At 36.7% G+C, this 72,089-nt stretch overlaps 3 protein-coding genes across 3 annotated transcripts in view; 2 read left to right on the plus strand and 1 right to left on the minus strand.

Moving 5' to 3' along the window:
• LOC140157676 (uncharacterized) overlaps nt 1-6,168 on the minus strand; it is a 296,536-nt gene extending 290,368 nt beyond the window's left edge. Inside the window, exons 1-3 of the mRNA XM_072180916.1 lie at nt 5,974-6,168; nt 2,295-2,603; nt 1,205-1,526 (exon numbers count right to left, since the gene is read on the minus strand). Of these exons, the coding sequence (XP_072037017.1) occupies nt 1,205-1,526; nt 2,295-2,603; nt 5,974-6,079 (737 nt within the window). The 5' untranslated portion in view covers nt 6,080-6,168. The remainder of the gene's footprint in view (nt 1-1,204; nt 1,527-2,294; nt 2,604-5,973) is intronic.
• Nucleotides 6,169-21,618: 15,450 nt separating this feature from the next.
• On the plus strand, nt 21,619-53,344 carry LOC140156807 (mRNA export factor GLE1-like). Its single transcript, XM_072179790.1, is given in 17 exon segments — nt 21,619-21,805; nt 26,289-26,482; nt 28,180-28,288; nt 28,799-28,895; nt 29,262-29,374; nt 29,911-29,981; nt 33,949-34,118; nt 34,857-34,970; nt 35,569-35,736; nt 37,512-37,633; nt 38,849-39,064; nt 40,049-40,239; nt 40,928-41,057; nt 41,692-41,796; nt 43,750-43,832; nt 45,700-45,769; nt 52,807-53,344. Coding segments are annotated over 17 exon segments (2,118 nt in total). The 5' UTR covers nt 21,619-21,709; the 3' UTR covers nt 52,876-53,344.
• A 3,277-nt stretch (nt 53,345-56,621) lies between these two features.
• LOC140156808 (uncharacterized) lies at nt 56,622-68,423 on the plus strand. Its single transcript, XM_072179791.1, has 7 exons — nt 56,622-56,824; nt 59,693-59,760; nt 60,629-60,830; nt 62,237-62,305; nt 62,764-62,970; nt 64,169-65,674; nt 66,920-68,423. Exons 2-7 carry the CDS (start codon nt 59,750-59,752, stop codon nt 67,472-67,474), a joined length of 2,550 nt encoding a protein of 849 aa, XP_072035892.1. The 5' UTR covers nt 56,622-56,824; nt 59,693-59,749; the 3' UTR covers nt 67,475-68,423.
• The last annotated feature ends 3,666 nt before the right edge of the window (nt 68,424-72,089 follow it).

Consider the following 72,089-nt stretch of genomic DNA (forward strand, 5'->3'; position numbering starts at 1 on the left):
TTAGGAAGCGGTGAGCGAGTATGAAAAAACCGCCTGTGATCAAACTTGGAATGAACTGCATTGATGCGCGCATTATATAATCGTTAATTTCTTCGCAACCAGTCAACCGAATCAAATAAAACGTGATGCACAATCAAATAGGATATCTGGTACATTTTAAATTGTTAGATTCTGATGTCTACTTCTCGACTTACGTTCAATTTTATTCACTCGGTATTTTTTTCTGGGACACCCTGTAAATACTAATTGATAATATAATAAGTTCTGAACTAACTCGAATGAACGCTGGAATAGTAACTATATCGAATAATTTTTAGCGATCACATATTTATCAAAAGGATCATGAAGCCCAATCTATTCCCAACATATCAGTTCAAATTGCATTTGATTCGGTCCAGTGATTACAGAGAAACGGATGAATAAGCAGCTCATTTAAAATTTGAACACAGTGAGCTTTAGCCCTAGAAACCCTTTTTACTTTTATTTAACATTCAAAATCTCGGAAGAAATGCGATATAAAATCCGGTTAGCCTTGAGACTAGACAAGCCAACTGCTAAGTCACCAGTCGAGAAACTCGCCCTTAGGGACCGTTCACAAACACTTGTTAGGGATGCTGTTGCAAAAAGGGGGCCCTGAAAATTTTTGACCCTCCTGGGGGGCTGAAAAAAAATGACCACAAATTTTCCTGGGAAAATTGAGTTTATATGCTTTTCTATGGGGTTGACCCATAATTTTCATGTCAAAAAGGGGGCCCTGAAATTTTTTAGATCTGTAAAGGGGGGCCCGAAAAATTTTTGCAATGAAATTTTTTTGCATCAGGCCCCCTTACAAGTGTTTGTGAACAGTCCCTTAAGTTTGGAAAGTTGGGAACCCAAAAATTTGGCATATGCAAAGGGGGGTGAGGGGAGGCCAAGATGTTTTGCCAGGGCGAGAGGGGAAAACAATCGGGCAGGCAAGTATTTGTATGGCATGCCGTTTGGAAATCATAATTATTGCACAGTCCCTTACGTTCAAGAAATATGGCTCCAATAAAGACTCGGGTTGCGAGAGCGAGCTAGGTTTAGCTACCTCAAGGTCACTTTATTAAGCTGCCTGTCGAAAAACTAGTCCAAAAGGGCTAATATTAGTAATAAGCATATTACGGAGATAAATAAAATAATAAAACCGGCAACATACGAACAAGAAAATCCTAAGAGGAACTACTTGCCACAAATGACTCCAGCCAGTTGACTTTGATTGCAGGTGTGTTCTTTCCATCCTACATGAGCACACTGTTGTAACGTGCTTTCAGTGCCATTGCACGAAATATCATTGTGTAAACTACTAGTAGTTTCTCGGTCTATTCCAAACCCTGTCCCTCTCTCAGCTTTGGCACCATCAATGGGGAATCCAAGTTGCCTACATATTACCACCGCTTCTTTATCACCCCACGAGGCATCACAAAGTGGGGTCCATTCACCATTGTGAAACATTTCGACACGACCTTCGTTAGAATAATGGCTCCCGAAGAGGCGAATATCTTGTTCTAAAGTATAAAAGAAACATTTCTATCTTCAAAAGTTTGATAAGATTTATAACTTTATTTCTAGAAATATCAAACAAACAAAACACATGTTGAAGGTAATAGGTAGTCCCAACAAACACAAGTATGTTTTGAGAATGTTTTAAAACTCAATTTAATCATTTTTCCAAACATAACAAATTACAAAACATGTTAATAACAATTAAATGTTGCACCGGCGGATCCAGGAGGGGGAGGAGGGGGCGCGGTCCCCGGTATGATCCAGGGGGACATTTTTGGGCCATTCAATTCTCATTTTTCTCAATATTTTAGCCCCACCCCCGGTAGTTTACCCTCCTGGATCCGCCCCTGTGTTGGGTATACAAAGAGTATTTTGTATATCAAAAATACCACCAAATTGTTGTCATATGAAATGTAAATAAATATTTTGTCAACATTTAAATAAAATTAGTTGCATTATATGATGTAACATTTGAAAACGTTTTAAAATGCTTTTGTATAACCCAATATTTAATTATTTTTTATGGTACCTTTGTGCCCCTATTAAAAATAATATTACGAAAACATTTGTCAGTGCATGTAAAATGCTATGAAACATTTGTCAAGTCATAATACTGATTTTCTTTAATATTGTTGATCAGGAATCGGGAAAGGGAATTACATTTACCTAGCAGCAAAAGACTCGTTCCATGGTGTTAAGTTAGAAACTTAACTGGAATAAATTCTTTTGTATTATGCTTTAAAGAAGCAAAATGTTGATGATTTACTTACCACAGGAAACTCCAGCATCTTCATAATAATAGCAGTCATGATTTCCCCATCCACTATGCGGGCATTCACCTAAGGCACGCTCATTGCCAATACATAAAACATCATCAAGGAAGATATCTCCAATACCGTCCCCAAACCAAGCACCTCTACAAGCTTTGGCCCCTTCAGTACGGAATCCAAGTTGACGGCATACTACCATAGCGTCTTCATTCGTCCATAAGTCACCACATACTGTACCCCATTTGTTATTATGGAACACCTCAACACGGCCTTCTGCTAAATGTCCGCCTCCAACCAAACGAATGCTTACTGAAATATATTACACAAAACGTATATCAACAAATATGATAACATGGTAAACTGTAAGTTTTCATGCTGTAATTTACGAAATCTGGAGCGAAAAGTTCGATTAAAATTCTTGTAAATATCCGAAAAATGATAAATAAACAAGGGATTTACAAGGCGCCATAAGTGCTTTAGGATTCAAGGAGAAGAAGGATCAAAGGACAGTAAGAAATATTACTTTATATACGGAGGTGTAACGTCACGTGCATCCCCAAGAACTCTACCAAACCAATTATTTTAGCCTCCTTTTATGGTTCTATAACTAGTGTTGGGTTAAGGAATCCTGATGTTCAAATTTCTTAGGGAACAGGCTTATTTGATGCAGTATGATCTCCTGAGCATTTTGACACCATTTTCATCCAAATCGGCCAAAAAATGAGTTGGTGCCGGCCAAAACAAGTATTTGGACAGGGGGTCTGAAAATCAATATTTTTGACAATAGTCATTATTATATGCCTAATTATGTTCAAGTTGGTGCTGATTTGTATGTAATTGATGTCTAGAATTCCATTTATGAAAGTTGCATAAAAATTGGAGTTGTCGTTTTCTTAAAATGACTGTTTTACGTCCAAATATGGATGTGAGGGCGCTTTGCATAAAACATGCAAACGATCTTTCAAACGGAAATTTCAATGATATATTTATGAAGATAATCATAGTTAATACCTGCTCAAGAAAGAAATTTGAACGGTTTACATAGTACGGTTTGATTTTGGCAGCCATTTGAATATTTCATAGAATGCGCCCATTTAACTGTACAGGGGTCAATGCACTTTAAAACGTGTACGTTTCAATGGAAGGCTTCCTGAGAATATATACGAAAAATGGTGCCACGGTCAAACGAAAAGCATTATAATGCCCAAATTTCTTGAGGATATGCCACATGTAATTATCTTCAAGATGGCGTCATTAAAATTTGTTGTGAAAAGAACGTGTGCGTGTTTTATGCAAAGCGCCCTCACATCCATATTTGGACGTAAAACAGCCATTTTAAGAAAACGACAACTCCAATTTTTATGCAACTTTCATAAATGGAATTCTAGACATCAATTACATACAAATCAGCACCAACTTGAACAGAATTAGGCATATAATAATGATTGTTGTTGAAAATATTGATTTTCAGCCCCCCTGCGGACCCCCTGTCCAAATCCTTGTTTTAGCCGGCACCAACTCATTTTTTGGCCGATTTGGATGAAAATGGTGTCAAAATGCTCAGGAGATCATACTGCATCAAATAAGCCTGTTCCCTAATATGAAACATCACCCTTTTTAAAAGGCTGTTTAACCTAGCCCTACTATAACACATTCAAAAACATTCTCGGCACCCTGGTTATATTCAAGATCAAAGGTCAAATTTCAAAGTATTCCTCTCATTTCAAGGATTCAGAAAAGGTATTGTTTGATTGTTTGATTTACCTGCGACATACCGTTCTTGAGTTATAGTCCAAAAGGGCAAAACTTGGAATGGTCAGTTGTTTGAGCCAAATGGGGTCAAATATTAAAACCGCTCCGAATTCAACGAAAATTGTCTCAAAGTACTCATCATGTACAAACAAGTCAAACAAAGATTACTGTGTAGAATTCTTTGTAATACTGACAATTTGGCAATGAAAGTCCACCCAGGGCCGGATTTACCATTGGGCCAGATGGGCCCCCAAATTTTTGGGGCCCCCAAAATTGCCCTGTGCATTAGCCGAAAAACACCATGTATTGGGTCAAAATAGGGTAAATTTTTAAAATTTCGCATTTCGCAATGGCCTGTTATATACAAAAATTCAGCTTCAATTATTACTGTACTAAAGTACGTGGTATTTTGACAACGGTATACACCGTGACAATACGTATGCTAGCATACAGCATACTCTTCCAAGCACGGTCTTCACCGTGACAATACACTACGTATTGTCACAGTGTTTTCCATGTCCATACGTGAGGATCACGCGTCATCTATTATTTTCCTAAGACGCAGGGGACAAGCTACGTACCGTGCCGTTGAAATGGCTTTCTGTTCCAGCCACTCCATGAATATATATATTACATGCGAGGAAACTGAGAGGACTATAATTGAAGACCGACTTAAAAATACTAGTTTGCGTCTGACGTCAGGGCAAAGGCGCGGCGTGATTGGTTGCTGAACTGCGCAGTACGGCATTTTGGTCTAGTTGACAGGACGCCATACGCAAACTAGTCTTTTTAATTCGGTCTTCAATTATACCCATAGTCATACCGCACTGCTGGCGGTAAATATCATCCGAGTAGCTAAAGTAGGCAACCGTTGCAATTTTGTGAGTTCGATGATGTCATTGGCAGTGAGGAGTTCTGTTTTTCAAGTCTTATCTTCACTATTTTTTCACGGAGAACATGAAGAGTGAGATCAATAGGGGTACTGGTAAATAGCGCCACCACATCGTGTGAATTGATGATCTCATCTTCTACACCACATTTCGCCATACTGCATTTTAGAAACGCTTGCTGTTAGAATAAGAAAAATTTTAATTGTAATTATTGCACAGGTCACGGCGACCCTGTAACCTTTCCGGAAAAAGCCGAGTGGCAGGTTTTTCAAATAAATATTTTCTGTGTAAAAACTGTACCATCAGATAGGTAATGGAATATATGAATATTAACTGTACATCTATCACAACAATTTTTGCTAACAACTTGCGTCACAATTGATCTAGTATAGAATAGTAGAGAATTTATTTCAATCTTATATACCCCATTTTTTTTTGGAATTAAGTGAAAATTTATTCTGTAAAAACTGTAATATTTTTATGTAATTTTCACATTAGACCCGACAAAAGATTACCGTTTTGTTGTTATGATAATCTAATCTTTTGATTTCGTAAATAAAATTAGGGGTCTAATGTGGATTTAGGATGCAAACTGGAACAATCCAATGCCTTGTCAATTTTTGGCCAAACGAGGACGAGGGGCCTGCGCACAAAATCTTTGACTAACTCATCACGCCCTACACCGTGCTTCCTGTCGTCCATAAAAGGAAACAGTCTGATGTGATGTGTTGCCTGTCTGATGAAAGCACTAGCGTAGTGGTGAAACGTCACTCAAAATGTTAGTGCATCATTTTACATAAGAATTATTAGAAACAAACAAAATCCATGGTTGAAATCAACATTCCTAATGAACTTGTTCAAAGAAAGAAGGCACCCTTTCCAATACCCTTTCCCGCGGATTTCTGCTCGAGGATGAAAAATTTATTCTAAGCGACCCCCGGAATATTTTGTGCGCTCCGACGGATTTACCCTTTTATCATGATATTTGTAAAACTCATTTGAATGATATATACCATATCGCAATTACCGTCTCTTACCTTCGTTTGTCTCACTTAATACAGCAGTCCATCCAAAGGTACACGATAGAACTATTAAGATGTACATAGATATACCCATCTTGTTTAAGTGGCAGCTACAACCCATTACTCCATGTATACAACCAAACACAGAGCAAACTACCGGTACTATTTAATTGCACTGACTTGGCGGAGGAACGAGTAACTACATGAAATTTAGGAATGGAGCCAGGAGGAAGTCAGAATACCGAAAATAAAAACACGTGGTGTTGCCAGCAATTTACTGAATTGGCATTGATATTAGTTATTAAACGTAACTGCCAATCGGGCTTCATGCATCGGGATGCCTTATACAGTATGTCATAAGATACCTCATAATGATAGTTCCTCCTATAGTGTTATTGTTAAAATCATTTTGAAATCCGGTTCTGCTTTAAATGATAGGCCTATGTTGTCTCATATTCCTGTTTATAGTAATACTGCACCATCAGCACGCACACGTACGTGTTATCCCGAGTTTCATCTGAACAACATTGATATCCGGTTCTTCTTTTGATACTTTCGAAGTTGTCAACCACGCCAGTTCAGGATATTAGGGCTCAAATGATTGAAACTTCCTGAAACAGAGCATAATAACATAAGCTGAAAATAAGGGTGGTGCTGTAGAGGTCCCCGTAGCCCTATAGCTCAAAAGTTAAGGATGTCTCCAGCAATCACTGAATGTTAGAAAATTATCAAGCACGTATCACATGGTTTGACACCATGAAAACGAATAAAAACAGCCGGTTCTCAACGCGATATTCAAAATTGCCGTGCCGAGGTTGTCTAGTGCAATGACGTCATAGTTATTTATGCTCAATTGTTGTCAGTCTCCATTATATTACTAGGACGTCATTGCACCGTTTCGGTGCCAGGGAATTTCGAAAATCCCGTATTGAGAGACGGCTGTATTAATTCTCGCGATTCACAATACAATGCGCCGCCAACGGTTGCTCTTGCTAGTCCAAACTTTGACCTTTAGGGGCGATATCGCCTTCCTAGCCACCATTGGGTTTTTACGCAAGTATGATAATAATAATGCTGAAAACAGCTTCACAAAGGATTCCGTGTGATCAATATATCGAAAATGGATATACTACAATTATTGTAAACTTCTGTAAGTGTACATTCGCGTGAACGTAATTATATTGACATTTACACACACAATGACATGTTCCCGTGTTGAATTCCTATTACGCGGGCTTTGGGTGTCGACATTTTCCCATGATACACTGCGTATTTCGGCCTTTCCCCAGCTACCGTTGGAGGCGCATCGTATTGTGAATCGACCGAATTCGTTTTTATGGTCAATATGAGTTTCTTTCAAATAAAACCACGTGATTTGTGCTTGGTAATTAATTTTCTAACATCATGTTGTGATTGCTGGAGACACCCTTTAGTCTGACTCTAAACTTGATTCCAAAAACCTTAATTTAAGACATTGGTGCCATCAAACTATGAAAAATGGTTTTACATTGTGTAGAAAAACAAACTTACTTTCATGTATATTTACGTGTATTTCAATGGGACTTTATTTAGTGGTGTGCGAGATGATGGATACCTGGTTTTAAGCGCCAAAAAGTTGAGATTTTTGTCGGAAACTGATCAATTTGCAAAGAAAAAAGTCTGTTCTGTGTTTCCGTCTGCAAATACTCGATTTTATTCTTACTTCAAAACAAAAGTTCCTGTCGAATTGTCGATTTATGTCATGACCGTGCTATTGGAATTGTGCTATTTTGGCATTAACATGAAAGGAATGGTCACTTTTGGCTCTCTCATCGCCGACAAATTGAAATATCTTTGAAATTTTCATTTTTTGATGGCAAATATGGTTATAAGATAGAAACCCAATTATTACCGTTTTTAAAATAATCTCTTTTCATACTGCAGTTACTGTCCGTTTTCCTATACACAATACACAGTGCTCTCACCATTGACGTGTGACCTCAACAAATGATGTATGTTGGGAGAATGGACACTTGCCTAGTTAACATCACTGTGTGAAAAATAACCAGCCAATATTTTATTTATTCTCCAAAACTTCTAGCAAATATATTTCTCTAACATGACCTAAAATTACAGCTAGGTTAGATGTTCAGAAATGGTCGTACTTTTGTAAAATATGAGTGAGGGCAAGGCATAGCTAGCCAACTCCCCGTGTTAATTGAATGGAGATTTGACCGAAAATATTGGTATCGGACCGCTCACTTCTGAAGGATGCCACAAAAAAAACGGTAAAAGCTACATTTAAATTATTCTAAATAGGTTCTAGAAAATAAAGTTTTGTAACATGTCCTAAATTTTTAGCTAATTTAGATGTTTGGAGAGGGTCGTACTTTTGTGTTTTAGGAAGGATATATAAACGACAGATAACACCAAAAATATGAAGAAATTATTTCCAAACTGTGTTAAGTCAACAATCATTATGTTGCTCATTTTGAAGAATGCTGGCTAACAAAAGCAGGTCTTTGTGTCATTTCGTGAACAATGGTACACATACCATTGTTTCCTTTCGTTTCCTTTATAATCGGTTACCCAACTGAAGCTGTAATACCAGCTTTATTGCGATGTCGCACATTGAAAACAGACACTTGTACACAACCAGAGAAGATCTGATTTAATCAGTTGAGCTACTTCAATGAGTCTTATCTTGGTTTAATAGCTTTTAATGGGGTTTAAGTCCTGCAAAGGTCGAGATGAATTCTACTGTAGACATGACTGCATCATGTAACCTTTAATTGGGTCGCAATTCAGCATCGAAGTGGTTACGTAATTCTCTTGGTTACCGGATCACGCTACTTTGGTATGCCTTCGAGTGCCATATACTTTATGTGGTGATCATTTCGATCGTGGTTCATTACTCTAGCGCGTGATCCCGTTGACATAGTAACATTACGTAACTTCGATACTGAATAGACATTCAAAGTCAATGCATAAAATATATGTGACTGGACACTACGAATCAGCCGTAAACTCGGCCCCCGGTCAATTTTGTTTTATTTCGTGTTTAGAAAATATCCCGGGAAAATATAGGCCCCTATATCATATGCTTTAAAATAGTATATCATTTGATTTCAAACGATATCCAGAAATGGTACCCTTTTTGGTTCTATATGTGTCTCTTTTTCCAATTTGCTGGTAATAAAGTTATCATTTCAAATCATCCCCGAGTCAACGAGGTACAGGAACAGGAATGTCCTCTCATTGTTAATTGTTGGTTATACAATGGAGCTATTAAAGATGGAGAAGCAATAGATTATGTAACGCATTGTTCACTTGTGCCGATTTGAAATCTGACAAGCTATTCATCGAAAGGTAGGCCTACCTTTTGTTTGGGACAAAGGGCTTCCGCCATTAAATCGGTAAGCTGACCCGACAGTGTATTAACGCTTTACCTAGCAGGCTACTGTCAATAAGTGATTAAACGAAAGTCGCGTGAAAGCGCCTACTGGAACAAAAAGTACCCTTTGTTACCATAAAACCCAAGGGTGTGATTGAGTAGCCGTAAGCACACATTAGCCGCTGATGTACAGTTCGTTGTCTCCCCACTGACTTTAGGTGCTTAAATAAATTGAATGCGCTTGCTGAATGATTACACATCAAGGCTGCCATGTCCGCATGTCTATAGTACTGTATAATGGTAATAGCTACGTATGTAACATATAATAAGTATACCGGTATAGGCCTGTATAAAATAGTTGTTTCACAAATTGACATTTTATTTTATTTTAAGAAGGAGAATGTCATAAACAGTGGCGTACTGAAGGGGGATGTCTTCTGTGAGAGGTCTTGGGTGGGGATGAGGGAGGAAGAGGTGGAGGAGGGGATATGAAGAATGAGAGGGGGACTGGAGGAAGAGAGAAAGAGGAAAAATAAGTAAATAGAAGTAAATAAATAGAAAGGTAAGGAAAATGATAGGAATGAGAGGGGACAAAAAGTAAGAGGTGAAGGAGAAGGGAAGGGAGATACGATGATGGAATGATACTTTAGCAAGGAAAGAATAAGTACAGAGAAAGGAATGACAAATAAATGTAGGCCTTATAATAATTATTATAGAAACTAAACACAGCCCCCCCCCACATAGGCCTAACACTAACAGCACTATAGGCAGCCATTCGATGATGTCAATGCCTTTATGCGTTACGTATTTAAAACGCCCAGTCAGATGTATTTTACACCTGCCAAGCACAAGTCACCCATTTTCGAAAATTGGACGTTGAATGTACACTCTCATGAATATTGATTGGCAACATTTTCCAATATGTCAGCGCTCAAATCGGAAACAATAGAACAATAGACCATTCAGTGCGTTGGTTATACATACCCAGCCAAAATACAATGCAATTGTAATGCACCACTTGAACAGGATTTAGCCAAAGCAAACAAAGACTAGAGCGTTTTAATGATTTTATATGTAGAAGAGTATTAAGCGGGCTTCAGACTCCGAGTATTGTACGTACAATATTGTATGTACAATATGTACGTTATTTAATCTATTGCCATTCTATTTTCAGTAATGTTTAAGTTCTAACGAATGTTTGATGACGAAAAATCGATAATATGTTACATACAATATCTAGCAGAAATATATTATCGACACTCACATATAATATACTTTTTTTTCGCTACATTATGCAGTCATATGTCTACAGCAGAATCCACCATGACCTTTGCAGGACTTAAACCCCATTAAAGGCTTAATGTACGATTTCCTTCAAATTTTAAATTTGTCATTATATACTCAAAATGCTGAAATAATACTAGTAATAATGATCGGGAATGGTTTCTGTCCATTTTGAGCTGAAATAACGAGGTAACGTGAAAGAAACACTGCTTGTTATTTTGGCCGTTTTTAAAACACGCAGTTCTATGGGCGGACATAAAGTCATATTATTTCTTGAATTATGACTTTATGTCGAACTTTGCTCTGTTTACCTACAAACACAACAACATTTGGCTGATTCCATTTAGGTGCAAGTTGTGACATGTGTAAACATTACAAATATGCAAAAAAATCAGGTTTGAAAAAAAAAATAACCAAATTCATATTATAAGATCGTACATTATGACTTTAAACCAAGATAAACCTCATTGAAAACAGCTCAACTATGTTAAATTAGGGATGTGTCTCATATCCATGTTAAATCCACAAGCACATGTTTCTGATTTACCTGTGCATTATTGCAATGGGCTGTGGTGAAATAGGTATCATGATTTCAGTTGGATGCACCATTACAAGGCAAGCGCACAGTAACAATACTGTGCGTGGCCTTTGTTTTCCAAATGAGAACAATAGTATGCATACTGTTAAGGGGTACTACATCCCTGGCCATTTTTGTGCCTATTTTTGCATTTTTCTCAAAAATTATAGTAGATTGGTGACAACTAAGATATGTATATTATAGGGGCAAGGACTACAACTACTGTACTGAAAATTCAGTAACTCAAAGCAAGTAGTTATTGATTTATTGATCAAATATTGGTTTTCCTTCATTTTGGACTGTAACTCCACAACTGTTGTCTGTGCTGAAATAAAATTTCAATTGCAGTAATTGTAGTCCTTGCCCTATAATATACATATCTTACTTGTCACCAATGCGCTATAATTTTTGAGAAAACTACAAAAATTGGCACAAAATTGGGCAGGGGTGTAGTACCCCCTTAACCAGGCTTGTTGATGGTACAACTCATGTCAAACTAAGAGTAATTGTGATTGTATCACACAAGTAAAATGAGAAACATGTGGTTTTAGACTTAACACGGTTTGGAAATAAGTTTTTCATTTTTTACTTCAAATTGTAGTATGTTAAGGATGAATATTATAATTCACATGTGAGCCTCTATGGCTAATATTGGGTGAAGGGTTTTCCCACCAGCTCACTAACTAGTCTATTGTCTATACCTACAATACTGTGAGTGAGCTAGAGGTTAATCATCAATTGGAGCGCTGTGTGTGCACTGAATAGGAAAAACGGACAGTAACTGCAAAATAATACGGCCTTTAATGATGGCAAAATGCCAGTATTTTTGAGAAATTATCAAATATTCAATTCCCAAGGGGGAAATAATATGTTTTCTTAATTTTAGATCTTGCCACAATAATACACACTTGAAAATTGAACATTTTAAAGTGCCACAATGACTTTTCATACGCATACCGAAACTTAGATGGCATGCTTATTTGTCTACCATGTCAAATTTTTGATTGTGCATTATTTTTCATTAGAAATAAATTCTGATAACAATGGGATTATAAATACAGTTTAGCATGGCCTAATATGTTGCACTGGCCCTAGAATGCTTAAAAGTGCCATAAGTAGCACTGACATTTTTCCGAAAAGGTCTGAATTAATCGCGCAAAGAAAAGCACGTTTTCACGAGTGTTTCAACATGTTCAATAGGACGCTCAACTGGTGGTGTGCTAAGGCATGCATATTGGCCCAAATTAGGCTTGTCATAGAAATCACATCAAAAACAGGACGGATATGTGTAAAATTTTTATTTTACGATCTGATTTAACTTTTTAAAGTCACCTATGCTAACGATTTTAAAGCTTTTTAAAGTGAAAATATGATTTAATTTTCTTAATTAAGATTGTTACAATAATTATGATTAAAGTGACGAAAAAGTCAGTAAGCAAATTCGGCGTTCAAAGAGTTTTGGTTAATTTAATATGATGTTTAAATTTTAGCACGTGCCCTTAAAACGATTCAAATGTCAGTATTTTCGGGGGTGGGGGCAATGGAATCTACTGTCTGTTCAATTAGCTTAGATTCTTGTATTTTTAAGATATTTGGAAAAATAAAACATTGTGGTCACAGTCATCAAAGAAAAGTGTTAGCACAGCCTTAGACCCAACGTGATTTATACAAATTCCAAAGTTCAATTTGAAACCCCATTTCTTTTCAATTTTGGTCTTTTCCCGCGAAAGTTTTAGAACAAGCCATAGAACGTCGGGTAACATAAACTTTTTTGAATCAATCCATTTAGTGTAATGGGGATGATTGCCATAATAATTAGATGTGCTGAGATGATGTATTCGACCATCCGTATCAGGAAGTATTATCCAGCAAAATAGGCCTATTTGCCATTAATTCGCGTTGTAACCTGTTGAAACATTTATTATAAAAATATGAAGATTTTCAGAATAGGCCCAACTTAAATATAAATACATTCCTTGCGTATTTATGTATGTATGTATGTATGCATTTATTTATTTATTTATTTATTTATTTATTTATTTATTTAATAATTTATTTATTTATATATTTATTTATATATTTATTTATTTATTTATTTATTTATTTATTTATTTATTTATTTATTTATTTATTTATTTATTTATTTATTTATTTATTTATTTATTTATTGTTTGTGTGGATGGGTCTGAGAAGGTGTGGGCCTGCACATTTTTCTTCAATTTGTTATTTCGATTTGTATTAATTAATTTATTTATTTAGTTATTGTGTGGGATGGGTACGTCTGAGAAGGTGTGGGCCTGCACATTTATCTCCAATTTGTTATTTCGATTTGTTTGTTGAATACAAACTGTGAGGAGATTTTGAAACAAAAGAACTTTTGTACAAGAAAATATTATTTAAAACAATGACTTAGGTTCCAAAAAACAATTCTTGTAAAGTCACTGTATCTGAATGCTGATATTCTTGGGAAAGAATGATGGTACAAAACTTAATTTAAATTTTATCGATAAAAGCAGTTGACATAAGAACGAAATCCATGATGTTGATGTCATTGTTTAGGATAAGGATAATGAACTGAGTGCAATGCATTCGTCAAGATAATCGCACGCGCCGTGGAGTTATTGCATTTAGCTTGAGAGCCGATAGGCTCGAAAGCTAAATGCAATAACTCCATGGCAAGTGCAATTATCTTGACGAATGCATTTGCACGAGTACATTATCCGTCATATACTTTGAGTGTAGGCCTATTAAAACAATAGGCAATATTAATTGCTGCATTCATTATATTAGTTTTAATATTAGGGAAAATATCTTACATTTTAAAAACACCGTCAGGACATTGACCAGCTACGTAGCATTTAACTGGTAAAGAAAATCAATCCCTGTAATCAATGGTATCGATTTCGCCATACGTCATACTTAGGTAACTTATTCACGCATGGTTTAATTGATTGACTTTATGTTGTGATCATTTAATATCGTGGTTTCGAACACAGAGAGCACTGAACCAGTTGGAAACGATCGATTTAGATGTCAGACTAGTAGGCTACTACGGTGAATATCAACTGGACTTTATAGCTCTATAATTTGAACTACTTATATTAAAACACACGACATTGGGATTTAACAATTTGTTCAGTATTATCATAGGCCTTCAAACACATGTGTTTGAAGGCCTATGGTATTATAAAGCATGATCATGATATTATGCGCTAGTGTGTGTTTCCCGGGCCCGGCTATGTTATTTTAGATATAGGCCTACATGTATTTCATTTGTAAAATGCTGAATATTTTGCAATGGTGTCCTTGTACCTTGTAGAATTTCTCCCCGTAGACCTCCTCGTGGAAGTGAAACACAGGGCTGACGAGAGTGTGGGGCGCTAATGTTTACTTCTGGTCGTCGTCGTTGAGGTCTGGTCCACTTCTGAAATAGCTTGTTTAAAGGGTTCAGTTGTTTTGATGTCTACAGTCGATTGGGGTAATTGGTTCCAAGATGAAATTGTAAGGGGAAAAATGATGTAGCGAACTGGCTTGTTGTGATGAAATTAGAGTTGCTCTGGTATTGTTGGTTGTGCGTCCGTCTTGGTCTGTCAACTTTCTTGGTGGTGTATCTATTCAATTCAAGCTCAAATCCACCATGAATTATTTTGTGAAAAGCACATAAACGTTGCTTTTCACGTCTCTGCTCCAAAGTGTTCCAATTTAAGGTTTGAAGCATATTGTTCACACTTGATTTTCTTCCATAGTCTCCTAAGACAAAGCGTGCAGCGCGTCTTTGCACCATTTCGAGGAGTTTTGTGTTTTCTTTTGTGACTGGATTACATGCTATCGAGGCATACTCGAGGTGTGGTCTAACCAAGGTTAGATACAGCTTCTCTTTAACACCTTTGGAGCAGTTATAAAAGTTCCTCCTGATGAAATTGAGCACTTTTGTTGCCTTAGTAGAAGCATGTTTTGTTTGCTTGTTCCATTTGAGATTGTTTTCAATATGCACGCCTAGATACTGATGATTTGTAACTTCTTGAAGATGTTCCCCCATCATGGTGTAGTTTGCACTCCCTGGAGTTCTTTGTCTTGATATTCTCATGACATTGCATTTTGCGGCATTGAATTTCATGCCCCATTTATCAGCCCAATTTACCAGGCTATTCAGGTCTTGTTGAAGAGACTCTTCATCCTTCTGGTCTGAGATGGTACGGTAGATAATGCAATCATCAGCGAATAATCTTGCCGTCCCTTTTACGGAGTCCGTGATGTCATTAATAAAGAGTATGAACAGGTGAGGCCCCAATACTGTGCCTTGTGGGATACCACTCAATACAGGCATCCAATCTGATGTTTTCCCATTCACAACAGTCCTTTGGTGACGGTTTGTGAGAAAGGATTCAATCCAGTTGAGCGTTTTATTTCTAACCCCATAGTAGTTTAGCTTCTGTAATAGCCTATGGTGCGGAACTACATCGAATGCTTTGCTAAAATCAAGTATAGCAATATCACAAGTCTTTTTGTCGTTGTGTGCTTCAGTCAGGTCGTGAATCGTGGCGATTAACTGCGTTTCGCACGATCTGCCGCTTCTAAAAGCGTGTTGGAAATCAGTGATGATTGAGTTTGCTGTTAAATACTTCATAAGTTGGCTGTCCAGGATATGCTCCATCAATTTACAACACACGCAGGTTAGTGAAACCGGGCGGTAATTTGCAGGGTCACTCTTTGAGCCCTTTTAAAGATGGAAGCTATATTTGCTCTGCGCCAGTCTTCTGGTAAAATACCCTGGTCGTATGATTGTCTAAAGATGAAGCTAAGAACAGGTGCAATTTGTTCAGCAGCCAGCTTTAAAGCTCTGTTTGGGATTTTGTCAGGTCCTGTGGCCTTTGAAATGTCTATGTCTTTTAGCAGTTTCGCGATTCCATTCACAGAAAAGTCAATATCAGGCATGTCCGGAAATGGGCTTTTTGCATACTAGGAATATCATTGTCCTCCTTGTGAAGACACTTTGGAATTGATTCGCTAAGGCTTCAGCTTTCCCTTGGTCGTCAGTCACAGTCTGGTTGTTAATCTTCAGGCTTTGAACACCAACATTATCTTTGCGACGGGTCTTGATGTATTTCCAAAATTCTTTGTTTCCTGCTTCAGAAATATCTGCGATATGTGCACGCTTGGCTTTCCTTAGTTCTTTGTTAACCTCGGTTTTGATTTTCTTGTATTTTTCCCATCTTCCAACACCTCCAAGTTTCTTTGCTTTATTATAATACCTCTCTTTCTTCCTACAAAGTTTTAGGAGTCTTGTTGTGAGCCATGGGACACGAGGATTGCCAGACACCATTTTAGTTGGAACATTTTCAGCAATCAAGTTGCACATAGAGTCTCTGAAGGAGCACCAATTTTCCTCAACGGACTTGGACTCTGGTTGAGAATTCAGAAATTTGTCTGCAAAGTCATGGGCGTCCTTCTGAAATTTTTCTTCATCCATTTTCTTCCACAGATGTATTTCTCTCGGTGGTTTTGATGGAATGGGTGCCTTAATATTGAATTCAGCAACAACTGCACCGTGATCAGAAAAGCCAGAGTGCGGCTGAATATTCCTCACAAGTGACGGGTGCGTGGTGAAACAAAGATCTAAAATGTTTTCAGTTCCATTTGCAGCACGACGTGTGGGGAACATAACCAGTTGTTCTAATCCAAAATCATCAGCAATGTTTATGATCTCTTGTTGCAGAGAGTTGGTTGGAATGATGGGCGATTTCCATGTCATTTTGGGTAAATTGAAGTCACCCCCTAAAATTATATGAGGGGATTTATTTTCTTCGTAAATCTTTACTAACGAGTCATTCAGGTTTTTAAAGTCAGTAGTCGCTGTCTGCGATCTATAATATGATCCAATGAACATACTGGTACCATCAACAAGCAATTGGCACCATGTTATTTCACCGTGACAGTTCTCTCCATTAAGATCTGGTCGTTCAAGTCTTGGTATGGTGTCTTTTGTTGCAATGAAAACTCCTCCACCCCTTGTGTTCTTTCTATCATTTCTGGTTACTTGGAAATGGCTGGGAAAAATTTCTGCTGATGCAACACTGCCATCAAGCCATGACTCAGATCCCAGGATGATATCCGGGCTTTCAGAATTATCAAATGCAGCAAGGTCCGCGGTTTTGTTATTTATACTTTGAAAGTTTGCAATGACTATTTTAACAACATTACCAAATTTCTTTGGAGGTCTACGAGGATTTTGATTCACAGTACAATTGTCAGCATCACATGCGTTTTTTCTGTTTCCAGCATTACGCTTATTTTCAATGTCTTTTGTTTAACTGTCTTCCTTGTCCTTGTCAGTTTAGGGCTCGAGGTTTTATTTGCAGAGACCGAGTTCGTCCCAGAAATTAATTTGGTATCAAACTCAGCTTCCTCCTCTAAGTCGCTCAAAATATCAAAAGGATTGTGGCTCAGGCTACATTCTAATGACACGTCTGGCAGAGCAATGTTTAATAACTCACAGGTCGGGCAGAACCAAACTACCTCTGAATTGTTCATGTGGTATTCATAAGATGTATCAGTTACTCCCGTACAGCTGTTGTGAGACCAGTTATTACAATGGCTACAAAGCATTCCCTTGTCAGCATTTTTGACGGCACGATCACACATAGTACATGGGTACTTGGGCTTTCTTCTCTTTTAGCTGGCCCTGGGTTTTGTTCAATATCACCTGCTAAAATGTTTACAATCAGAATGGCTGCATATGTGCCTTTTGGTAGTTTTGAGATAACATTTTTCGTGTGAAGACCCCTACCAAATCTCTGGTCGATAGCACAATAATATGAAATGTAATACTGGGTGGGTAGACTTATACTTGGTATTTCAACTTGGATAACATAATGGCTGGCGTCAATATCAATATAAAATGGAAAATTCCTACCGTGAAAGTGAGTTCCTACTTCATTCCTAGGGTTGGCAAGCTTTGAGGCAGTCAGTAAAAATCCAATGGCTGAATAAAATCCCGATGATAAAAACAACATGGCTTCCGGTAGTGCGTAAAATGGCGCGAAAATTTAAATGAGTGATCCTCCCAAGACTTTCAGATTTCCATCAAAATATAACCTCAATAACATCAAACAGTGCTCCACAATGTTCACAAAAGTAGATTTTACACGATAATTGTAAAAATAACGAAGATGTGCGAGTAAAAATGGGGAATTTAAGGCTGTGAAATTCGGATGATAAAACAACGCGACGTGACTTCCGGTAGTATGTGGTAGTGTGGCGCGAATTTCCGACGAATGATCCTCACAAAGTCTTTCCAATTTCCACCAAAATAGATTCTCAATAACATCAAAAAGTGCTCCACAGTGTTCACAAAAGTCAATTCCACGCGATAATTGTAAAACCAAACTAATAAATGCGAGTAAAAAGGGAAACTTAAAGGGGATAAAAGTCCAGCTCGGAGAGCTCTTTCAAAACACGTCCACTCTCGTCCACTCTCGTCAGTGTCATCTTGTATAATTATGATCCACCTGTTTTTGGCCCTTTTTAATTAATAGAAGCTCGATTATTCTCATTTGATGTTTGATTTATTTGAGGTCATTAATCATAATTTATGACAATGATATTTGCAAGGGTGCAACTCTACTAGTCTTATTACAAGACTGCCCTATCCCAACCCTAAACCCTAATCCTAAACTCCGTAAACGAGGACTGGACTCAAGTCTAGCGAGTTGCACCTTATTCGGTAATTGTACACTATTATAGAACACCGTTTGTAACTATACCATTTAACACCACAGAATGTATATTCGTACTTTTTGTTGGTATATATATCGAACAGACAATTATATAGTTATGTGATCTCTGTGTCTAAAGCGCCACCTAACTCTACTTTATGGTTATGTGAAAGTAGTATTTCTAGTATTTGAGCGTGCACGTATTATCTAGAATCTATTGTTTAGCGTGCAGGTTTTAGATAATGCATTGTTTAGCGTGCAGGTTTATATAATTTGGGCTGTGAAGGGTAGTTCGCGAAAATAATGCACGGGAGAAGAATACATAACGATGAATAGAAACGGGCACTAGAAGTGTATGAAACAATAATGCTCGGAATAATGTTATGCATAAAACGTAATCGCGCATACCTCACGGAGCTTAACCTAATTTCGTGCAACAAAAACCTATGGACCCTATCCAATAACCGGAACGGTATAACAATTGAAATGGCAGAACAGATTGGTGGATTTTTTTGCTAAATTCTATAGGGTCTACGCCCTAAGTTGAGAATGGACTGTCCCACTCTATTTGTGAAAAGGTCGCGAACCCTTTTGGTGGACCCAAGTAACTGCCTAAAATGAGGGCAAAATTGAAAAGAAATGGGGTTTTAAATTGAACTTTGAAATTTCAAAAGTGTAAATCACGTTGGGTCTAAGGCTGTGCTAACACTTTGATGACTTTGACCAAAATTTTATATTTTTTCAAATATCTTAAAAATACAAGAATCTAAGCTAATTGAACATCAGACAGTAATATAAAACTTTGAATGTGTAGAAGACATATAAACTTACTTTTATTGCGTTTAGAGAAATAAATATGCAAATGTAGGCGGCATTCAAAAGACTCTGTTGCGAATGATATTTCTGAGGAAAATGGAAAACACTGCTAGAATGGCCAAAATCACAAAAACCGTACCTTTTCAGCATTGGACGCATGACAGCAAACGCAATTTTTTTCTAAATATGTTTACCCTAGAGCAATACAATTTGACAATTTAACCAAAAAAATTCTAAATCTATATATGACAAAAAGAACCGATTTTAAAACTGCGTCACGGTGTGATTTTACGGTCTGAATTCAAACTTAAGAAGTCTCTTTAAAAAACATACTTAAGGGGGTACTACACCCCTGCCAAATTTTGTGCCTATTTTTGCATTTTTCTCAAAAATTATAGTACATTGGGGACATGTAAGATATGTGTATTATAGGGGTAAGGACTACAACTGCTGCACTGGAAATTTTATTCCAGCACAGACAATAGTTGTGTAGTTACAGTCAAAAATGAGGGAAAACCAATATTTAATCAATAAATCAATAACTACTTGCTTTGAGTTGCTGGATTTTCAATACAGTAGTTGTAGTCCTTGTCCCTATAATTACATATCTTACTTGTCACCAATGTGCTATAATTTTGAGAAAAATGCAAAAATAGGCACAAAATTGGCCAATGGTGTAGTACCCCCTTAATGATTTTAAAGCACTTGAAGTGAAAATATGATTTAATTTTCCTAATTCAGATTGCTGAAGTTCATTAAAGTGAAGAAAAGTATAACTAAAATCTGCGTTCAGAGAGTTTTGATTAAATTTTAGCAATGTCCTTATAACGACTCAAATGTCATGGGGGGCAAAATGAACTTAATAAAAAATATGAATGTGCAGAAAATGTATAAACTTACTTTTATTACGTTTAATAAATAAATAAAACGCGAACGGCAATCATGGCAATATACGGTACCATTCAAAAAAACACTGTTAGAATGGTCAAAATCACAAAAAACTGTAGTATTTTTTTCAATTGGACGCATAATATGAGCAGGGCTAATAATAAAGAGGATAAAATGGACCCATCCCGGTAGGCCTACATACCGCAGGTCTATTCATTGAGTAGGCCTACGGTACGGGATCTCCAGAACCATCTCTGCAAATAAGGGGTGGTACAATAATTACGTGTACCGCCGGGGTGGTGAATTATGGGGGAGATTTTTTGGCACTGGGGGGGCATGGCAGGTCGTGAATTGGCAGGTCGACAGGAGGGGGGGGGGCAATTTAAACGATCTTTGGTATATACAGATATTTTGGGCACCGTTTCTATATTACACCCTAAAAAGCTGTAGGAAAACATTCACGTTCAAATATGCACAATTTCATGCTCGCTGCGCTCGCATTACCGCGTAGGTAAGACAATCTAATTTTCTAAAATTCGGGTTCCCGAAAATCTTAGTGTGTACCGGTATGGCCTAAAGGGGTTGAGGGCAAAGATTTTTTGGCACGTCAAAAAAAAAAAGAGGGACAAAGTTTTTTGGACTCTTTTTGGCACGTCAAAAAGGGAGGGGGCAATAAGTTACAAATCATTAACATTGTGATATTATGCACCCTTATTCACAAACACGAACTGCACGGCGTTTCCCAGCAAAATATGTACTTATTCATAGTGACCGTAAAATATGTAGTTTTGCCCCGGGAGTTTTGCATAGGCCTATGCAAATCTACATATTTTTCAGAAGTATATACTTTTGCATTTAATGCAAAACCACATCCTTTTGGAAACGTACAGTATGTGGTTTTGCACGCAGCACCGGGGCTAGCTGGGGTTTTCACGCGTGTTTCAATGGGACGCTGAATTGGTGGTGTGCGCCCCTAAAAGCCGCCCCACAATGCAATATAAAAAAAATGGCAGCGTACACATCTGCATCGGTGTTGAAATCATGAATATAGAATGAAAATTATTGTATATATTGTGAGTGAACAAATTTATATTACCAATGGCGTCTCCGGTGCTAGTGTTGGAAGGACTTCGAGCATCGGATAAAGGAAAATTGAGATATGATGGGGACTGGTACGAAGAAGGGCGCATTCACGTAAGTTCATGAGTTTCAAATGAAATGGTTTTGTATTTTAAGCTTACCTAATCTAGCCCGACACTTCATAGCCCTACATAGCTAGACTCGCTTGCCAGTCCTATATACGCCGTACCTATGTATATTAAGGACTGGCTTACGCCATTTTGGATGTCAATGGGAAATACACACTTAACGATTTGCGCTGGTTAGAAACTTGAAAAAAAATCTTTAAAATTTCATCAATGTATATATATAAAAGTGGTACCAACCTTATTGTGCTTGCTAATTTAAGACTCGGTTGAAACAAAATTAAGGATCGAATGCATTTTAGTGTCCAAAAGGCAAAATTATCGTCAAAGTTCTGTCGAAATCGGCACCCTTGCGAAGGGTTCAGAATTGAATCGGGAACGAAAATATCCGATCTTTGCGATCAAAAACACAAAATTACAACTTTAAACGCACTATTGGCAAAAGACATTATTACCAAACAATATAGAATAGAAAATTTGACATCATTTTCTCAAAATATTGAAGAAATTTGCTCACTAGACATCAAAAAAGTACGCAATCCAATTCCCGTTCAAACGCGTGGGAAACTGAAAGTGCATAATCCCCACTATACATAGCCGTTTTCGCCAAACGTTTGACAAATATTTAGCGATCACAAACGTTTGCCAAACGTTTACGAAAATGTTTGACAAATGTTTGGCTATTTAAATCCGTTTATAAACAGTTTGATTATAAATGTTTGACAAAAACGTTTGTGATCGGCAATTGTTTGACAAACATTTTAGTAGTGATGTAATAAAGGAGTATTTCGTGATCCTAGCATCCTCTATTTATGTCATTTTTCATTAGATATCCACGAAAAAAACCTATTCACAAAATTTCAGTTGATTCCGATTTTGCGTTTGCGAGTTATGCGTGATTATGTGTATTACACTGCTCCATAATCATAGACAATGCGTTGTAATTTCGTTCTGGTGCACCAGAACTAAATTCAAATTTCACGATATCTTTGCTAAATGAATTAATCTGCAAGAAATATTTTGTACATAAACATTATGTAGCCAAATAGCCAGAGGTTTCCAGTGATATAAAAATCTCAACTTTTTTGAGAAAAGTGGGTGGATGAGGCTGTGGATCACGAAATGCCCTTTTAAATGAATTAAATAAATGTTTGGCAAACAATTAATAAATACCCGTACGTCTTGTTAATGTTTTTCTTCAATTTTCATAAAATAAACATTTCGAAACAAAAGCACATTTTAGATTAAAAATCACATTTTTTACAAAAATCACATATTTTTTTCAAAAATCACATTTTGTTTCCAAAAATCACATTTTTGGAAAAAATGTGATTTTTGGAAAAAAATTACATTTTTGGACAAAAATGAGAGTTTTGGTAAAAAAATATGTGATTTTTGGTAAGAATGTGTTTTTTGTTTCAAAATGTATTTTTTTAATTGTTTGCCAAACATTTATTTAATTCATTTAATATACATAATAATAAAACGTTTGTCAAACAATTGCTGATCACAAACGTTTGTCAAACATTTATGATCAAACTGTTTATAAACGGATAAGGAGCCAAACGTTTGTTAAACATTTTCATAAACGTTTGGCGAAAACCATAGAGGCCATGAATGCCGTGCTGTTTCCAAAACCGGGGCACCCGACCGGTCTATGAACTCATACTTCAGTCAAGTCCGAATAAAAAAAAAGTTTCTATATGGACGGTCAGGAATCCTTCAATTTATGTTTAGTTCCATCACAGAATGAATTTAATTGTAGAATTTCTTCTCGCCCCCATACACTGCTTAGCACATGCAGATAGGTGGTGTATGTGCGACATCCGTGATTCGGAAGTCACGTAAAGCCATTGGTCCCGTGACACAAGAGTCTAACCCTGTGCATGTTAAGTGTCAGACTCAGAGCTATTCGAAAAGAGAAGGAGGACCATCCCCGGTTCTGATATCTGCAATCAATCCTAGGTTCCAGGATCGTGCATAGGTAAACTGTGCACGTAAAGCCCGTGCATTGATACTCAACCATTTGAGGTAAGCACGTATATGGAAGGAAGGAATAATCAGACCCAGAACAAAATATTTCTGACATGAACGTGTCTGGGTCCGAACTGTTTCCATATCATATGAAATCTTGTTGGCAAATTAGACAAAAGAAGCACATGGACTGGTCATCCTTCTGATACTAGAGTGTTTAGACAAGCGGAACGGTCTTTTGTCTACCTCTACTGTGTGTAAACAGACGAGGAGGTGAAAATTGTCATCCTCGCCGAATAGGAAAGACAGCATAATAGTATGGCACTAACCACTAACTTCAGTCATAGTACATGTCTTATCGCCATTCACCAAGCATCGATAAAAGTACTCATATGCTCAGTTTTGTAATATAATCCTTTAAAATAACTGTGAAGACTTCCTGCATCTGGTCGCATGTCATGAATTGGTCCTCTTTTGTGTAACATAATGTAAAATGAGGAAAATATCAGCAATTGTGATTCACTTCAACACAACTTTTAATAAATACATTCTAGACCATTATAAGTATATTTCTGGAAAGCTTATATTACAAGGATACCAAATCGACAAACTATAACATCATAATACAGGGTGGGTAAGAAATATATATAGGGTGGAACATCAACAAAATTAGCATCTTTCTTGTCACAGTGAACCCCATATTTTTCTTTTCTGAAAGCTATATATGTAGCTCAAAATAAATATGGATTCAGAAAGACATTTCATGGGCCCTTCAAACAAATTATGAAGAAAGAGTTTGGTATCTCGTATGTTAAACATACAGGGTGGTCAAAAATTCTAAAATAATTTTAAAATTTTTATGACATTTATCAATCAAAACTTTTTTCAAAATTTACTTTTTCTTGTCATAAGATCGAGCAAAATTTTTGATAACCAGTACGGTAATACTAAACTAGCAAGTTTCAATTTTTTATTAATCAAGTTTTCCTTAGGATCGGGATCGTCAAATCTTTCAAAAACATATGGTCATGTTTTTTATACTGGGACCCTAAAAAAGGTGGTGCTGTCACATTTTGCTAAATCATTTTGTCTACTTATTCCTATATTTTTGCTAAAATTCATCATGAACAAATGGTTTTGGTCTTATTTTGAAGATAAATTATTAATCTAATGAATTAATAACAAATACAATTAAACAAATGTATTAATTAATTACAACAGCTTAATTAAGTTAATTAGTCAGGGGTGGTGCCGGAAGTGGAGGAGCCGGAAGCGGAGGAGCTCTGTGTAATTCCAATGGAAAGTTGATGTTCATTAATAAAATTTATGCACTTTGTTGCCTAGTAGAAGTAAAAATGCATTTTGCATAATGTTAATCTTATTTTTTAACTTTGTATAACTATAATTGCCTAGTTAATCTTAATGAACTTAGTAATTAAGGATTTAGCAAGCTTTTAATTAATGCAGTGGAATGTGGGTCATACAATACAATGGGCTTTAATTTTGCATGCATGCATATTATGAAATAAATTTCAATATTGTTTTATCTTTGAAATATGAAATAAATCTTCTAAAAGGAGATTATTACAGTCAAAGGATTTAATCTGATGACATATTGATCTCTGGTTATTGTTAAATAGTTTATTGATGTAGGCTAATTGTACATGTATTGTACATGTACCTTTGTTACTAATTATTCACTGAATATTGATTTTTGGAACACCCTATATAGGAATTGGATATTTAAATTTGATATTATAGCAATTCTGTAAACTATTTTGAATATATCTTCCAAATTTAATGGCACTTTGGAAATTTTACATAAATTTAAAAAATTAATTTACAACTTTTTTTCACACCCTGTATAACACAATGGGCTTAACAAATATAGTGCAAACTATACATTTAATGAAAGGACTATCTGTGTACATTCCAAATATCAAGTTCATTTTCCAATTTAATATACTATGTAGAAATATTGGAGCGGTAAAGAAATTTAACTTTTTCGGTATTTTTCAATGGAATCACCCTGTATATTTTTTTTTTTTTTTTGTATATCCATTCAAACTTTACAGATTTGCAATCATGACAATATATGCTTTCTAAAAATGTATACTTTTACATAGTTTAGGTGAAAACTTTTTGAAAAATAATCAGAAATACAAAAAAGGAGTTGATTTTTGACAAATTGAAAGATGTGACACAATTGGGTCCCACCTCAAAAAACATGACCATATATACATTAGCACATGTGATACTTTCAGATATGATAAAGCTTTTTTCTTGTACCTAATTCAAAATCTAAAAATTGAAAATTGTTACCCGATGCTTTACACCTGGTTCGTCATGGACGGTCATATGCTCTAAGAACTTGCATGGACTAGAGGTCAGAGAGACTCAGTCTATTTATTAGCCAAGTCAGCATTGTCATCGTTATTGTAGATTTTGTACAGCTCTGTTACCAAAAGTCACATTATTTTACCCATCTTTGTTTTCAGGAAGTAGTAGAAGAATGTACATCACCACCTTCATTTCCAGCACACATATGTCGGGTCAACATATCTTTATCGGCATCTGAACATAGCGACTATGGTTCACCAATTATCAGTTCACCTATTTCCAGTAAGGCCTCCATTGAGAGGGGAACACTCCATCAACAGACTCAGTCACAATTTTGTGACATAATAGAGAGGTAATTACCGTAACCACTCGGGTATAAGCCCACCTTCCGCTATAAGCCCACCCCCTATTTTTCAAACCATTTGGGGAACAAGGGTGCACTCGGGTATAAGCCCAGTAGTCATTTTGGCTAAGTTTTTAAATCATAATGCTTTTCTTTCACATTTAAGAACAAATATTTAAAAAATATCAGTTGAAAATTAACATTCCATACTTTTTTATATATTTTTTAAATTGACAAAGATGATAGAAATTACTGATACACTGCGCATATACAAATGGGGAAGATTTTTCTTATTTTTAAATTCAACTACTAGCCACTCCCCGGTTATAAGCCCACCCCCATTTTTGAAGTTAAATTGCCCATCTAGGGGGGTGGGCTTATAGCCGAGTGGTTACGGTAATATCAATTATAAATAAAAATGTATGGAGCCTGTACTGCTCACCAGTGCAGTGGTATTCAAAGTAGAGCCATTGAAAACCCAATGTGTGAGTTAAAGTCCTAGCAGTTACATGTTTACAAGCAGATAATGATTGTCCACTTATATAGACTCCCAGTACAATCATATGATTCATATCTATGGCTGTTATTTAAACAATGGTTGAATTTCACATGGATTTCAATGTTTTAACTAAAAAGTAACTAACATGAAATATTACTGTACACATTTAAAAGTTGGAAAATACAATTTTGCTGGTTTTTTATTAATGTTGGCCGATACCGATCTGTGAATCGGAGATCGGTGCCGATATGGACTGCATCGGCCTTGAATCTGAATCGGCAGATGAGCTATCAGCTGCCGATCTAGCTACCGATCTCTGAACTTGACAGTAATAAAAGTACACAACAATTCTTTAAGCTTACCATTACTTTCTTATGTAACATTACTACTATTTAATACCAATATATTTCCAAAAAACGTTGTTACCACCGCAAGAATCATGTCGTTTCATACTGTATTTTATGTATGTATCCATCCACCCTTTGATAGACCGAATTAAAATGTAAACAAACAATCACGTGTCTCACTGTCTTGTGCTTGCGCTTTTGTCGTCATGACTTGTTGCTGTTTGACATCTGTAACCTTTTGCACATACATTTGTACCGCAAACCTTGCTGGCGTATTTATCAATTGAACTTGCACGCTCGCGGGCAAAGACTAATATTTTCCAAAAATAAAGCCTGCCATCATTCGGCCGAAGGATCTGTGAATTGCCCAATATAATGAATATACCTACCCCCTCCAGAATAACTGAGCATGCGCGATCATTTATTTATAGACGGTCGCCACATTGTCAATATTAAAACTAAAACTAGTGGCATAGAACTACGAAACCGTACGATGGTACATCATTTAATGGATTAATGATTAAACTTCCGACAATCGGAGGCACTGAGTGAGTAACGCTGGGACTTGGGGTGTAAAATGGTATTTTATTTGGGTTGATATTGACATGAAAAACCTCTAAAAACGGTCATCATATTACATAGTTACAGGTTTGGGGAATTAAGCTTTGACTGTTAACATTACTGGGGCCCGACTTGAATGAACTTGTACTGGTTGTAAAATAACATTTAAGGAATCTGAATCGGGATCGGATCGGCCCGATCTGCTAATTTTCAGATCGGAGATCGGCAGATCCGATCTTGGGTTGGATCGGCCAACACTATTTTTTATTTTATTTGTTTGTTTTTAATTTTCTTATCAGTACTGAAGAAAAAGATGAAGATGCAGAAACCCAAGCATTATACCATCGAACTGGAGAAGTTGAAGTGTCAATTAAGCAGTGTGAGAAGGAATGGGTTGACATGGCAAAGGTACAAAACTGTAATACTGATTACAAGTGATCATTAAAATATTAAACATATAATGTAAATTGTACCGGTAATACAATTTAGGTTAAAAGACTTGTGGAATTTATATTTGTTTTGTTAATAATCAAATAAATTCAAGCATCAACAAAGTGTTGGATGGATTTGCAATTCATACACGTATACAAGCTATCTAACGGGGTGCATGATTGGCATAGTACACGTTAGAATATGACTGTTCCTAGGTCAACTGGCTAACACTTTCTTTGTTACGAACCACTGATCAAAATGATCACAACACAAAGCCAATGGCATATCATAATTCGAAACAGGTGTACGAGTCTAGGCTTGAACGAGTAACGAAATAACACGCACTACAGCAGGGGATTGGATTGACAGTTGAGCGTACATTCTGTGTGAGAAGCTATGTGATAAAACTTAATCATCATGCTAAATTGCTTCAACTTAAAACATTTACATGTAAGGTGTGATTCTGTTTGTTATGATTTCTTTTAGGAGCGTGTTAAGCAGCGACAAAAAGATTATGATTCTCATTCCAAGATGCTAACAGAACAAGCTATACAGAACACAAATCTGCTGACTCAACAGCATGGTAAGTGCACATGCCTAATTGTGGTGGTACTTTTTCAACATAGTATCTTTTTCCTAAAGCTTAATATCTTTTTCCACAAGTCAAAATCTGAGCATCCCAAAACATGACTAATTCAACAACGTGACTCCCAGGCGCCAAAAGGGGGGGGGGGTCTCTGAAATTTCAACAAGTCGTATCTCCAAAACCGTTTGGAGTTGAGGGCTAATTTTTTCCATGTGTTCATTATTCCCATAGATTTATGCTAGAAATGATTTTCAGAAAAATCTAAGGGGGTGACCTGCCAATCTATTGGTTGATTTGGCATGGAATGACAAATAAGTTATAAATATTTACACCACAAATATTCAATTGTTTATTTTCTTTTAGAACTCAAGAACCAAGTAATGATGCAAAAAATTCGTGAAGTGCAACAAGAGAGTGACCAAACAAGACAACGAAGGCTTAGAAACCAACAGGAAAGACAAAGATTGCATGTCAAGGTATCAACAATTTGAATCTGATGTTTTATTCGCCATAGAAGTGATGATGTAACAGGATTAAATACCATAGCAATAGAATGAATACAATTTTTGAATATATTGCCCTGCACTACAAGCAGGTGCTGTCACCACCTGTGTAGTGAAGGCTCATTGTACGTCTGGTTGTTTAATAAACAAAAGTAGTTTTGAAACTTTCAACAGAAACTAATGGACAAGCAAAAGCAAAAAGTTTTTTGTTTTGGCCTTAGTAGTATACTTAATTTGTAAAAAGGGTTTGTCAAAAGATTATAGTAGAGTATGTGAAGTTGGCTATGGCATAGTTTCAAGACTCTTAGAAGTTGCAAAATCCATGACTCATAAAATCAACTTTGAAAACAAAAAAGTGAAAAAGTTGAAATGTACCTTAAGTATATGTAATAGGATGGAAAATAAGTAAATTTGATTGATTGATAGATTGGACATATAAATGGAACCTGTTTTGAAAAAAAAAGATGTATTGATGGAATCCCTTGTATTTTTTTCTTATAACTATTTAGAGAATGGATGCCAAACTGCGTGCTGCCCAGCAACAGAAGGAGAAGGCAGAAGAAGCAGAAAGATTACGAAGGTTTGTTTCTTTTCAATTCTCTCTCTAAATGAACAATCAAGGAAATGTGATCAAGCAAAATGAGTTGAATGCTCCAATTCTGACTTCTCTATGTACATTGTTGACATGAGATTTTATCGTATAAGAATTGAGCCAACAATTAGTGAGACATTGTGAATTTTAGTCCCCCTTATACACTTTGGAAAACCATTTAAAGAATCTGACTGCTTTTTGGCAATTTCTCAATCAACTTTCACAACTTATTCAGGGGAAACAATTTATTGGGAAAACTGTCACCTGTACAACTTGCAGAGGAACCTTATTTTATATTTTGTAAAACAAGCAGTACCATAAAAAGTACAATCAGACAAGGGTTTTGACCTCTCTGGTATGCCTGTGAAGGTAAAACAGACTTGTTGTGCATGAGGAGTGGGAAACCAGGGATATGACCCAAACACCAATGAAAATGAGGCAAGCACTTCAGCCTGTGACAAAAGTGTTCTTAGTCAAATGAGACAAGTACTTCAGCCTGTGACAAAAGTACTTGTCTCAGCTAAATGAGACAAGTACTTCAGCCTGTGAAGACAAGTACTTCAGCCTGGGCATAGCCTTACCATGTTAGGCAATAGAAACAAATTAGTTTGATCTTCGATCGACCATCGATGCTTGGTCGATCCGTATTATTTATGAAACCAGTTAATTTACTATTTTTAATTGTGATAAAATAGTAATTTGTGCTTGTAGTGATTTTGACCAATATAAATTTAGCGTTAATTCTGATTAAATAGTTGATAGTGCATTAATAACAAGCATCAAAGCAGAATCGACGGTCGATCCAAAGATTGAACACATTTAATTTCTGGTGCCTTAAACTTGGAACAGTTTACAGGCCACCTGATTCTAAAGCTGAATACTTAGACAAATTGGATTCAATCTTTCAAAATAGTACCTCCCATTATGATGATGTTGTAGTAGTAGGCGATTTTAATTTAGACATAAGTAAGAAATGTAACTCAAATAAAATTAATAATCTTTCATCACATTGTAATATGCTTCAGCTTATCAATGATTATACAAGGATAACTGAAACATCTAAATCTAAATTAGACTTAATTTTTGTATCAAAGCCTGATAAGGTATATTCATCTGGAGTTCACAGCCTGGGACTTTCTGATCACTGTCTTACATACTTAATTCAGTAAAAATAAAAAAGTAAAGGTTCCTCCTAAGATCATAAAATCTAGATGTTTTAAGAACTTCAATGAGCACAAATTTATTGACACAGTTAAGAAAACTAATTGGGATAAAATACTTATGTGTAATGATGTGGACAATGCCTATAAAAGTTTTCATGACATGTTTGACCAAGTTTGTAATTTGCATTGTCCTGTGAAAGAAAAGAGGATAAAGGGATCACTTCCTGAGTGGATTACAAGTGATTAGGCTAAGTAAAAAATAAAACATGTTTCACGTCCGGGTTTTCGAAAAAAAGGAGGAAGAGGGGGCTTTTTATTTTCTATTTTTTATCATAAAATTGGTGTAAATACCCATACTTAGGGCTGTTTTAGCGTACAATCCGTACATACAATAATGCCTGGAAAAAGGAGGAGGCCCTTTTTTATTTGTTGTCCTGAGAGTTACACCCCCTCTAATGATCACAAAACCTTCCTAAAATGTTTCTTGTATCTTAACAAGGCTATAGAAAGCATCCCAACTTTCTAGACATATTTTTTGAAAAGTTATAACTGAATTTCAAAAAATAAAAATTTATTTGAGAAAACCTCAAAAAAGGAAGCGGGAGGGGACGTGAAACATGTTTATTTTTTTATTTGGCCTTATATAAAGCTTTCTAAAGATAGGATCATTACTATGCAAAAGCACACAAATCCAATAATTCTCATGATTGGGTGATGGCTAGAAAATTAAGGAATGATGTAAATAAACTTAATAAAACATTGAAGAAAAACTATTGCAATGATGCTATCAATAATAATATAAATGATTCAAAGAAATTATGGGGTACTATAAGAAAATTAATTCCTAAAAATGTGTCTTCTGCTACTAATGTTCAAACTAAGGATGGTTTTACTTCTAATGATGCAGAAACAGCCAATCAGTTTAATAGTTATTTTACTTCCATTGGTAATACCTTGGCTGATAAGTTTAAAAATGATGGTTGTAATAATGTTAATGTTTTGTCTAATAATACTGGGGATTACATGTATGATGATTTTCAATTTGATATCATAACTCCAGATTTCATCTTTGATCAACTTTGTAACTTTGCAAATAATAAGTCTTCTGGTATTGATAACTTAAGTATTAAACTCTTGAAGATAGCTGCTCCAGTAATTTGTCATCCTCTTGCATACATTTGTAACCTTTCCATGTTCACATCTACCTTTCCCAATGAATGGAAGAAAGCAAAGGTTACACCTATATTCAAGGGTGGTAATAAAAGTGATGTCAGCAACTTTAGGCCCATTTCAGTTCTTCCCTGTATTTCAAAGATTTTAGAACATGCTGTGCATGATCAATTGTATAATTATCTCACATGTAACAATATTTTGAATCCATGTCAATCAGGTTTCAGGAAAAGTCACAGTACTAACACTGCTCTTTTAGATGTAACAGATCATATTCTAAATAATATAAACAATGGTAAAGTTACAGGTTCAATTTTCTTAGATTTAAAGAAGGCATTTGATACGGTGAACCATGATCTTCTTATTTCTAAACTTAAATCATATGGTATTAAAGGTAATGCAATTAACTGGTTTCACTCTTATCTTAATGGTAGATCTCAGGCAGTTAATATAAACTCTACCCTTTCAGATTTTAAGGAAATTGGTATCGGTGTTCCTCAAGGATCAATCTTGGGACCATTATTATTCATTGTATTTGTTAATTCTCTACCTGAATCTATAAATTCTAACTGTAAGTGTGTGATGTATGCAGATGATACAACTCTTTTACTTAGTTCATCTGATCCCAATATTCTGAAAAATGATCTTAATGCTAACCTGAATAACATTGCTGATTGGTTCCAGGCCAACAATTTAACTCTAAATATAAAGAAAACTAAACTAATGCTGTTTGGAACAAGGCAAGCTCTTCACAAGTTTAACAATGTTTCTCTTGTCTATGGAAATGAAAAAATTGAAAGAGTTGAAAGGTATAAATATTTAGGTGTTACCTTTGATTCACACCTATCATGGAATGAACATGTTAATTATTTATCTTCTAACATATCTAAACGCATTGGAGTCATTCGTAGAGTAAAGCATTACCTTCCATGGAAAACTGTCAAAATGCTTTCGCAAGCCCTCGTCTTTCCTCATTTTGACTACTGCAGTTCTGTTTGGTCCAATTTCAGTGCCTGTCATGAGCTCCAGATTTTGCACAATAGACTGGCCCGTGTTTTGCTCTCTGCAGACATCAGAACTTCAGTGGACAGTATGATGAAAGACCTGGACTGGGTTAAACTTGGCTGTAGATGGGAGCATCAATTACTTATTTTAACTTTTAAATGTCTCACACACATTGCTCCTGAGTATCTTTCTTCAAATTTTATTTTCACTCATTCTACTCATTCTAAATGCACAAGGGGTCAAGCGCAAAACAGTTTGGTTGTTCCAATATGGAAAACCTCTTCTGGAAAGAAAACCTTCCTTTATAGATCTTCAGTTGCTTGGAACAAGCTTCCTCCAAATCTTCGTGTGAATTTTAATTCAATGAGTTTGGGTGAATTTAAAAATGCAATGGGTCTGTAAGTTTTGTATAATAATCTGAGCTATATATTGTTTTGTATCATGTTTAATTCCTTCATTTTGTAATATATATATTTCTTATATTCTTATTATCATGTTTATGTATCTATATAAAATCAGGTCTTCCAGGGAGACCAGTACATTTGTATTGATGGAATTTCCTGAATAAATAACGAATAAATAAATAAATAAATCAATGTCATTTGTTATATGTACAGAGCTGCTGAAATGGAAGCCTACCTGAATGCCATGATGAATGTGAAGCAGCAGATTGATGAGGTTGCTAAACGCATTGTTGGAATGTTGGATGGATGCCGACATAAAAAGCATCTACCTCAAATAGCTGAGGATATCCGCAAAAAAGTCAATGCTTTGTGTGGACAAGCTGGTATGTTGCTCTCTTTTTTTAAATTGAATTAATTTGTGAATTTTGTTTTACAGTTGCACAAATACACATGTGGCACTCTGTAACTTAGAGAGGCATGTTGTCTGTATCTTGCAATTGACTTGTATATCATATTTTCTGACATCAGGAAAAATTTATTTTGCTTGTCCTCATACTTTGGAAGACAGGGTCAGTATGTTTTTTTACTTGTCGATTCATCCGAATCAAAATACACCCTGGATAAATGTGTCAGTTGAACTGCTGTTCATGATTATGGTTTCTACAAATGAAAATAAGGCCTAAAAAATTGTTTGATTGGTGTAACCCGACCTACCCTAAAAGTAGGCCCAACCCTGACCTTTTTTTTTTTCAAAACAAAAAAAAAATTAAAAGAAAAAAAAAAAAAAAGAATTAAAAAGAAAAGAAAAAAAGTTCAAAGGCCTTTTTCAAATGCAATCTACACAATTTATAGCTTTAAAAGTTAACAAAAAATTGCTACCCACCATAATTTTTTTTTTGTTACGCCAGTTAAAAATTTATTTTTAGGCATAATGATGACCTTGTACTGTCTCATCTTTCCGAACTGTTCTTGTCAAAAGGGAAGTAAAATGCTGTAGTCTACTCTACATTGGAAACAAGAATAAATATTGAGCAAAAACATTGGTTGGAGTGTTCCAATCTGTGTATAAAATAAAGTTTTAAATGTTGAATAATTTGTAATGATTGGATTTTATGTTGCAGAACGATATGTACAGAATGCTCGCCAACAAGGAGCATCCATGCAGCTTGTTGATGGGTTAAAGATTATGATAGACCATATGATGCAGTGTCAAGAATTGGCTAAGAAAACAGTTGGTAAGTATGTGCAGAATGTAAGGTTATTGGTGTAATACATAATTTGAATGTCATTTGAAGAGTTAAGCTGTGTGCACTGCATAAGAGTTGATGTATCAGCTGTTAAAACAGTACTTCTTCTAATACATACCTGCCCTCTATAGTTTCTTTGTCTTATAATTATGGCAATAGGGTTTTTGTTAATGTGTGCATCAATAAAGTCCCAACTTATGCTCACATAAGTGCACTCCAGTCACGCATTACCCAATGTGCAACTACAGGTAAATTAAGTATTTTTGACCAAACTGGATGTTGCATCCATAAAAAGGTAGAAATATGGAGTAAAAAAACAATAAAATACGTAAGAAAATAGACATCAAGAAACTTCATAACTTTAGAACCAAGTATGCTAGAACTGGTGTTTTCAGTATATGATAGCCTAATGTTTGTATAATTAAGGTAATATAATTATAGTAACTAAATTTTCAAAAATGCCTCCTTTAGCCCCCATAGACCAGATTGTGTCACATATGAAAGAAGCATGTAATTTTTTTGGCTACACCTGTCCCTATAAATGTTTGAATTTATTCTCATGTTTGAATTTGTTTATGTATTCTAGCTGAAGCAGATAGGTTAGGCCAAGAGGAGGCAGTAAAGAAAGCCAAGGAAGAAGAGGCTAAGCAGAAAGCAGCTCAGACCGCTGTAACAGCTGCTGCCACTGCAGCAGCAAGTAGTACAGCAGCAGCAGCAGCAGCAGCAACAGCCGGGGCACCAAGGATAAGTCAAGGTAACTTGTGTGAATAAATACTCAACTAATCAGAAATACATGAACAGCTTGGTTTTAACCTCAAGCTATACCTAGTTTTCATTTCATTGAGGTACAGGGTGCCCCCCCCCCCCTCAAAGAAAAACAGCATCCTCATTGCACCCTCTTTTTCTCTTATTTCTGAAAAATTGATCAAATATATTTTGGTATGTAAGGAAACCTTTAAATGTTAGCTTTAATAAACCAAAACAATTATTTCAATCGGCTCACAATTTTTGAAGATATCCTCTTTTTAAGAAATGTACCTGTTTTTCACTCTGTTCACGGATGAGGTTTGGCTACATCAAAGATTAAACTGAAACACATGGTTAATGACATGGAAAGATAATAGCATTAGGCTTTGGAACGCATTCACTATGAGCATGGATCTCCAGCTAGCCTCCAACATCTTCGCAACCGTATTACTGCTGCATTCGCAAGTATCCGGCGCACAAGGAGGGTAAGCAACACAACTGATCCAATGAGGTCCAGGGCTGAAACCTGTATTCGTCAAGGAGGCAACCATCTAGAGGGCAGAGCAGCACAGTTAACTCACTTCAGAAGAACCAAAGCCAAAACATACTGCCTTTTTATCCCCAAAAGAGAAATGACTTATGTTGTAAATAAAAAAAGTAAGAAACAGCAAAGTAAGAAAATTTAATTAAACAAAAAGGCATAAATGACCAAGAAAAAATACGTAATAGCAAGAGAAGTCCCATCCCACATCCATTTTGCCGACAAGTTAATGACACTTAACAAAATCCATAGCCCATATACTGTACTCCTTATCAATCTTTGAAGTAGCCAAACCTCCTTCGTGGACAGAGTGAAAAACGGGTACATTTCTTTAAAAGAGCATATCTTCAAAAGTTGTGAGCTGATTGAAATTGGTTTCGGTTCATTAAAGCTAACGAATAAAGGTTTCTTAACATACCAAAATATATTTTATCAACTTTTCAGAAATATGAGAAAAAGAGGCTAATAAGGGTTATGTTTTTTTTTTTGGAAACCCTTTATAGGACTTTTTGTTTTTTGGAGAAGAGCAAATAAGGCAACTATTTGGCTACATTCCTACTGCATACTATGAACATTTCAGGAGATTACCATGCCCTCAACGGACACACTCTCCATAGATCTCCATGAAAACACCATTTATAAAAAAACAGCCCTAAAATAAAAATAAAAACTGTTACTTTTTTGCCCAAATTTTGCATACATGTATGATGTAGATCTGGAATGTAATGCAAGTGATCGCCCCAGACCAAGGTGCCACCTGAAATTCATACAACATCATTGTGATGTGATTTAAGCTAAATCAGTCAGAAGTTTTAGTTTGCAGATATGGGGAAAAAGTCTTATGTAATTCCTTTGTTTTTGTGATGACCAAACTTCTAATAAATTTATAACATTAGGTGATAGAAATACAGGATTTTCAGTGAAATCAAGCTAACAAATTTCTACTTTCAGAAATATAAAAATGTGGAAATTGATTTGGGCCAGCTTCAGATTTATTTTGCTTGATCACGTCACATTTTCCCTTTTTGTCCACTTCTTTATTGACATTGCACTACAACTAAGTGGTCAAAAGGATACATTTTTGGCATTTCAATGCCAACTTTAAGTTGAGGAGTGAATTGTTTTAGGTTTTTCCATCAGCAAGATAGTACAGAAGATGTTAATATTGAACATTAATATTATGAACTACATGTATATTGTGCATTTTGTAAAGTTGTTATTTTTAATTTTATTGTTTTCAGGTGGTGCATCATTAAACAAATTTGTAAACGAAGATGCTTTAAAAGAGTATGAAACAGTACAGCAGAAATTAGAAGAAACGGTACAAGCATACCAGAACTTGAAATCCAGTACAGATGCTCAGGTTTGTTATCATGCTTGTTTCACATATGTCTAAGTTTACAGATCTTAATTCTTATGAGCTTTTGAACAGGTATGCCGTATACATTCAAATGATCAAATAGTTTAAAAAGATACTTGACTGTGAACCAGAGATGCCACTTTACAGGTTTTTGCCTGAATCCAGGTTTTTTGTGAGTCCAAATTCCCATGTTTTTATTTATTTTCAGCCCGTTTTGGGGCTTTTTGACCTGCATTTACATGCTTTTTCAGGTTTTTCTCACCAGTTAGTTCAGGTTTTTTGAGTGAAACTGAGTGGCATCTCTGGTGAAATGTGACATGTTATTAAAATGTGACAATTCAGGCAAGTGGTTAAACGCATTAATTATACCATGTTTAAATTAATATTTGACCCCAATAATATTTGCCTGTTTTTGTTTAGTTGCACTTTCGTAAAATCGTAGTGTGGGAGTATTGAAACATGGGTCATGAAAAACAAGGTGTAGAATCTTCCATATATCCTGCCACTAATGCGCCTGTCAGTTACAATCCCGCCCCCAGGACCTGGGCAATAGTGGGGACTTAGCCTAGGATGTAACAGCTCATTGGGTCCCCACATAGCCAGGACTTCCATCTTGAAAGGGCCGAGGAATGCGGGGATCTACCCAGAACGTTATAAAAGAGTACTCTCTACAGGGTCGTAAATGGAGGAAACACTGATCTGTGCTATCATCTTACCAGTAAAATCCATGTTCTTTGATATTATGATTTGAGTCTCAGAATTCATGCACGTTTTGTGATCTTTCCGCCAGGTGCCCCAGGGTTACGGGCAGGGACTTGCAGGAGATGTACAAGAAAATATTGCACCGCCCCGCCGGGACTTAGTCTGGAATGTTAAGTGTTTGTAACAGTTTCCAAAAGACCTCGCTAGCGCCTGGTCCAGGGGGGGGCAGGGACTGCATTTGACAGCCGCATAAGTAGTACATCATGTTGATCAAATTTTGTCTGCATCAACTAACATTTAAAAAATATTTTCAAGTGTGAATATGATTCTTGCTTAGTTGAGTTCATGCTTGATCTTTTCAAGAGTTTATAATGATAACTTATGTTTAAAAGTCCTGTCAGCAAGCAATGTATGGAAACTTATTGATGGAAAATTGCTATTTTAGAAAACCACTTGTTTTCTCACCCATATAAATTATACTATAAGTACTCATCTCTAACCTTTGACCTTTATCAGGTGAAGAAGTTCCGTAATGACATCATGAAGGCAGTGAACACACCAATCAATGCCATCTCAGTGCAATCAGGCAGGCAGCTCTTAGACCAGCTACGGCGCCTTAGTAAATTACTTGCTGGAGAAAGAGTCGAGATATCTGGTGGAAGGCAGGTGTCAAAAGCTGATTTGCCATCGGGGAAGGCGTATTGACAAGAAACACTGGCCAGAAAACTTGTGGTAAGCTTAAAATTAACAATAAATAAACTCAACATATTGAAACAACCTGAGCACCACACAAAAAAAAAAATTACAAAAAATGTAAATTATTGTATTAATTTATTAATTTATTTTATTAGATCTTATTTTGCCTGGGGTACACAGCTCAGTGATCAACACTGTTTTCCCAGTTTGGCCCAGGAGTCAAACAAAATGCATCAAAATACATAAGAAAAACATTACATAAGAATTGCATACCCTCCAATTAACACCATAAAATAACAAACCTGTGCTGGCTGCAGTGCCGCAGTATACGTCGGCTAAATGGTTCATTTGTGGGATCCAATGAACAGAACACTGACTCAGAGCCATGGAAGGAATTGGACAAGTAGTCAAAAAACAATTAAGAGAATTTCTCATCAGAGGATCAATATGGTTCCTTAACATAAAACCACTATAAGTAAAAATACTTTAAAACACTCTATATCATAATCGTTTATGACGGATGGAAGAGCCAGCTGACTAGCAGTAGCTTGTCTTGTATTATGGTCATGGTTTTCACTAACCAAATTGAACTTCTGAGCTATAAAATAATATAATAAATGTAGATATTTATATAGCGCTTTATGCCATAAACAGCCTCAAAGCGCTTCACATTTATTCCGCCGTCATTAGAATATATCGGAACCACATTTGCAGCCTACAAGTGGCGAGGGTCCATCAGTACAACAACTGTGACTACCCCTAATAGCTTCCCATATTGCACCTGGGTGGGGTGAAGCAAGCGAGGCAAAGCGCCTTGCCCAAGGGCGCAACACAGTGGTGGGACAGGGAATTGAACCCACGCACGCCGAGCAAGCTCTCAGATTATGAGTCCAAGGCTGTAACCACTGAGCCATGGTGTACTGTAGTGTGTGGTGAGAAGTTTGAATCAGATTATATTATAAGCAATACAGGGTTAGAAGTATTATTGATTTTCATTTCATTGCATTTTATGTTCTGTAGGCTCAGTGTGACAAGCAGATTTCTTCCAACCATGAGACAGCGTTTCCATTTGCAGCTATAACAGTAGCTCTATGGAAAGATTACCCAGATGTAAAGCAGCTTATGTTAGCTCATTTCTACAAAGGATGCCCATTCCTACTGCCATATTACATTCCTAAACAAGAGAAACAGTCTACTGAGGATTACTATAAGTAAGTTTTTATTTAAGTCATTGTGTGCCATTTCTTTTATTCACAAAACAGCCATCCATGTACTCAGTGTATGATAGATAGGAAAGCATGAAGTAAAAATAAAGCAAACATCATATATGGCATGGTACCACATTTGAGGGCACTGCCTTAAAATGCTGATGATCAGAAATGCGGTAGATTCTCACTTATTCAATTACAAAAGGAGGTTTTATGAAATAAATCAGGTTATGTATAAGCAACATGAATGATAGCAAATTTATCAAACTTTCAGTGAAAAACAAAGTCCATCAAAAAGTCCATTAAAATGTCATCTTACACCAACTGACTTTAAAGGAGTTGTGGATCAATTAATTCTTGCATTTGAAACTTTAAAACTGGGAGATATAACAGCTCTTCCCTTGTTTCTGCATCAACTTCTGTGAGTCCTTCTGTTCCATTTGGCAGGCGATAAAGAGGGCTGTCTGTTGTTCTGCTCCACACTTACAAAGCTGGGCTGTCGAACAGACCCCATTTCCACATCCAACCGCTGTGTGTAGGCGGTTGAGTCTCACCCATGTTTGACATCTTTCTGTTGGATCAATAATGTACCTATATACAAGGGATTTGTTTATGTGAGCCATTTTGTTTCTGGTGAAGACATTCCAGAAAGTTTCATCGTTCATTCTTTTTGTCTCTACCATTTCCACAGAGCACTTGGTTATGTATATGATGCAGATGGACAAGTAGAAGCACAAGACAAATACCTTAAACGCCTCAGCGGTTTCATGAGGCTCTATGCTGCAATCATTGCAACTAAACCACTACAAGGAGGCAACCAGGTTTGTAGTGTTCAAAGTGTAATTTGGATATTTTTCTCCATAGCTTGACAAACATTTTTGAGGACTTGAACTGATAAACAAAATGGGAAGGAGTGCAATTATTGTAAAACTTCAAGACAAGAAAGGAATTCAGTGAAGATGCACTGTGTGGATGAATCTCTGACCATATTCAGCTTGAGTAAATAATTTTTGTCATCGATACATGTATACTTATAATTTTCCCATGAGAATTTTTGCGAGTATTTACCACATTTAGAATAAAATATAGGGTTTTCTTTACTTAGGCAAATAAAATTTGCTTGGTTAATTGTCCTCAACCGATCGACTCAAATCTTGAAAATGTGGAAAAAAGTTTTTACTGTACAAAAGAATACCGACCCTAATTCTGGAAAATTAAGGGAATTTTTTTTTTCACAAATTTTGCCATACGGAAAAGATATTTTTAAAAACAGTTTATTTACACTTTTATACTGTTTTAAAACCTGAATGAAGTCAAAGAATAATGAAAGGTCACAATTTGTTATTTTTTTAATCTGACCGAGTGACCCTGTCTTCCACAAGGTGGTCGAGTACAACCAAACAACTTGTTTTTCTTGGTCCTTACCGTGTACTTTTGCCCACCATGAATTTGCAGGTTCATCCATTTGGAGCATGTGAGGGTTGGACCTGGTTATCAAGAGTCATGAATTTAGAGCCACAACCTGATGTTACAGCTACAATGCTGCATGACTTTCTGGAGGTAAGGTCATATTAATTATATATTTGAGCATATCCATTTCTGGTTCATGCAGCCCCAGGTTCAATTCCTGGTGGTCTCATTGTACTGGGGCATTCATAACTAGAAGGAAAAAGTCTTAATGTACTTGGCATCATCTGTAGATTAAATTCCGCTCTCTCCATGGCTCATTTCGAATTGAGTAAATGAACCATGAGAGTCTCTCTCTCTACTTTGAAGGAGCTGTGAAGCCAATGGTCCCATGTATAGACCACTTGACATGTGACATCATTGCCTGGCAGTATGCATGCAAATTATGGCAATTTCCATTGTTCTTTGCCCTGCATCATAGTTTGCTCAGGGCACATGTATTTTAAATCGCCCACCACATTTCATATAGTACAAGAAATTATTAAGCCATTGAACATTGTAGCGGTTGTTTTGTATTTTGAATTTGAATGCATTTTGAAATCATTACCGTAACCACTCGGGTATAAGCCCACCTTCGGCTATAAGCCCACCCCCTATTTTTCAGACCATTCTGAAAACAAGGATGCACTCGGGTATAAGCCCAGTGGTAATTTTGGCTTAGTTCTTAAATCATGTATAATGCTTTTCTTTCACATTCTAGAACAAACACCGTATAAAAAATATCAGTTAAAAATTAACATTCCATACTTATAATTTTAAAAAAAATGATATAGATGATAGAAATTACTGGTACTTTGGGCATATATTCAAATGGGGCAGATTGTTCTTATTTTTAAATTAAACTACTAGCCCCTCCCCGGTTATAAGCCCACCCCCATTTTTTAAGTGAAATTGCCCATGTAGGAGGGTGGGCTTATACCCGAGTGTTTTTTTTTTTTTTTTAGTTCAACCATGAATGATCTTAGCATTTAGGTTTAGGTCCAGGGATACTACAAAACCGAAAAAATAAAAGTAACATTTTTTTTGTTGGCAATTTCGGGTACCCGGTGACCCGCCCGAAAATTGCGCCGGGTACCCGGGTACAAAATTACCCGAAAATGCCAGGCCTAGTTCAAGCATTACGATAGACCAGTCCCTTGCCTTTGTTGATAAAAATGATGTCAAGTGTCTATAGAGCATCATGTATAATACTATGATCAGCTTGGAATAGGCAAGAATTAAATTCACAAAAGCGTGGGTCAGTCATGCAATACGCAAAGCACGGTTTACGCACAAGCAATTTGTACGCTATATTCTATATCGATCCACAATATTATGAGTCCCGCTGATTACGAGCTGATCAGAGCATATATGTCAGTTTTGAAAAGAATAGGATGTTTACCCCTGGCTGTCCCAATCCATCCTCGTTTGCTCATGGGGAGATTAGGGCTCATATTGAAATACCCTACCACGTTTTCACACAGAAATAAGGCAGGATTCCCCTCGCTAAGCGCGCGCCTCAGGAAAGCTCGGTCATAAAACGGATGGATTATATGCATCAGTGATACACCCTGCCCAGGATTTTAACAAAAGAAGGCTAGCACAGGAAAGCTGCAGGATGGCGTACACCTTCCTGTGTAAGGGAATTTCAATATGAGCCCTTAGCATTGTCATTTGAGTACATTTCTGTCAAAGTAGTAAAACTCAAAATAAATAAACAATTGAACCTAAAGGGCAAGTACTATTTTTGTATTTCTTCTGTGGTCTTGGGTGTGCGTATTGAGTACACAAGCCATTGATCGTTGGCACGTAGAAGAGGAGGAGACCTTGCCACTTCTACATGATCCCCAATCACCAGTGCATACCTCAACCATGGAAGAAATAAAAAATTAACTTTATAGCTCAAGAATGTGTGAGGTTAATTGACTTGAGCAAATTACTTCAATTGATATTGTGCATTTTTCAAGCGCACTAAAGCCAGTACAGAATATAGAGCATCTTTCCTATTGTTGATTTATTTCTGCTTTTTTACTGACATAACGTTTGTCTGTGACTTCTCTTCTGTAGGTATGCGGTCATACATTAGCCAACACGTATGGGAGACAGTTCTTCAAATTACTTCAGACACTTTGTAAACAGTACTTTCCTAAGTAAGTTGATTTTTAATACTTCATGTGCAAAATTCAGACATGTTCGAACTTGAGTAAATTAACTACATATGTATGTGGGAGGTAATTCAAAAAGTTGGGTCTCAACCAATGAGGTAAAACCAAATAGTACCAACTCCGCCATGGATACATGTCGCTCATGAAGGGTAAAATAGCGCACCTCAGGATTATGTTACTATACGCCTGGCAAAGTTTTATTCAAAGTGTTTGCTGGTTTTTATTGTGCCCAAAATGCACGCTAAGCACAAACTTAAATTCAAATACTATCATTCCATTTTGGGCTTTAGCTTATAAAAATCGGGGGTACACTATTTACAGTCCATGAGCAACAAACCAAGGTGGCGGATTTACTATATAGTATTAGATATGGAGCAATAATGTGAGTTAGAACTCTTTGGGTCTAATCGCTTTGGTCTTAACTAATTTAATTACTATTTTAAGGGATGGGGTGTGAACGTTTGGACAATATTTATTGTGGAACATTAGAGCACATCAGACATATCGAATTGCATTCTGAATACGAAGAATGTCCTTCTGATATCAAGTAATTTTGATTTTTTGAAATTCGCAATGTAATACAAATTTTATGGCAAATGATTAAAAATTGATATTTTTGATATTTAACAGTACTCGAAGTAAACTTTATAAATCTGATGATTTATGCTTAAAATGTATGTAGGTGGGATGAAAATCTGACGATCAATTGAAAATTTTGACCTTTCGTATTGAAGATATGGATTTTTTTCCCAAAACACCAAAAAAAATAGGTCTTTTGGGGAAAAAAATCTATATCTTTAATATGAAAGGTCAAAATTTTCAATTTATCGTCAGCTTTTCCTCCCAACTACATACACTTTAAGAATATATCATCAGATTTATGAAATTTACTTCGAGGACTGTTAAATATAAAAAATATCAAATTTTAATGATTTGTCATAAAATTTGTATTATATCGTGAATTTCAAAAAATGAAAATTATTTGATATCAGAAAGACATTCTTCGTACCCAGAATGCAATTCGATATGTCTGATGTGCTCTCATGTCCCACAAAATATACTGTCGAAATGCTCAAAACGCTCATTCCAGATCATTTAATTATCCTTATTTTAATTACCATTTTAATTTTGTAAATGTAGCCTCTTGAGTTCGGGATGATTGTACTAGTATTTTGGAAATAAATAAGTTACTTTTTCAGCTTGATAATGTTGCTTGATTGCAAAATATTTTTTGAAGTCAATTGTGGGACAGACCAAATGTCTTGTCTTTTGTGGAAGAATTTCAAATCAAATGGAGCCTTTCTTCTTGATACAATGTAATACACAATTATGGTGATTTTAAAAACCTATTATACAGGTCCGATAGGCCCGGATTTTGTGTGTTGGGGATTTTTTTATAAACTGTATACAATTAAAGGACTCATCTGGACTCAGAACTACAAAAAATTGGTTATTCCACTTGTAATGCACACTTCCCCTGTTGAAGATTTGTCAAGCTTTCTGTGATTGTTTTTCCTGACCAACGGACCTTACTTAGGGAACAAACCAAAAGATCGATGACGTCCTATAAACGAAACTAGTTTTGTTTAGGGGGGAGGGGGTAAAAATACTCGATTACGTTTGTACAAAAACATCGGTCAGAAGAATGTGTCTTTATTATTATTATGTCAAAATTTTCAACATTTCATTATTACGTTTCTGGTAGGGAGGGAGGGGGTTGGCTGAGAAACGAAACTAGTTACGTTTATAGGACGTCATCGATCTTTTGGTTTGTTCCCTTAGCAAGTCCATGTCTGCCACAAGGTTTTATTTGGTATATCCTAACAGTGATTTTGTTTTTGTCTTCTTTTAGAATTGAAGCTGTTACTCCTAAAGGTGCCGCCTCAGGTGGACCTGTATTAAGGTTGAAGAGCTTCTTAGAAGTAAGTTAACATTTGAAACTCTTTTCATCATCAATGCATGTCTTTAAATATTACTCTTCAACTAAACAATTACGTTAAATTAGATTTTAAGACTGTGTGGAGTACTTTGGAAAAGGTCGCATGTCACAAACAGGTCACCCAAAAATGGAGGAGCCATAACATGAAAATGCTTTCTTCCCACTTCAAGTTTAGTTTATTCTTAAAGTATCATATATGGGGAAATGTCATTTATTTTTTGCTTTCATTTTTTTCATACACAATCTTGCCACCAAGGTTTTTCTTAAGCAGAATTTTATGTAGAATCAAAATATCATGGGTGTCATTTTTAAAAACTGTTCTTGGGTGTTTTTTGGCGGTTTTTGGCAACTATCATATTTTTCAATAATTCATATGTTTTCAGCCCAATTTCCATTTTATTTGCTGTATAATATGAACTAATGTGTGCTGAATATTTTTTAAATAAAAATTAATGGTCAAATGTTATCCCAGAAGAAATTTGGACAGACACTTTTATCAAATTGGGTGATTGTAGGTGTTTTTGGGTGTTTTTGGGTGCTTTTGGGTGCAATTTATAATGTATATTATATAGAGTGTTTTCAAATGTGAAAAGATAACAAGTTTGTCACTATTCGCCGTAGAAGTGACGTCATAATTGGATTAACTACCATAGCAATAGATATATACAATTTTTGACTCTATCGCCCTGCACTACAAGCAGGTTGCACTCATCACCTGTGTATGTCTGCATTCATAGATTGATTATAATACCGCTCTTTTCCAAAAATACTAATAGAGTTACGGTCCAGGTCTTTCCCTGTTCTTTGACATCTATGGTTCAATGCATAGGTACCACGTAAACTTTGTACAGTGCAGAGCGATATAGTCAACAATTGTATTCATCTGTTGCTATGGTATAGCCTTACGTCACTTATAGCGAATGCATGTACTTTTTGATACAAACACAACTCGACCGTAGGCCCTACTACCCAGTTTATAAGTCCTGTGGCCTTTTGATAATGACAATGTGCCACCTATCCTAGCATGTTGTTTGGGTCACAAGTAACATATTTATACTTGTTTACAAAAATCAAGATGCAGCAGAAGGCGGCCATCTTGTTTTTCAAACTGGCGCCCATTTTGCAAAATATTTCCAATATTTTTCAAACTGCCCCTTCCCAATGTGGTTTATTGGCACAGTAGCAATGGTTTTATTGGCACAGTAGCATTTGTTTTAGGCTTGCTGTATTAGTTTTATCATGTTTGCATGCAGTAGCACCAATATTGATGATTTTCAAATTCAAAATGGCCACCAAGAATTCAAAATGGCCACCGAAATCAATTTATTTCCTTCAATCATACAATGAGCCTATATCAAGCTGGTAAAATAGGAGATTGGACATGTGCCATGAATATTAAAATAATAACACACACAAATCCGATACTAAATGCACACCCCTTGTGCAAGTTGACCTATATCTGTTTATCACATTTAAATGATGACTTCATTTTGCATATTATAACATTTTAAAATGCCATAGAAAATGTTTCTTGGCCCATACGTGTATCCTTTAAACAAGAACAAGAGCAGTTGGTGGTGCTAGTTTGGGCTGCAGGCTGTATCAATACATCCATAAGCCCATGGCAGCAGGGGAGGGGGTTCTTCAAATATTTTGAACGGAGATGTGCCACAAAGATTTTCGGATGCTGACCTTTCTATACCTTCTTTTTGCTGTTTCTGCAACCCATCAGTATACCAATTTTTCACAAAATGCACCCAAATTTGCCCTAATTGGGTGCATTTAAGGGCACTTTTTGTCCTGATGTGCCCATTTGGTTGCATTGGTCTCCACTGAAAACCCACCCATCGATATATCAATATTGCTAAAAAATATACCCCCAAACCATGGCAACTTCCTGTACACCTTCAAACAGGAAAAAAGGTATTGAGAACTGCAAGGTAAAGGGTACCGAGTGTTCCCACATATGGGTTATGGGTCCTGGGGGATGGACTTATATAGGGTTTTTAGGGATGGAGTTAGGGATCCCAGGGATGGGATAAAGAGTACCGGAGACAACATTAGGTATATCAAGGATGGGGTTAGAAATACAAAGGACATGTTTAGGGGTGACCATGAAAGAAGGTTAGGTGTACCAATGACAGGGTTCCCCGAAGGTCCCAGGGACAACAGTTTATGGGTCCAGGTGAAGGGATTAGGGGTTCCAGGGATGTGATTAGGGGTATCAACAATGGGGCTTGGGGTATCAAGGAACAGGGTTAGGGATTCTGGAGACGAGGGTTAGGGGTTCAAGGAATGGGGAGAGCCCCATGGTCAGTGTTAGGGGATCTAGGGATATGGTAAGGTCACTGGGGATAGAGTTAAGTGCCTCGGGGTTTGGATAATGGGTACTAATGGTACTGAGGACTGTGCAGGGTAAAGGGTACAACGGGTTATGGGTCCCGGTGAAGGGGTTAGGGTTTCAGGGATGACCAGTCATGGGTTCCAGGAATGGGGTTAGAGGTCACATGGTCATGTTTGAGGTCCCAGGGATAGGATGAGGTACTGGGGATTGAGTTAGGGTTCCCAGGGTTGGGGTACTGGGTACCATGCAGGAACGGGGTAAGGGGTACCTGGCACTGGGTAAGGGGAACCGTATGTGGGGTTACAGGTGCCGAAGATGGGATTAGGGGTCTGTTTAGTCTCGGGGACAGACTTTTTAGGTTTTAGGAATGGAGTTAAAGGTCCCGTAGTAGGTTTAAGGTTAGGATAGGGTTAGGGGTACTGGAGATGGAGTTTGGGGGTTCCAGGTTTGGCGTAAGGAGTCCCAGGGATGCCATTAGGAGTAATGACGACTGTGCAAGGGTACTGGAGTAATTGGAGACGTAGGGTACTAAGGATGTGGTTAGCAGTGGCGTAGGGTCATAGCGGCAGGGGGGTGCCAAGGATGCGGGTTATGGGCTAGCTGGCCCCGAGTACATATCAGGTTATGGGCCACTGGGTCCATGGATGGGTCTATGAGTCCCAGGGATGGGAAGGGGTACTGGCCAGGGATGGGGATGGATGTACCAAAAATACACGGTTATGAGAACCGAAGAGGATATGGGTAGGAGCATTCGGGTACTAGTACGGGGATACATGTTATGGGGTAGGTCTACATGAACAGGTATCAGAGTACGATGTACATTTAGCAGGGTACATGGTTATGAGGTACCGAATAACCGAGTTAAGGGTATTGGGTACAGATTAGGATTACGTGTTAGGGTATGGGTATGCGCTGGCCCAGAGTACATCAAACTTGGCGGGAACATAATTATCATTATCATATATCCTGAGGAGACGGATGAAGACATTTAAGGTGGAATAAGGTTACACGGAGATCTGAAATTCGGGAACTATTTTATAACAAAATGTCATCGTAGAAAGTGAATTCATAATTATAGGTGAGCATTTGAATGTGGGTGTAGGGTGGTGTGGTGTGTATTTGCAGTGTATAATGGAGTTTGTATATGTGTTGGTATATTAATTAACATGTTACTTGCTTAAACTTATATTTTACAACTAGGCGGTTACCCGTATTTGGCGGTTCTCGGCTGTCGCGATTACCTGGCTGATGGTGACTTTACCCACCAAGTTTTATGCCCATAGGACAGTTTTTACTAATTTGACCTCAGATGACCCCTTGTGATCTCAAAATGACCTTCCAAAATTTGGCTCTAAATGTTGACTGTACCCACCACGTTTCATGCCCATACGACAGTTTTTAGTAATTTGACCTTGGATGACCCCAAAATTATCGTCAAGAATTTGACTCTAAAAGTTGACTGTACCCACCAAGTTTCAATGCCATACGACATTTGTTACTATTTTGACCTCAGATGACCCCTGGGTGACCCCGGATGACCCCAAAATGACCGTCCAAAAATTTGACTCTAAAAGTTGACTGTACCCACCAAGTTTCATGCCCATACGACAGTTTTACTAATTTGACCTCAGATGACCCCTGGATGACCTTGGCCCACTTATCGAAACAAACTTGTTCTGTCTGAGGTCCAGATGCACCCACCCACCAAGTTTGAGGAACGTGCGACCCCTAGTCTCCGAGAAAATAGGCGGAAAACAGTTGTTACTAATTTGACCTCAGATGACCCCTGGGTGACCTTGACCCACTAACCAATACAAACTTGTTCCGTCTTAGGTCAAGATGCATCTACCCACCAAGTTGCATGCCCATATGACAGTTTTTACTAATTTGACCCTAGATGACCTCTGGTGACCTTGACCCACTAACCAATACAACCTTGTTCTGTCCTGGGTCAAGACGCACCCACCCGTCAAGTTTGAGGAACGTCGACCCCAGTGTCCAAGAAAAACAGTTTTTACTAATTTGACCCTGGATGACCTCGGGTGACCTTGACCCACTAACCAATACAAACTTGATCTGTATGGGGCAACATGCACCCACCCACCAAGTTTGAGGAACGTATGCGACCCCTAGTCTCCGAGAAAATAGGCGGACAGACACACAGATAGACAGACAGATAAACAGACAGATAGACGATGCGTATTATTATATAGATGCTCATTATGTTTGGAGGAAATAAATTGAATTTGGCGGCCATTTTGAATTTTTGGAGGCCATTTTGAATATCAAAGTTGTCGATGTTAGTGCATACGTCATAAATAATATCCTAAGCTTAAAACAAATGCTACTGTACCAATAAATTCACAATAGGAAGGGTCAGTTTGAACAATATTGGGATGTATTGGCAAAATGGGTGTTGTTTTGAAAAATAAGATGGCCACCAATTGCTGCATCTGGAATTATGTAGACATGTAGGCCCCTATAAATATGTTACTTCGGACCTAAACAACATATTAGGATAGGTGGCACATTGTCATCAAAAAAGGCCACAGGATTTAGTTTGCCAAGGCAACTTTCTGCCCCCAAACACCCATCAAAAATGCAAAAAAAAATAAAATCCGCCTAAAAAACACCCAAAAATTTAAACATTTGAACACATTTCTTCAATATTTGAGGTAGTTCATATTAAAGTGTATTTAAAGTTTGGAATGATAATATAAAAGCCTTTAAATGCAATATATGACTTAAATAAGTTGATTTTTATGCCATAATATATGCCAAATACTGAAAATCAGAATTCGCCCAAAATCCGCTTAAAAAACACCCAAGAACAGCTTTAAAAAATGACACCCATGATTTTTGGAATCCTCACAAAATTTTGATTCAGAAAAACCTAATTTGCAAGATTGTGTATGAAAGTTTTGAAAAAACACAATTCCCCATATACTACTATTTTAGAAAGTTTGGTGTCATTTTGTAGATAATTATGTTCTTTGTCAAATACAAAAAACCCCAAGTCAATTAGACAACTACTTTGAGATTTATACTGCAATATGTAAGATGTGTCAATGGAGGACCTGGGGCGGGTGAGCCGGGGCGGGTGAGCCCCATAGGGTTGTACACAAAATTGTGAAAATATGGCAAACTTCAAACCTTTGTATCTTAAAAAGTACAACTAGCATGGACACCAAATTGCATATCATCCTGGATTGTTAATCTACCTCATATTAGATCAACTGTAACAAAATATGTAACTAATTGATTGCCTAATTAAATGCTAATTAAGACAGTTTTCCCTATATGTTACTGTACAAAGTGTGCACGTAATGCTCTGACATTTCTAAATGACCTGTATCTCATGCCCGAATCACCCTGCTTATTCAAAAGTACAAATTTTTAAAGGAAATTTGATGAGGAATTCAATTATGTTATTAGTTTTAGTGCCAGACATGGAGGAAAAAAAGTTTTGATTGATAATGTCATACAAATTGTAAAATTATTTTACCATTTTTTGTCCACCCTGTATGTTTAATGCAAGGGATACCAAACTCATTCTTCGTAATTTGTTGAAAGGGCCCATGCAATGCCTTTCTAAATCCATATTTATTTTGAGCTACATAGCTTTCAGAAAAAGAAAATATGGGGTGTACCATCACACGAAAGATGCTAATTTTGTTGATGTTCCACCCTGTATATTTCTTACCCACCCTGTATTATGATATTATACTTTGTTGATTTGGCATCCTTGTAATATAAGCTTTCCAGAAATGTATACTTTTAATGGTCTAAAATTTATTCATTAAAAGTTGGTGATATTTTTATCATAAAACGTTATGTTACACAAAAGATGACCATTTCATGACATGCGACCAAAAGTCAAATGCCAAAATCAGCTCAACATGAAATTGTTCCAAATCACCTTGTCCAATTAGTTAGTTTCATCATTTCAATTTTATTCATAATACACATAAAAACAGATATATTGAACAAGAATACATTTAAGGCCAGACAGCAGGGTTGAGAAGGTACACGACCAGGCTCAAACATCCGCAGAGCATATTAAACAACAGCACAATACAACATATAAATGCAGGTTATAAAGGAATACATCAATAATATTATAAATTAGAAATAATATTGCATAAAAAAGTTGACAGGGGCCCGCTCCGAAACAATTGCACTAATATGATAAAATATGGTTTAAAAGATGGCATTTTGATTTAAATCGACCAGTCATCAGTTTGATGTAGCTGCTTATTTGGTATGGACAAGAAGCATATGATCAGACATCTTATACATGTACACCATCATTACCACTCCTTAAACTTGTAATGAAAAGATATTTGAGGACATTTTCTGATTTTACAATATTGATGTTTAAGGAAATAATGTTGTTTTAAACAACTTTATGAGTAAAAAGAAATTGTCAATAATCTGATGGGAATTATTTTTGATTATGAAATAAATAATGTGTAAGGTTTTAGCAAATGTGCTTATTTCTGGAATTGAAATATTGTTTCAGATATTGTATCTTTGTATTGTATGGTAGATATTGTTTGGATTATTGCAAAATGTCTGTCAGTAGAAAATTATATAGTATATCTCTATAAAAACAAATCTTATCAACCCACCACTTTGCACTGATACCATTCAATGTATTTTGTTTCAATTTGCAGACGTGTATCAAGACTCAAAAATTCCCACCACCAAAAGGCTTACTTACAGATGAATTCTGGAGAAGTTGATGAAGGCAGCTTAACTATGATGTGTAGTAATAGTGCAATGGCTTCTATTTGATCAACATATTTACTGATCAGTTACAGACCTTTTTTTTTAATGCATTTGTATTTTTGTGGCATTAAAAAGTTGATAACATCACCGTCTGTTAACAGAATAGGTTAATAAATGTCTATCACTAATTGTTGGGAGTGAAATTGCGTCAAGTAGGGAGGGGGGGTAGTGCATTAACATATCAGTTAAAGTGCATTATTTTGTACAATTCCTCAAGTAACAAGTGATACACATTTATTTATCTATTTTAAAAAAAAAAAAAAAATGTGATCTGTGCTGTTTTTAAAACAAATTATCACTCAAAAATGTTGGAAAATAGAACCAAATATAAATCCTATGTGACGTGAATGCGTGCGAAAGCACTACACGTAGTACATGGAGTGCCATTATATACAAGCAATGCAGTCCGCATACTTCTCTAACTGCTTTTCTGATTGGCTGCTTTGATATGTATGTTAGTACAAATCACTAGTTGTAATTCTTTGTGACCTATCTGACAAAAACATGATCAAGTAATAATGAGTTTTGTATATATCATTATGAGTTTGACAGACTACCAAATCTTGATTTGTCTCTTTGTTAAATTCATGTTAATGTTACCCATGAATTCTCGCGAATTACCAAACAGAGATTCAGGGTTTAGATCCATAGGGCAGCATATGAATTTTTTATGGTGATCAGCATGACAAGCAGTCAAGTTAGCTCATTCAATAAGGCATTCGACTCTGATGCGAAAGGTTGCTGATTCGAAACTGACAATGGTATAGTACGCTCTTGTGGGAAAAATTGAGTTAGCTTGAAATTCCCCATGCACAAGGAACTTACTATGAATTGTCTTGTTGTGATCCTGGCTGTGATGGTCTATTATGGAATGTCCAGGGTGTGCGCTTCTCACCAGCAAAGTCCCAGAGTTGTTGTCAATAATTGTTAATGGAATGATGTGGGCCATAGTGGTCAGCGACAACCTGTAAGGTGTGCTGAGGCTTGCAGATCAACGTCTAGGCACTGTGCCTGTGGGTTTTTTTATAAGTGAGCAAAAAGAAAGTGGCATACATGGTTAATTAACAATGCAGCGTGGCATTTTCAATCCCCTGTTCACCAAGATAATTAATGCATAACATGAAAGAGACAAATCCAGATGTGGTAGTCTGTCAAACTCATAACGATTTAATAGTATGAGTTTAATTGTCACTCTTTACAGAGTGTTTCAAACTGATAACATGACAGTCTTTTCAAAACATTGAAGTTCAACATTGGATTTTTGCAATCTAAAAGGATTTCTTGTATCACAAATGTAACATAAAAATGTACTATTATCTTGAACATGTATGGATGGTCTGAAATACAAATTGTCAAATACAATGGAAACTGACATGGATTAATCATGATGGATTATAATCATTGTACCTTGTATGAATATGCATTGTAATATGACATTTTTATATTTATATGTTCAATTTATTATTTAAAAATGCCACGAATGGACTTCAGATGATCATAATAGGATTTAGGCTTACTTTATTAAGTCACTGTTTGAAGTTTAGCACCATTAGGATTGTTTTCAAATCTGATTGGCTTCTCCTTGTGTCTGAGCTGTGTTCTATTACACAATAGAGTTTGGCCAGAACTACATATTAATGACTCCCATCACTCAACTGTTTCCTTAGAACATTCAGAGTCCATTCACATCACACAGATTTCATTGATTTGCCAAACTCATTATAAAACCCATAAAGGCCCTTTCAGTGATCCCAGCAAAAGTGCACAAAAATTAAAATTAAAATTGTCATTGAAATGAAAAACTTTTGGCAAAAAAATGAGGAAAATAGCAGTTTTGACAAAGTTGAAGCCCTATTCAAATATGTGTAGCTAATTTATATACTGTCAGTATATAAATTACAGATTCATGTAAATGCCTTTGTCTTAAAACACCGCTTTTGGCTGAAACACTAGCAGGCTATGTTAGCACATCTATGACAATGACTAGGTGTACCAAAATCTGAATTTTGATGATTTTTACCATCAATCGGATGAGCAAATCACTGAATGGGCCTTTTAAACTTGATAAAAACAGCCATAAAAATGTGGAAGTAAATATATCGAAACATGATTTTATGGTAGATCTTAAGAATGACAATGAACACAGGAGAAACCATTATTAAGGTTCCTAGGCCATGTGGACTTTTCCTCTGGATAACTTGTTATAAATTTAGGGGTTTGTGCAAGAATGCCCCTTCAGCAATACGTGCCATGTGTAATTTTTGCACTTCCGGCATTCTTGCACTTAATCCCTCAAAATAATTGTACAAATGTGTATCATGGAAATGATTCTTATTTCAAACAGTATCTGTGTGTATACATACTGTACAAATAAATATGTAAATGTCAAATAAAAGATCACAAAGTGGTCTTAATACTGGTAATATTTTGATTTTTATCTTCATTGTTGTCCGAAGTTGTCTTCCTTGTTCATTAAATCTCTGTTATACTCTTTTTACCTGTGGTGACGTCGAAAATGTCTCCACGTGTCTACACAATGTGCGTGCCAAAATCGGCACCATCTCCACAAGGCTACCCCCAGATGTAGTTTGGCTATTTGGTTTGCTAGCAATGAAAAGTCACAAGCACGTTCAAAGAACTTCAATCATCTCGTCACCAAAATACATTAATTGCTTAAACATCCAATAGAAAAGTTTCTGAAAATACTTGGGCTATATGCGGGAATTTAACATTTAAATCAGGTCGATATATACACTGGCTTAAGGTTAGTAACTATTTTGAACTGTTGCGATTTGGTAGTTCACAACATCTTGCAAATGGTAGTGAACTTTGGCAAAAATTGCATTGATCATTTCATAGCGAGTGTGTAGAAGAATTCAAATATCACAGATATACTTCTGTAGGTCCTGTGGTTTTTGAGTTATGTTGTAAAGCAGACTGAAGCAACAATACTCTTGTAAAACGTACATAACTCATTCACAATAATAAATCAAGCAAGTTTTCAAGGTATATGATTTGTAGAATGAACATCAAAGTATTATTTTTCAATAATAAATTGATTTAGGTAATGAAGATCGATTTGATTTGGCTGCTTTGACCAACAATACCTCGTCTACCCTTTAATAAAACTTTAATACAAACAATTTTTGTATAAATGTCTTTAGGGTATTTTAAGAAGAAACACCTTTTCTACTCTTAAATTTTCAATCATTTGTCATTTCACGTAATTTTCAACGGCTTCTCTTTATGTTTGCTTCAATTTTAAGCATCTTTAATTGACATGATATTATTTAGGCAATTCGTCGGTCTTTTTTGCAATGTGTATGAAAATTGAAATGGCTGTCACTTTGAAATTCACCATGGCGACCAAACAACTGGTAGGAAAAATTATTGAAATCCTAGATCTCAATATGACATAAAAAGGCAAAAAAAAAAAAAAAAAATCAAAATCAAAATGTAGCAATACCACAAGGATCCATTATGCATAAATGCTTTAATGATATATCAAAGGCATATTGACCTGCAATGAATAACATTTTCTGCTCCAACAGACATTATGCTTGTCCACCTGAGCAAATCGACCTTGGGTCTTTTAATTTTAAGTTCATTGGAGTAGCAATATATTTGAACGTCAACACTCTGAACTTGTTGTTAAAGTATACAATTATATATTTCACGCCGGGATTTCACGATCACGACTGCCTGAAATATCCATAGAAACCGATGCAGTGTTGTTTTTTAGTGTTGTGTATACTGGCAGTGACTGTGTAGGTCTATGGATAATATTATGAGATTCACCTTACAACATAATTTAATATCAACCACCGCGACCAAGCAAAGAGTACGATACGAATATACGAAGGACTCAAAATCATAGGCATTTATTTAACACCTCAACTAAGGGTAAGTAATATTATCGGGTACATCTAGGGCATCGACGAAAATTATATATCAGAGTGGCCCCGGGAGACGGCCAGGGGGGACGGACAACACCTGAGACGAATATTCGTCTCAGGACAACACGAAAGTTAAAATGCGATCAGGCTCGCTAAAGAAAAGAAACTGTCCAAGGTCCTACGGCCTTTTCTACAACTCAAATAAAATGAGTTAACCTCTTTTGAAGTTGGCAACATTTGACTACTTCCCCGCAAATTCAGCTTAGGTTTAATAACATTTATTTTCGTAATCTGCACCAGAAATTCATCGAACCACGCACTCTTTGATAAGGGGCTATCATTTTATTCGGAAGGGGGTGGGGGCGGGTCCAACTTACAAAAAGTCGGCGTCAATAAAATTGCGACCTCCCCTGTTTCGGCAACAAAGATTTATAACCCCCGCCACCACCACCGATACATCTTACCCACTAAACAGGCTAAAATTGTATTGAAATCAGCCTTTTTGAATAAAATAAACATAGGTCTACTATCAGTGCTCATCTTGTGTGAGTCCCTACATTTTGGTCATCAAAAATTTTATGACCCCTTATTTTTCTTTCCAAAAATATATGACCCCCAGTATATTTGGTCCCCCCTTCCGAAGAAAATGATAGCCCCCTAAAGTTTGCCCCACTACACATCTAGGCCTACGCCACACGCTCAATATTGTGTGATAAACATTTTATACAAGGAAAATTAATAATTCAGTTGCAATTGCAGTAATAAATTCATTCAACATAATTATTACTAACCAAATGATTTTGAGTTAATTATATACTTTATATTCGTTGGCGCAATCAGAAAAGTTGATCCAACAAGCTGCAACAGGTTTCAAAATACTTTCTTTGAGTGTACCCAAATAAATTGCATTTGAATTATTATTCGATCTGTTGTGTACAAACTGGATTTACGTAGGACTATACGGGTGATTCTCTGAAAAGGTGTACTTTTACGTCCCGCGACTTTCGGCGCTCATAAAAGTTTTAAAAGCGGATTTTTTTTTTCTTTTTTGGCTTAGTCATGGACTTTTGTATGTATAAAAATAGTTAAGAACATCCAAGTGGGGAAAAATTAATTTCTTATAGTCAAAAAATTCTTCAATATCTGACGACCCCCCTGAAAACCCCATGTCCCGATGCCACGCACCGAATTTTAGTGATTTTGTAGTATTTTTGTGAGCAAGTGTGGGAAGTGAAAATTACCACTGACTGGGATAAATATCAGGTCTAAGAAGGTTTAAATGCTTTAAACCACTTCTAAAGTCAATTTTATGGAATAATTCAAAAAATTGTGTCAAAAAATTGCTGTCCCTTGGTTTTGCATCGCGCCGTCACATTGGCATCAAAACGGCTGGAGGTGAAGACCAAATATCAGAAGTCAATAATTTGACCCCGTACGCTACCGTTTACAGACGACGAAAAACATCAACCCGGAATAGCTGCACATTGGCAATCTTTTCCTGCCAATTTTGAGGGTATCTTCAAGTATACAGGCGCGTACCTTTATTCAACATCATCTCCAAACGTTTCTGATCAATTTGATATAAGTGTTATTGTTGAATTTTTCCGGAAAATAATGATGATTGAATATGTCCCACAAGCTGTTGTGGTGATATGTAACGTGTGGGTAAGCTTAACCCTGCTATTAACCGTAAGCAATGTCTGAACCATCATCTCCGCTACGTCAGTTCGCGTCACAATTTGCCTTACAGATACCGTGGCGGAGATGATTCTCTATAGGAATTCGTGTAGAAATATCATCTCCGTCACATCACCATCATCTCCATCACAGCAATGTCATCTCCATCACAATTGTTGTTGACCTTTTTTTGACCTTTGACCCAGACAACATGGAATTTGCTATTTGGAAATGTAATTGATATCGTATGTGTTTACTATGTCAGTAGAAATTTATTTAGTTATTTCAAGCAAAATTATGAATATACTTAAGTTTGTATTATAAAAATACCAACAGACATGACTTTTTCCGTACAGCCTGCCTCTCACTGTCCCAACTAAAAGACGAAAGTACAAAATCATATTTTTTAAAAAAAAAAGCAAACATGAATCAAGCAACTTACAAGTTATCCATAAAACTCATAATTAAGAGTTTTAACAATTGTTTTGCCTAAATGTGACGGAGATGATGTTCACCTGGCACAACCTGCAGATTACGCCCTCTATAATATAGAGGGCGCCCCTAAAGATATAGAGGGCGCCCCTAAAGATTGCGCCAAATATTGTTTTCATGCACTAGAGACTTACATCCTTACAGATATGTAAAGGAAACATTTTAATAATCATTTTCAAATTCATATTTGCCTCTCTTCCAATAGTACACCTTTTCAGAGAATTACCCATACCGCAAAAACTACGTCTACAAGCATATATAGGGTGCTTCTGATTAAAGCTACATTAATCCAGGCGCCATTATGGAGTTTGAGCAAATAAATTACAGATCTAAAGCATATACAAACGAGTATTATTTTAAGACCAATTTATTGTATTGGCATATTTACGCTTGTTTCGAATTAGCTTAGCTTTCATCAATAATATTGTATATGCTTGTAGACGAAGTTTTACGGTATACTATCAGGTATGTTCACCTAGGGCTTACCTAAAATCATTTGCATTACACGTTTTTACAATATTTTTACAATGGTTTACATAAAGGTTTCAGAAATATTAAGTTCAAAATTCTTCTAAACAAATCCAAATGAAATGTTACATACCTCGATCAATGAAGAAAGTTGACAACATTTCTTAATAATGTTTGACAGATAATTTTTTACAATAACATTTAAACAACATTATTTTTAAATTTCTTTTGATAATAGCTATATTCAAGCGTTTATAGGCCTATTACATCTGACACCTGGAGACGTTTCAGCACTATGTATAGAAGGTAAGATAATAAATAAACACACAAGTAGTCCCCACTAGTTTCAGTGGTAATAACTTTAAGCACACAAAGCCATGATGATAATGTGCGATCTTTTAAAATGAATTTGATTAATCAAGATTTGTAATGTCCCAACTTACACCTAGTCTTAACTGGATTCAATCAAACTCATTGTATGTATTTTTAAGAAAACGGTTCAAGTTTGAAATTAAAGTAATAATTATGACTTTAAATCCCCCATAGACATGATAGAACACCACAGTTAATAAGCGGCTAAGAAAGTAAGTCAGTTTTCTTTCATTTACCTCATTCGTTTGTCTTAAAATGACCAGAAGCTTTTCTCACAGTTGTTTCTAATAATATTTTATAATATTTGGCAAAGAATAACCAAATTAAAATCGAAATCGTATATTAGGGCTTTAAGTGAAAACAATAAAACTGTGAAAGTGTTGAGAATTTGGTTAGCTGAAGTATGATACCTTGTGGTAAAACAAAATCGAAATAAAGAATCAAATTGCATGGTGCGATTCGAATAGTTACAGTGTTGTTTACTGTGTAAAAGAGATACACGTTTTGGGCGGTTAATGGTGATTCTTCCGATTATGTCATACAAGTATCTATATACATTAAAAACATGAAAAGTAGTAAATGGGCCTTTCCCGACGTTATTAATATTCATGAGCTCATGAATACAAATGAGGTGGGTATGGCTAATTAACGGTTTGAAATACATTTCTTGTTGCGACGATGATCTTGAAATATTTTTTCGTGGTTTACGGAACAGACTAGTGCAGGAGATTTTGTGTTGCGTTGCGGGGAACTTTAAAATATGTTTTTCCACGAGATATTTCACTTGAATGTTTTTCCACAGAACATACATACCACATACGGCATCTACGAATTCTGGCAGTACCTTTAAGAGACATGCTAGACAACCGTGGCGATTATGTACCTTAATTGGACTTGTAGTCTGGATGTGTGTAATATGGATAATGGTAGACGCCTGGCTAGTTGAAAAATATGTTGTCGGTACACGTGTTGCTCCTCCAGTAACAACAACAAATGCAAAAGAAGTAAGTTTGAATAAATAAATAAAATTAGAAAAGAAGACGAATAAAGAAAAGTGGGAAAATTGTGCAAATCCCTGGATCTGGATAATTTTAGCCTGCTCCAGGGCCCTGAAAAAGATAAATCCTGCCCTGAATGGAAGGCCACTGCAGGGTTATAGTACATGATGTACAAAACGTTTTAGTGCTTCGTTTACCCCCACGCCTCCATACATCGGTTAAGTCTCTGTTCTCCAACGTGACAAAACAATGGGACTCGAATTTTACATCACACTTTCTTGCACTTTATCCTCATATCCTTCACAAACTTAAGATCTTTGGTCTGATTAACTTCATAATCAAAATCGTGATATTTTTTAAAGCGCCCGAATCTTTCCTGTGTCATTGGGCTATTCCAGTTGAAATCCATACACTCCCTGTGGAAGACATGACCTTAATCTTCCATCTTAATAATCTTGTATATTTCAATTGGAGTCACCCATTTAGTTAACCCCATTTGAAAATCACACTCCCTGTGTGGAAGAATAAGGTCATGTCTTCCAGGGGTGTATTGATTTCAACTGAAATAGCCCAATTTTAAGCCATAGATTTTACCTTGTAAATTGATGCGTAAGACCTGATGAGAGAATAGACATGATAGAGCAACTGGAAAAGAAGTTTTAGACAAGTCTTTATGCATCAACACATACTAATCGGCTATATCATACCACAATAAGTTCCGAGAACATCTCGCAGTAGTATTCAATTCGTGTATTAGAATATGTGATTCTAGATACAGTTAATTTGAAGGCTGCAATCAGGTTGTCACTCTGGCTTTGAAGGAAGATGATATTTTGCGATCTTTGAAGATAAACCTCCACAGAGCATGATGATGTATCGTCCCATGAAAGATGTCATGGCAAATTAAGTTAAACTGATACTTTGTGCAAATGTGCAAAGTCATGACCAAGTGCACTGGGAGAAACATCCATATGCAGATAATACCACTTTCATTTACCCGGTAGATACAAGCTGTCTCGAGATAGCATTTTGTAACTCTTGCAGTGTTTCATACTTATATAGTCTGTTAACTTAGATAGCATCGTTGTCACCATATAGTATTTTACAAGATGCTTAGTATTTCATATAAGCCGGACAATAAGCGATGATAATTAATGAAGAAAAGTAAAGTATTACTTTCATACGTAAAGGTAATTAAACTATTAATTTCTCACTGGCTCACTGGCTATTTTCCAAAAGGGCCAAATGTGCCCTGACCCAGGACCCAAGATCCATGACCCAAAAATGGAATAATTAGTGAAGTACTGGTTTGAAATGGAAAATAGATTACAGGATGGGGTGCCGGGTATAAACTTACCAGATGGATGATCGAGTTAATACAATAAACTTAAAAATTATTTTTGATATTACAGTCTTCATCTTGGTCTCATCTAGTATTTTATGCAGCCAATGATGAAGAAATCAAACAACCTCTCCAGACGGTAAGGTTTTAAATCTATGCACTAGTTTTATTTAAGTTTTTTCGTTTCGTTTAGTTTTCGTTTGATTTTAGTAATTTGTAATTCCATTGACTGTGCTTTGCAGCTTATGAGACCTGGGCAACCCTATTGTGTCTCAGGCTATTCAGAATTACAAAACAGTTTGACAAAACGTCAGTAATTTCATCAGCGATCCTTCTTGAAAATCTTGTCCGGCATATGTAATGGACCCACTCCAAAGCCATTTGTCAATACTTAAACTTCAATAAACATTTTATGAATAGGATGATTTTACAGTAAGTGTTAAAAATGTTTTTTAATGTTATTAAACATTTTATGCCCTTTATTACCCGACATTGAAACGTTTGTGTTAGTTGGTTATATATTTATTTGCTTTGATAGTCATTCACATTATTTTTACATAATGAAGAAAGAAGATATATTCGTTATATTCGCCACAGGTTAGTGGAAGCAAAGAAAATATTCAGAGTGCAAATACTTGCGAAATGCCTATATTTGATACAAAATCAAAGCATTCTGAATTTGGCACTTGTAAACGAAGGCAACCAATTGAAGGTTCTTGTGAGCAGATTGAAAAACTGATTCATTCTAAACCGAAAAGCACTTGTAATCATCAACGGACACTCACGATCTGCCAACTTCAACAGGTAACTTATTGGGCCGTTCAGTTAAAATTCACACACCTCCTATGGAAGCAATGACCTTAATCTCAAACACAGGGGGTGTGGATTTCAAACGAGTCACCCATTCAGGTAACCGAATTTGGATTTGACACTCTTTGTGTGATAGGTTAAGATCATGTCTTCCATAGTGAATGTATGGATTTTAACTGAAATAGCGCATTTTTGTCATGAGGCTACAGGAAAGGAAACATAAAAATAACCTTTATTCAGCACCCAAAGAAACAAAGACTCTTACCTACCAATCAGGGGTGACCAATCATATTTCCCAAAAACTATAGTCGACTAGAACGCACTGCCCCAAATGTCATCGGAGCTACTTCAACAACACAGTTCAAAGAAAGATTGAAGACACATCTGCAGCACAACTAACTAACCTTGACCCTCCATTGACGTGACACTCTACGGAGGCGGTGCCAATTACAAAGCAGAAGCAGAATCATAATTTACTGTCGTTTTAGCTGAAACAGGTGGTAACACTCATTCAACCAGAGTATGGCCAAAACATAATTATAATATATTATGCTTACCGACTGACGACTAATTGCATCAGGCGACGGTCACTTTCTGGAAAGCTGGACTGTGCCCGGGGGGGTACTCAAGTTTGGTTTTGATAGGGACGTGCCGCTGAGAATTTGAAGTGGACCCATAAATATACCAATTTTCCAAGAAATTTGGACCCATTGATATACCAAAAGTCAAAAATTATGGCCGAATTGAACCCAAATTGTCTTAGTTTTTACAAATTTCCCAAAATTTTGGGAAAATTTTGAAAATTTTGGCTTGATTAAGGAAAAATTGGGCTATTTTCCGAAAAAATCCGAGACAATTTTGAAAAAAGGACCCATTCATATACCAAAATAGGCTTTGAAAAAGGGGTCATTGATATACCAAAAGGCCGAAAATGCTACCCGTATTTGCGACACGTCTCCGTATTGTCATTTGTACTATACTGAGTACACCCCCCCCCCCACCCGGGGGACTGTGCTGTTGTGCTTGCGGGGTGCTTATTGGAGGGGAATTGGGATGTGTGTGTATAGGATGTTTATAAATGTGTTTTTTGTTTGTAAATACTATAACGACACCATAAAACAATTTAGTAACTTTCAGGGATCATCATAGAAAATGTATTATAATAATTATTTTAATATTGTCTCCCATTCAGGACCACGTCAAATGCGATGGCGATGTCTGCAAGTTCGGCATATCAATAGGTCTAATCAACTCAAACACTGGCGCACAGCTATCATGGAAGACTGCAGCAAACATCACCAGTTTAGAGGATACCATTGAAAATCTTCTTAAGAAAAATTCCAGTGGTGGTAACTACGGCTTCTGTTTCCTTAAGTGTAATCCTGCAAGAGGATATAATCCTATTGGCACTCAACTACTCTTATTACCGCAACATTTCACCCCTAACGCCTGTAATGATAAGACTTGTCAAGATGCAGTAGATATCAACGTAATATGGTTAGATTCAACATCCCATAGTCACTTCTTTCGGTCCTTGCCGCAGTCAATCAATGCTTTAAGAGATGCCAAGAAAAATGAACTATTTCATGTTTTTAACTACGATTTAATGCAGTCAATGGACGGTGGTACATTTATCAACGCAATGGCATTAACAAGAGGCAATAAAAACGATGGAGTTGGCAATTTTTTCAAACAATTTCAAGATGGAGGTTATCACGTGACATATCTCGATGATTTGTGCTGGACAGACATGCTTAAAAACCGGGTTATTGGTATACCATTATTGTTTGGAATGAAGCACTACGAATATTACGGTAATATTACGAAAAGTTGGAGGGACATGCACGAAGTGTTGGCTGCCAAAGGTGTAGATCAGATTGGTGTTACACTAGCAAACTGTGACACCATAACAGGCTATAAAAATATATTTTTAGAGCGAGCAATAGAGCCAAAATGTTATAACGGAAAGTTTTATACTGACTACATATTTACTTACATGCAATCACTACAAACAAATCTACAACAGGTCAGAAAACCTTTTTTAAACTATTTAGATCTCAACACGTGTCATGAACCTAGTGGACGACGATGTCAGTCTTTAGATGACAGTTTAGCAAATTTTATCACACATATAAGTAAGCAGAAAAATACTCTTACCTTTTTGTTTGGTGATCACGGCCTAAAATATGGTCCGATTTTGAAAGCCACGAGAGAAGCTTATTACGAAGCTGCACATCCAGTTTGTTTTATAATGGCTTCAAAAGACCTGGACGCAAAACTTGGAAAAGAAAAAATAGACGCATTGAGAGAAAACCAAGACCGATTAATCGATATTATAGACATACGACAAACTATCTATACGTTGTCCCCTGTTAAAGATGGATATTCTTTTCAGATTGAGAAGAATTATGATAACCATCCAAATGGGTTGTTTTACCCAATCAACCCAAATAGATCCTGTAAGACGCTAGGAATAAAATTAGAGTCCGGAAAGTGCGTCTGTGATGAAGGCCAGCCGAGTCAGAAGACAAAAAATGGTAGTAGAGTTAACATGTTGACAGAATTTGCTTTGGGAGAGATCAACAATATTATCCAAGAACAGTTTATGTCTCTGAATAGGAATCATACTTTAGGATTTGGTTCGTGTCAGCGTCTCGTTGGGAAATGGATTGACAATGTACACGAAAGAGTGCTTGATGTAAGTGCATTCAGTTATTCAAATATATTAATTTCATTTGCAGAGCCAGTGCTACAGCCACGTAAACTAGGTGGCTGTCTGGGGCGGCAATGTTAAACACCGCAACAAAATCAACCCTTTCATGCCTGTGAGATCGGCGTCAGAAGTGAGCCTGCCTTGGGCGCATGAAAATGTGCAACCCCTTGCGCCGGCCTTTTTCAATTATAGGTTGACTCTCATTAGGTAGTAGTTAAGCGGGTATATAAGGTGGATTGTGCAAAGCTCAAAACGACATTTTACACTAACTTGTACTTATTCATTCGTTAGATTTCAAACAATTAGCATACGTAACCTATGCAAATACTATAATAGTGCGTGTGTGCTCTTTCTCAGTTCTGAAGATGAAACACATAGCAAAGGCCATTGAACAAGTATGGTCAATTATTTTTAACCTAGGACAATGGCAACTGTGACACAACTGCGCTGAAGATTACACACAGCATGGTCGTGCGGCTGGTGTGATAAACATCATGTGCACATAGGTATCTCAATATAAACACACAGCATATAGCTTAATATAAAAATAAGACAATAAGGTAGTGATGGTGATAACTTTAAAATTAACAGTCTCAGTATCAGCGTATTTTGCGTCACTGTCGTATGCTGTTGTTTTGCTTCATTGAAAGAATACTAAAACTTACTTACTCTGTTCTTTTTGGTGCATTAAACAGTTTCCTCAAATGTTATAATATCGTATACGATTAGTAAGTTTTTAGCGGGTTCGCCGTCGGACAAGTATAGAACTGTTAAGAGTAGCTCTCACTTCTTCAGGACAAATTACCTAAGAACGAGACATGTAGGCCGCCCCTTACCTACTGGTGGCTTTGAAAAGAGCCGTTCACTGAAGATTGTCCCTTGTCAGCAGAGAACAAGCAGATCTCGCCTATCTGCTAATGTAAAAGGTTTGGTGGATCTGAAAATAGCCGTTCACTGAAGACTGCCCCTTGTCAACAGTGAACAAACAGGCCTCGCCTATCTGCTAAATTTAAAGGTTTCCCCGTTAACTGAAGAATGCCCCTTGTCAACAGAAAACAAGCAGACCTCGCCTATCAACTGATGCAACTGCAGAGAGTTTGCAACAAAGTAGGTTGCCCAGTACCTTTTTGTGCGACAGTTCTAAACTTGTCCGACGGCGAATCCGCTAAAACTTACTAATTGTTATGAACTCTCGTCGTAACAGTATATTAATATCTTATTCTCTTATAGAATGTTACGACAACTGAGATGGAAATTTATCTACCCGCCGGATCAAACGCTCCCCAAACAGAGGATTCGTTCTATGTAATTGTCCAAGTTACTTCGAACTCCACTGAAACATCAATAGAGCTGGTATACCACTTGCGCACGAGTTCACACGGAGTGTATGACGAATGCCGTGACAATGGTGTCGATCGAAAATTGTGTATATGCTCGCCTTCAAATCGGTCTACCCTAACTAGGCAGTGGCATCTGCAGGCTCCAAAAGTGTTTGGTACAGCGACTACAGTAGTTAGTTTGAATAGGCATTTATTTATTTACGAGAGAAGGACATCTGATGGTATTGTTCTAGAGGCATCTTGTGATGATCACCAACACATCACATCCACTTATAAGGTTTTACTTTTGACTAATAACAAAACTAACGTAGTGTCATCTAAAGATTTACCATTGACAGTAATTGTAAAATCTGGAATGAAAGTGTTTCTTGATGTGTTTTATCAACTGGATTCTTCTAAAAAGTGGGAATTGGAATATGAAGTTTCGTACAGACAGTTAGCTTAGTAATTATTCATAGGTCTTTATTTAGGCGCATAACCAGCCACGTAAAGTTGAGACCGTATAATTATGACAACTCCAAGCATGCTTTAAGTTAGAGCCAAAAGGAACAGCTGATGGTTAACGCACAAAATGAACAAGTGGTAAATTGGTTTGACCACTTATGTAATCTTCTTAGATATCTTGATATCGATGATGAGGATGAAGAGATCATACCAATCCTAGATGAATTTGACATCTAAGTTGAGTCATTTGAAGGCGTCACTTCTTGAAGGAAAGAGTTGTGACGAGGATGACATACTTCCAGAAGTAAGCATACTTAATCGACGTAGCACTAGTTCAGTGCCTGTATGGGACCATGACAACCCCTCTCTGACATTACAAAATCCACCAGTACGAAGCACTTGTTCAGTGCCTGTATGGGACCATGGCAACCCCTCTCTGACATTACAAAATCCACCAGTCTTAAGCACCTCGTTGGCCGCTTCGCGCGCACCCCCTCGAGGAACTAGAACTAGTTCTAAATCGACCCAGCTTTATGAAATTGTGTTGGGCTTCTGCAACGATGCCAGACCACTTATCTATTCTTAACCCGATCCTCCTGAGTCAAAGCTTGTAACACTAACTACGGAGTGGGGAAGGGTTGTTACCACACCATATGTGACCTGCTACCACGAAATGAGCGTAAAGTCGCAATTTGGTAGTTTCGAGATATCCTGGCTGACTGAGTTGATGTTCTTTGTGTGCCGCGCACCTGTACAAGCCAGTAGTATTTTGCCTCCCATTCACCATGTTCACAAAGGACATACATAAGCCAGTAGTATTTTCTAGACATACTACTGGCGTGTGAAACAGAGAACACCAACGCTGTTATTAACCTATAGTGGGCTTCATTCCCCAGCACGATATTTAATTGTCGGCCACATAACCCCTGGTAAAGTATTGGGATAAAATGTTTATCACTAAAATAAGCCCATGGATGGATCTACGATTAGCTTAAGGGATCTGGAATGAGCGTTTTGAGCGTTTCGACAGTATTTATTGTGGGACATTAGAGCACATCAGACATAAGAAAGTGTTTCTTGATGTGTTTTATCAACTGGATTCTTCTAAAAAGTGGGAATTGGAATATGAAGTTTCGTACAGACAGTTAGCTTAGTAATTATTCATAGGTCTTTATTTAGGCGTATAACCAGCCACGTAAAGTTGAGACCGCATAATTATGACAACTCCAAGCATGCTTTAAGTTAGAGCCAAAAGGAACAGCTGATGGTTAACGCACAAAATGAACAAGTGGTAAATTGGTTTGACCACTTATGTAATCTTCTTAGATATCTTGATATCGATGGTGAGGATGAAGAGATCATACCAATCCTAGATGAATTTGACATCTAAGTTGAGTCATTTGACATGTTTGAAGGCGTCACTTCTTGAAGGAAAGAGTTGTGACGAGGATGACATACTTCCAGAAGTAAGCATACTTAATCGACGTAGCACTAGTTCAGTGCCTGTATGGGACCATGACAACCCCTCTCTGACATTACAAAATCCACCAGTACGAAGCACTTGTTCAGTGCCTGTATGGGACCATGGCAACCCCTCTCTGACATTACAAAATCCACGCTAAGCACCTCGTTGGCCGCTTCGCGCGCACCCCCTCGAGGAACTAGAACTAGTTCTAAATCGACCCAGCTTTGTGAAATTGTGTTGGGCTTCTGCAACGATGCCAGACCACTTATCTATTCTTAACCCGATCCTCCTGAGTCAAAGCTTGTAACACTAACTACGGAGTGGGGAAGGGTTGTTACAACACCATATGTGACCTGCTACCACGAAATGAGCGTAAAGTCGCAAGTTGGTAGTTTCGAGATATCCTGGCTGACTGAGTTGATGTTCTTTGTGTGCCGAGCACCTATACAAGCCAGTAGTATTTTGCCTCCCATTCACAAAGGACATACATAAGCCAGTAGTATTTCTAGACATACTGCTGGCTTGAACAGCTACATGTGCGTGTGAAACAGAGAACACCAACGCAGCAGCCAGGACGTCTCGAAACTACCAACTTGCCACTTTACTCTCATCTCGTGGTAGCAGGTCACATAAATGATTCTATATTTTAAACGTTATGTTAGCTATATGGGTATCTTCTATCCAGCCATACCAAAATAAGTACTTGTAAGCAATTACTACATAATGTCGCTATGTACTTCCTATTCCAGAAATATACAGAACTATTTTTTTTTGAATAAAAAAAAACCATCCTGTTTTGCCACATGAAACATAGACTTCTCCGTAGTCCACTTGCCCATTTATATTATACTCTTAAAACTCTGATTTAATTGATTTGAGCACAATTGATTGATTTTCACATCTGACCGTACTCCCTCTGTTTGTTGGCTTCCCAAGCGGACTACTTACTTTCGATTGCGGTTAACAAGTTTAACACGGTTGTCTATGGATGAGATTGTCGGATTTCTGGCCTACCAAAATTGGCCATGATGTAATGCATCTTTAAATGGATCTGGCTTGTAATTGGTCGCCCAGATCTCGTTATGGTTTAAATCCTCCGGGCATGTGTCATTACCATTGATAACTACATTGTACACAACTATGCAGCGCTTTGTGTACTAGGTGTATGATCGCGTCTATCAGGGCCGGATTTACCATAGGGCCAGATGGGCCCGGGCCCAGGGCCCCCAAATTTTATTGCCCTGTGCAGTGTGTATCTTCCATTTTAGCCGAAACACACCATGTTTTGGGCCAAAATAGGGTACAAAAATTGCCACATTTTGCGCGCTTCGCGCGCTTTGTCTTGTTATGTAGCACAATTCGTCGTCCGTATTCCATAGTGGCGTATAGTGAGGCGCCGCGAATAAACAACTTTTCGAGAAAATCGGGTTTGAAGAAATGCCAATTTAAAATCGAGTTGTGTAAATCAGACATTCATTATATTTTGTAAATGATGTGAAATTTCTGTAGTAAACTAAATAGATTGTATTGTTATATATTTTTCAAAAGAAATAAATACATACTATTGCTGGCAAACTGACAATAAAACTATACGTCACTATGGAAAACGAACAAAACACAATACCCTAACCTTACGTTAACCGTACGCCACCTCGGTCGCCGTGTAATCCCTACATGCCCTATGGCGTTACTTTTCGTCGTTCGTATTCCATAGTGGCGTATAGGTCCGATACGCGTACGCCACTATGACATACGATGTTTTTCATTTTTGCCGATATTTCATAATTATAAAATGTGTATAAAAAGTGGCGTATGGTCGATACGCCACTATGGAATACAAAAAATGTCACTTTGTAACTATACGCCACATTTAATTAATTAATTACTAATTAATTAGCTAATTATGACTGATGAGACTTAGATAAAATGAAAGAGAACATCATTAAAATCATATGTGCCAATTTTCAAAAAAATGACCAAAAATCACTATACGCCACTATGGAATACAGCCGACGAATTCAGCTTGACTCATAGCTATACATTGGTATCAAATGTAAAAGTATGACGTTTAAAGTAGAAAATGAGGGGTGCTACATCCCCTCTTCGTAGTTTGTGTTATACATAAAACCTTAGATTATTAATACACAGATTGGAATTTTCTATGCCTGTGCTCTCTAAGCGTACTCGAATTCAGCTGACGCCGGTACAGCGTACATACCTGGCGACATCGCTTATCTTACGCGCGAAGTTTCTTTTGTGTACGCTGGCGCTGTTTGCGCTATTTTTGAGTCTGCTCACGCGGTACCTGACTTAGCGTCGATCTCCTGAGGCAACATGCCATGTTTCCGCGGTATGCATAAAACAAAAAGTGGGTCAGTAGGACGAGGGATAAATACTGATCTCGTACGTTAGTTTGCTTTGTTTGATTGTTTCCAGCATATGAGGCATATTAAAGCCTCTTCCCTTGTTTTAAGAGCGAAATTGCTTTTTGCCTAAAACCCACGAACATTCGATTTTCAACGCATTTAGTGCTAAATACGGAAAGAAGAGTATTTTAACCAATTTAAATCCATATTCCTTGGAATAATTTCACAAAAATAAAAATCATGGAATTGTTATTAACCTATAGTGGGCTTCATCCCCCAGCATGATATTTAATTCTCGGCCATAGAACCCCTGGTAAGGTACCGTAGAATTCCGTCTAGAAGCATATATGCCTCTAAACGAGGGTTTTTTTTAACGAAAGATATGAAAGGCCAATACCCTTCTCAAAAACATTGCAATAGATTGGTCTTACAAATATACATGTTTGTACAGCCGCCTTTATCAGTAATATACTTAGTAGTTGTTCAAACTCCAAATAACGTTTTTGTTGAGAGTGTCTGCCTCTTGTCTCTTGTGTCAAAAAAACCTCGTTTAGAGGCATATATATGCTTGTAGACGGAATTTTACGGTATTGGGATAAAATGTTTATCACTAAAATAAGCGCAAAAGATGGATCTACGATTAGCTTTTAGGTCATTTGGGTGTAAATAATGAGCTTTTGGCCAGATGGTATACATCTTCGTAGGACAATGGTTAACAACATACCAATTTTAAAATCCGGATATCTTAAGGGGGTACTACACCCATTGCATTTTTTTTGCGGTTT

This window comes from Amphiura filiformis, chromosome 7 (genome assembly GCF_039555335.1).
Source record: "Amphiura filiformis chromosome 7, Afil_fr2py, whole genome shotgun sequence".
Taxonomy (NCBI): Eukaryota; Metazoa; Echinodermata; class Ophiuroidea; order Amphilepidida; family Amphiuridae; genus Amphiura; species Amphiura filiformis.

What these genes read in the sequence shown, in the direction of transcription:
- LOC140156808 (XM_072179791.1), top strand. An exon ending in CAACAACAAATGCAAAAGAA is followed by an intron (nt 60,831 to 62,236) that starts GTAAGTTTGAAT and finishes TTGATATTACAG; the next exon opens with TCTTCATCTTGGTCTCATCT. An exon ending in TCAAACAACCTCTCCAGACG is followed by an intron (nt 62,306 to 62,763) that starts GTAAGGTTTTAA and finishes TATTCGCCACAG; the next exon opens with GTTAGTGGAAGCAAAGAAAA.